Source organism: Oncorhynchus mykiss, chromosome 6 (genome assembly GCF_057628025.1).
Source record: "Oncorhynchus mykiss isolate SJ-2025 chromosome 6, ASM5762802v1, whole genome shotgun sequence".
NCBI classification, from domain to species: domain Eukaryota; kingdom Metazoa; phylum Chordata; class Actinopteri; order Salmoniformes; family Salmonidae; genus Oncorhynchus; species Oncorhynchus mykiss.
This window is the reverse complement of record NC_143027.1, coordinates 56,448,289-56,520,377: the sequence shown is the minus strand read 5'-3', so window position 1 is coordinate 56,520,377 and position 72,089 is coordinate 56,448,289. Positions and strand designations below refer to the sequence as shown.

Here is a 72,089-nt window from a genome sequence, read left to right as displayed (position 1 = left end):
TTGGTGGTTGAAGATATCCCTCTAGTGGTGTGGGGGCTGTGCTTTGGCAAAGTGGGTGGGGTTATATCCTTCCTGTTTGGCCCTGTCCGGGGGTGTCCTCGGATGGGGCCACAGTGTCTCCTGACCCCTCCTGTCTCAGCCTCCAGTATTTATGCTGCAGTAGTTTATGTGTCGGGGGGCTAGGGTCAGTGTGTTATATCTGGAGTACTTCTCCTGTCCTATTCGGTGTCCTGTGTGAATTTAAGTGTGCTCTCTCTAATTCTCTCTTTCTCTCTTTCTCTCTCTCGGAGGACCTGAGCCGTAGGACCATGCCTCAGGACTACCTGACAGGATGACTCCTTGCTGTCCCCAGTCCACCTGGCCGTGCTGCTGCTCCAGTTTCAACTGTTCTGCCTTATTATTATTCGACCATGCTGGTCATTTATGAACATTTGAACATCTTGGCCATGTTCTGTTATAATCTCCACCCGGCACAGCCAGAAGAGGACTGGCCACCCCACATAGCCTGGTTCCTCTCTAGGTTTCTTCCTAGGTTTTGGCCTTTCTAGGGAGTTTTTCCTAGCCACCGTGCTTCTACACCTGCATTGCTTGCTGTTTGGGGTTTTAGGCTGGGTTTCTGTACAGCATGTTGAGATATCAGCTGATGTACGAAGGGCTATATAAATACATTTGATTTGATTTGATTTGAAGTAGGTTAATAAAACAGGCAGGGAGCGTGAGTGAGCTCCTCTGTGGTGGTCGGCGAACCCTCAACCTACTGGCCCATAGCCCTGCGTGGCATCAACTGTGCCACAAAAGAAAAGTAGATATCGACATTTATAAACACAGGGTCGCTGTGTTTATAAACGGGGGGAGGGTGTTCAATGTATTTTACAGTCCAAGGGGAGGGTCATGTGAAAATATTTGTAACGTTGGGGGGGACTGTTCTAGTGGTTGTTGTACCTACAGAGCCTTTTTCCCAGGCCTTCAGCCATCTAATCCTCTTTTACAAATATTATTGTGTCATGTTTTTCGTTGGCTTTGAGTTCCATCTCATAAGCAGTAACTCATACTGCATGAAGTTTAAACAAACATAGTAAACCTGGATGAATTAAAGCCAGCAAAATACCATAGTGCTGAAAATAGTAAGTCAGCCAGTCAGTTAGTTAGTTAGTTAGTCGCTAGTTAGTTAGTTATTTCATTTGTTAGTTAATTAGCTTGTATGTTAACAGTTTGTTAGTTCACTAGTTATTTAGTGTAGCTTCTAACTCCCTGCCCTTTTCCAAAGTGTAGCTTGGAGAAAATGCCCTTTATTTAAATGAGGGCATTCTTTCTGTCCATTTTTGTGGGGCAACAGATGCTCTACCATGCCGGAGCAAAAATGATAGAAATGAAAACCCTGATGCCATCAAAGTTAATATATAAAGAAGATAAATATATTTTCAAGTGATCTTAACCCATAATGATGAGGAATGTTGCGCTTGCCAGTAAGAATGGGACCCAGGAGGCTCTAGCCAGGTCTCTGGCGAGGAAACAAATAATATGACAGTTAACTATGGATTTTCTGATTTTTTTAATCTGCAGCAGAGCAGAGTAAATTGCTAAATTAATGAAGGAATGGAGCAGACTGGCAGATAAGCAAACAGGCAACCCAGAGAGATGGAAAAATGCAAATGTTGGTGCTTAACTAAGCTCCCTATTAATATGTACATTAGATGATCACACAAATAAAAATATATTAATTTAATACTTTAATCGTTCTTAATACTTAAATGGGTTCTTTGATCATGATGTAGGATAAATCTCATATGGGGTTTTACAATGAAATAATTGTTAAACTAATGTACATTTAGTTATGTATATTTTTTGCAACTTGTTTGTATGCCAAAGATATGTTCCTCCAAAAGTTATTCCACTATCCACACGCTTTTTGGTTCACTTGTGTTTTACTTGAAAATAAGTAATTATTTTTGTTTAAATGCTTGTCATTACAAATCATTTTTTCACCTAATTTCACTGAGCATCAACAAAACGTTGAACAAAAACAGTTTAACAAGCAGCTCATGCTGAAGACAACCATGCTTCCCATCACCAGATTGAACAAAAATATGTCATTACGTTTATTGTACCTGGGCAACCAATGTCAACCATTGGCAACCTGATATAAACCGTTTTTTACATCAAACATTCACTGTATCAGTTATATAATGCTGCTGTAATAGGTACTCTGTATTGATGGGCTTTATGGTTTTTTATTTAGCCTTGTTCCCAGTTGTAGGGTAATAGTAATTATAATATTTTGCCTTACTGGTGTGTTTTAACAGGTAAACTACATTCAATAAACTCAATGGATACCATGTGAAGAGTTAAAAAATATTTCCTCAAGACAGGATAACAATGAGACTAATGAATAAAAACTAACCCTTAGGCCTCGCGAGTGGCACAGCAGTCTAAGGCACTGCATTGGAGTGTTGTGGCATCACTACAGCCTGGGGTTTGATCACAGGCTGTGTCATTACCAGCCATGAGTCCCATAGCGCAGCACACAATTGGCCTAGCGTCATCCGGGTTAGGTGAAGGTTTGGTCGGGGAGGCTTTACTTGGTTCATCGCACTCTAGCGACTCATTGTGGCAGGCCGGGTGCCTGCAGGCTGACTTCGGACGTCAGTTGAACAGTGTTTCCTCCGATACATTGGTGAAAGGAGGGAAAAGGGCTACCTAAGTATGGTTCCCAATCAGAGACAACGATAGACAGCTGTTCCTGATTGAGAACCATACCCGGCCAAAACATAGAATGCCCACCCCAAATCACACCCTGACCAAACCAAATAGAGATAAAAAGGCTCTCTAAGGTCAGGGCGTGACAATAGGGGAGGAAAAAGAGGGTAAAAATGACACAAAAATAATAATAATAATTTTAAAGAACTAACCCTTGGCCTTGCAGCCATAGAGCTTTACTTGGGTTTTTGTTCTAAATTATGAATAACAGACATATTTTTACTTTCCAGGAGTGGGCTGTCAGATCAGAAGGGTCTGTTATCTTGTATTCTCTTTTGCATGAAACAAAGAAAATTAAAGATTGCTGTTGTGAAGAGTCACTCTTTATTGTTTTATTCCCTTAAAGTAGAGGAACCAAGATGTTGTGACACATTGTGAAGTGTAGGTCACGAAGGTACCGGAGTAATGTTGTGGGAGATGAAGTGTTCTGCTTTGTGGAAGCCCTATTTCACATAAAGTCACATTAGTATTCTGCTGGCTGGTTGCATCGTGGCCTGCTAGCTTGTGTAGAGTGGAAGACAGGCCTATCCAAGGGGCCTCTTGTGAGAGGGGGCAGTGTGGTTGACTCTCCGGGTTAATTGTTGCGTTGTGTTTCCTCATGAGAACGGCTTGCAATTACTGGGGAGAAGTTAACCCATTTCATATTCAGAGGATAAACTCTCAGTGTAAGTCTGGAACTCAGAGCCATGCAGCAGCCCCCACAATTCATCTGACCAGGAATCTGGGTTAAAGATGCTGTGTGTTTCTTTGAAGGGTTGTAGATTGGATGTGCATCCCTTCCACTATGCAGTTATAGTTCTTAATTCCAGCACTTTTGTCAGGGAGTCCACCAACCCATTATCAATGACAAATCAGTCTTTAGCAATTTGGAAAGCAGTCTACTGTACTGGCAATGAGAGAGAGAGGAGAGGACACAGGAGGAACTCAGCGGGTGGTGGCAAGGTAGTGACTGGATAAGTAGGTATTGTTCTGGCTCAGCTGTCTATACACAGTGTTGGTGGAGACAATGTATGATTTTCTCATTAACCATGGCCTTCAGCCAATCAGCATTCAGGACTCGAACCACCCCTTTTATAATTATGATTTTGTCATGGGTTATATAGCTCAGGACTGGTTTGGAGGTAGCCAGGTTGCAGTAACTACTTTATCTATTGTCTTGATGTCTTCATTCACAATCATGGATGTTAATTAACAGCTTGACAGCCCAATAGTTTTTTATTTGGCTTTTATCTCCATAGCAACCAAAACACAATTTTGGGATTTGGTGCTAATACTCATTATTGTGGGGGCGATACCATCATATCTAAGCCAATATGATACCAATCTCGATTAAAATTCAACTTAATTGGAGGTACACAGCCTCTAGTCATGAGCCGTATGTCCGTTACCGAGAACCATTACCTGATTTTTAACCGTTTTTTTTCTCTCCCAGAACTAGCTCAATATTTAGGCATTGGATAAGAACGAGACCTTTTAGACTTGTGTGACCTTTAGACTGGCCACCTTTCGAACTGAATACGTTTGTATAATTTATTGCTCTCACATTCTTGTTTCTGTTCATTAAGAACCAACGATGTGGTACCTTTTTGTAGCATTTTTGACAATGTTAACATATTTTTTGCCAAAGCTCAGAGTTCTAACACCGGGTCCGTTGCTCTGCAACAACACAGCTGCTTGCACCAGGCTGCCAGTCATATGAAGTGTATGGGAACAAACTTAGGCTGTTGTAGATAGCTAGCTATATGGTGGTATTCTAGCTGAGATTATTCAATGAATGCAAACAAACTGACACCAGTCAGCTGAAAGCTAGCTAGCTAACAAACAGGCAAAGAAAGGTAGCTAGCCAATTAATGTGGTTTGGTTTTGATTAGCTAGCTAACATGATGTTATACCAATCAGATGAGAACTAACATTGGCTAGGTAGTTAACCAACAAGCAAGGAAAGCTAGCTATATAGCTAGCTATATTTAGCCAAGTAAAGTTTTTCATATAAGGCCAAAGACACCATGTGTAAACTGCTGACCTAGACACTTGCATGTAATCAGAGCACAAACAAATTTGCACAAAGCGTGCACCACAAACAAACCAGCTGCAGAAAATGACGTATTGAAGACAGCGGTGCACATCAAGTTAAAACGCAATATTCAATGTCTGGTAATTTGACTAAATATTAGCACTTCACTCCACATACTGAAGTCAATAAATTATCAATTTGTCATTCTTGAACTAGTCAGGAAAGATATAAAGGAGTTGAAAGCGAGCCTCGAGATGAGAGATGAAAAAGTTGTGACAATGGAGAAAGAAACAAACAAGCTAAAAGGTACAGTCAATACTATTAAAACAGATGTTAAAGAACTTAAAAAGGAGAACATGTTTCTGAGAGAAGTCTTACTTGAAATACAGACTAGATCTATGCGAGAAAAAAATCTGGTATTTACCGGTATTAAAGAAAATGAGGGTGAAGATCCTGAGAGAGTGGTGAAAGAATTCCTTCTAGCAGATCCCAGGCTATACTGTCGACAAAATCAAACTCAAACATGTACACCGTTTTGGACAGAGCGGACAGCGACACGAGCGCCCAATCATTGCCAAATCTGCATTCTTTAAAGGTAAAATAATGATAAAAAGCCTGGGCAAAAGACTCGCTTGCACGAAAATTGGTATGAATGATCAGTTCCCGAAGGAAATTGCAGAAGTTCTTGTAACTCCCGTAGTCAGTAAACTGTACCTTGATAACCAACTGTTTCGAGACCCCAAGACTACTCCATGACTATTCTAAATAGTACAAAGTTCCCATAGAGGAGTTGAATAACGAAACTCCCAATACTATCCATGGTAGGGATTGTAATAAAAAAACAGGAAAACATTTAAACACAACAATTAATGAAGAAATAATCTACAAATACACTATACCATTCACAATAGGGAATGTTGTAAAATAACCAGTATCTGACTTTGTATTTATAGTATTTATAAATAGATAAAAGACAGCATTAGAAGAAAGGATCATTATTTAAATAATACATCTTCAAATATATGGAATTAGAACACAAAATGACTCAAAATCCCCAAGTTAGGTAGGAATCAACACGGTAGGCATAAAAACACAGCAAACAGAGGACAATAGAAGACACAGTATGTGGGTATGTGAGGGTGTATTGTAATGGAAGATGGGGTGTTTTTTTGGTGTTTGGAAAATTGTGGAGTTAAGTGAGTGAAAATGGAAAATGGTTGCAAATGCCAGAGCCCATGTGTGTCTGTGAGTAGGAGTTATGACAGACAGAGCTTTCAAATTTTTGCAGATATGGGATATACATTTTAAAATAAATAATAAATATGTGACCCATTTCAAAAACTAGGCGTATGTCGCGGGTAGCGGGTTTATGTTCACATGAGTGAACATAAACTTTTTATCAAAATGCATTTTTTTGCCAGAAATGCCTTCTCGAACATGTGAACTTTCATGTGCCTTAATAACAAACTTGTATGCCGTCTGTAAATACAAATAAATGTGTTAAATTACGAGCCTAGTTTGTTTAGCCACATAAAAAGGGAGCCACCTTCCCGCTAGCCATGATTGGCTGAGATAGTGAGTGGGCTGGACATGCCAAGACATGAGTTTGGATTGGTCTGCCGTATAGCATGCTTCTGTCTATTTGAGCTGGTCAGTATGTGTAGGTTATCTTGTCTAACGGGGCTTTTTTTTTAATGTATTGCGTAGTAAAACTTAACAAAATTGTCCACTATGCAAGTATCCATTTCAATAGAATTTCACTGCAAGAACTGTTTCAGAGCACTCTCCTCTGAGTGTGCCAGAGCGCAGAATAAACTGATGAATTGGCCGGTGTCAGTAAACGTACGCAAAAAAAGTTTAATTAAGTTGTTGCCAGGAGCACAGTTACAGTCACCAACGCTCTGGATGTCATGAAAACAGCCTAACCAGCTCTGCTAGGGCGAGTAAAATGGTCAGAGTTTGGGTGGGGGCTAAAGCTTAAGATGACTCTAATAGCATTGCACACGGTTAGTGTGAACCAGAGTGACTTGACACAACGCTGGGCCAAGCAAGTTGTACAAACAAAACAGAAATTACACAGGACGTCTTATTTAATGAAAGGTGCTGCAGTCTGCAGTGAAGCGTTCATCCATGTATACAGGTAAGAGTCTAGCTACAGTTTCAGATATTATACGTTTCTAATTTTCAGAATGTTGTTTTCATTGCAAATTAAAGCTTACTGTTAACTAGCTAGCTGACTTTAGATGGCTGGCTCGCTAGCTAACATTATGTTTATGATCTGTGTGTAGAATATTATCTCAGAATGCCATTTCGCATTGCTAGTTATAGCCTGATGTTAGCTAGCTAACTAGCTAACGTTGAACCTATTTGGTTATGGATTAGGATTATGGTTCATTGTTTAGCTAATATGTCTAAACAAAAGAATCCACTTTGCCAGATGATTACAAGACCCATCAAGTTGGCCAGGTGTGTCTGACAGTGATTACGGCTATCTATTTCGTAATAATGCCAAAATGATGGTATCTGGAATTTGTCTTTCAGCATCTGAAGCACAGGCTTGACTCTCCTCCACCAGTCATACAGGGATGATGGTCAAATGCCTCCCATCAAAAAATAGAGCTGGCCCAAACAAGAAGAGGACACAGCGAGTTGTGAACTTCATCAACAACTACGCAGAGGATAATGCAATAGTATTACCAGGACACAAACACTTTGTGGAAAGTTGCTGCCATCCCATGTGACAAAAGTAGCGGTGTGGCATCTCTACAAGGAATCGGTGACAACACTTGGTATGTAAAGCATAAACAACACGTTTTGATTATTTAATTTAGCTCCAACATGATTGGCACTACTTTTATTGATCTCACATATTTCTTTTTGATATTTCTTGTTTTACAGGTTCATTGCTCTGGAGCCTGGTGTTGTTGTTGCCAAGGAGTGTTCTGACTCAGCCAAGACCAGGTTTCAGCTGCTGCGCAACGCTGACCCCCTTCCTCCCATAGATGGTCTGCCTGTACAAGCACCACCTGAACTGGACACAGCTAGACAAACTTATACTTTTGAGAAGATCAGGGAGTTTTGCGACGAAGAGGCTATGAACATCACATGCCCTGCACCAAAGTCAAGGATTGAAACAGACTCTGCGAATATAGATTCCTTTGTTCATTCATGGTTCGGATGGACTAGTTCATCACTGCGGGCAAGTTCCCAGTCATCAGCACTATCTGCAGTGCCTCTATTCGAATGACTCTCTCCTAACACACACGTCATACGTTGCTACTACTATTTTTTTTTCATCCTGCTGCTCAGCCACTTTACCCCTGATTGTATGCATATAACTACCTCATCTATCACTGATATCGTTATTGATATTGTTCTTGTACATACTGTATGTTGTATTCTTTATATTGACACTCTCTATTTTTCATATTGCTACTATGCAAGTAACCATTTCACTGTACTGTTTACACCTTCTGTAGAGACCCAACCACTTAGCAAGATGTGGCTGGGGGTTATAGCATTTCTTTCACATGACCCATCAATTTAGACAAGTGTGTCTGGGTAAGCATCATCTAATATTTAGAACATATTTTGTATCTGCATACTTTCAGTTTACCTGGAATCTTTCCTTATTGTACAATGCTTCCTCAATTAAAAGTTTTGAGATTATGAAGTAATTTAGAAGTAATTTGTGGTTTAGTACGTTACCCCACGTCACTGCTTCATTGCTCCAGACCACAGCAAGGGGGCGATAGAGCACTGATTATGTTTTTGGGGTTCAAAGGCCTAATGTGTCTCTCTACCTGACAATGAATGGGCGATATAAACCAAATAGAAACTGATAATTGTGCACAACTTCAAAATTGAATTTCAATTAACAGAATGAGGAGGATGAAGAAGGTGATTGAATTTAGAAATGGAAATGTTCAATTATAGTCCATGATATTCTTAAGATATATGTGTTGACTGAAAAAAAGCAAGTGATGCTGGCTAAATAATCAAGTTGATGGCACAGTTATATAGCCTCGGCACCTACATAACTCTGAGTGACTCACTCATGGCTTTGGATCAAAATAAATAAGTACCAACATTCTTTCTGAAAGTCTTTAATAAAAAAATGTTTTGGTTATCCTGACCGGGATGCCATGTATTATAGTCTCTAAAAGGAAAAATATTACCACCATCACTTACGCATGTCATTTTCCAGATTTGCCCTGTTTGATTGCCAGGTGGCATTGGCGGAGAGTCAGGTGGAGAGCGACCTGTTTAAATTATATGAGCAAAAAATATTCTATTTTATTTGGAATGGCAAGCCAGACAAAATTAAAAGGGCCTATTGTCTCACCCCATCTTCAAGAATTGCCTTTTTCCCTTTATTCAGATTACAACCACTCACTTTCGGTTATTTTAAAATGAAATCATCTCCAAAATATAGTTATTTTTTAAACAAGGATTTGAAAATGAGATCGTGAACTCTGCAAACAACACTTCCAGTTTTCAGTTGATGCCAAACAAGTTCGATCGGGTTAAAATCAGGAGACCTGCATGTAGAGATAAAAAAAATGTTTTTAGATATACTGTAGGTCTACCATAGGGGCTGCAGGTCTTTAATTTATTTATTTTTATTTAACCTTTATTTTACTACATAAAGGTCTACTTACTCTGCTGGCGTCTTGACCCAGTTAATGCCCTCATTTGTAATGCAAACCCGGGCGGCAGTGTGTTTCGGTCCGAGCAGACCCTTTTCCGGCTTACATACAGTTTTCATCAAGCCAGCTTCTTTCTATGGTGCTACCCATTGCAGGGTTAGGACTGGAGTCTCACGTGCGCATTGTTCCACACATGCCAGAACCACTCATCTACCGCAGGAGCCGTGGTCTGGGCCGGTGTCCATGGGGCCAGGGCCGGCTGGAAACCCAAAACACACTGGCAGGGGGTCAATCCAGTGGAGGAGTGACGTAGAGAGTTCTGGGCGTACTCTGCCCAAGGAAGGAAACGTGCCCACTCATCCTACCGGTCCTGACAGTGACTCCTCAGGAACCTCCCGAGCTCCTGATTCATCCTCTCCATCTGCCCGTTAGACTGAGGCCGATACCCGGATCTGAGGCTAACTGTGACCCCGAGTTTCTCCAAGAAGGCCCTCCTGAATTGGGGGCCACGGTCCAAGACGATGTCCACCGTAAGGCCATAATGCCGGAAGACCTGCTGGAAGAGTGCCTCAGCGACCTGGAGAGCAGTGGGGAGACCAGGAAGAGGGTGTAAACAAAATGACCTGGAAAATCTATCCACTACCACCAGAATGGTGGTGAGACCATCAGAAGGGGGAAGATCAGTAACAAAGTCAACGGATAGATGGGACCAAGGTGGCTGAGGCACGGAAAGCGGCAGGAGCTTCCCTGCTGGAGCATTCCGCGGGGACTTGGTTTGAGCACACACGGAACAGGAGTTGACATACTGCGTAACATCCTGCACCAAGGTGGGCCACCAAGTATTTCTCAGTGAGGGAATGGATGGTGCGTGAAATACCTGGATGGCCAGCGACGCCAGCTGTGTGTGCCCAGGTCAGCAGCTGATCCCTTATCCCTGTGAGAATGTAGATGCGCACGGGAGGACAATTCCAGGGTGCAGGCTCCCTCTCTAGAGCCTGGTGAATGTCCACATCTACATCCCAAACCACTGGACCCATGACTTGGGAGGATGGGATTATGGGTGCCCTCTGGACAGGACCCTCTCCCGAACTGTAGATACAGGACAGGGCAACAGCCTTGATGTTCTTAGAACCTGGGCGATAGGTCAGCGTGAAGTCGAACCTGGTGAAGAAGAGGGCCCACCTGGCTTGGCACAGATTTAGTCTCCTCGCTCTCCATATGTACTCAAGGTTCCGATGGTTGGTGAGGATGACGAATGGTTCCTTGGTGCCCTCCAGCCATTGTCTCCACTCCTCTAGTGCCAACTTTACCGCCAAGAGCTCCCGATTGCCGACGTCGTAATTCCTCTCTGCGGGGGACAGTTTCTTGGAGAAGGAAGCACAAGGATACAATTTGAATGGGTTCCCCTGTCTTTGTGACAAAACTTCCCCCACACCCACCTCCAATGCGTCTACCTCAACCACAAATGTGGCATGGGATCCTGGTGTTTGAGCAAGGGGGAGAAGGTGAACACCCCCCTTGAGGAGATGAAAGCCCTAGTCGGCTGCTGGAGGCCAGCCCAACTGACAAGGCCCACCCTTGAGGAGGGAGGTGAGAGGGGCGGCGACGCCGCAGAAGTTCCTGATGAAGCGGCAGTAAGAGTTGGAAAACTGGTGGTTGGGACTGGCCATGACCTTACCACATCTACCTTCTTGTCCTCCATCCTCACCCCCTGCAGGCTGATTTGGTAGTCCAGGAAGGAGACAGCCCTCTGGTGGAATTGGCACTTCTCTGCCTTGACGAACAGGTGGTTAGACAAGAGGCATTCTAGGACTGCTCGAACGTGAGTGATGTGATCTTCCAGGTTGGTCGAGAAGATCAGGATGTCATCGATGTACACAATCACCTGACATCCGAGCATGTCCCCGAACACCGTGTTGACGAATACCTGGAACACTGACGGAGCATTGGCTAAATCAACATAACCAAGTACTTGTGGTGACCAGACATCGTGCTGAACGCCGTCTTCCACTCATCCCCCTCCCGGGTGCAAATGAGATTGTAGGCACTCCGCAGGTAATCAATACAAGTGCGTAATCCTCCCTCCTTCATGGCCACGAAGAGGAAACCAGCGGAAGCAGGGGACGTGAACCTGCTGATGAAACCCTGTTGGAGTGCCTCTTGAATGTAGTCCTCCATGACCTGGGTCTCAGCCACTGACAGAGAGTAGATGTGTCTGTGCGGAGGTGTAGCACCAGAAAACAGGTCAATGGCACAGTCTCAGGGGCGATGAGGAGGGAGAGGTAGCGCGGGTCTTGGAGAATACCTCCCTTAGATCCTGATATTCCTCCGGGATGTTGGGCTGGAGTGCAACCACAGGACTCTCAACCAACGTGAAACCACAGGGAACAAGGAAGCAGGTCATCCGGCATTCAGGTGACCAGTCGGTGATTCTCATCCTAGACCTTGAGATGGTAGGGTTATGGCGCTGAAGCCAATGTTGGCCAGTTTATTTTTATTTCACCTTTATTTAACCAGGTAGGCCAGTTGAGAACTAGTTCTCATTTACAACTGCAAATGGTGTTGTTCATCGATCGTCTGGGAGATGTCCGGTTGTCCTGCTGCTTCCATATTTTGAGTTGGTATTCTGTAATGATGGGGTGGTGAGTCGGAAGCAGGTACAGGTGAAACGTTTTAATAAAACAACAAAACCAAGAACACGACACTGACATAACCCAGAACACTGATACACAAGAACAATGCCAACTGGTGAGTGAACATGGGAGAGTGACATATAAAGTGGAGGAAATGATGATGGTAATGGAGTCCAGGAGCAGACGTGACATAAATATTAAAGTATTAGACCTCTCACTAAAGGCGTCAATCGTGCAAAAGTTATACTTATATCCGAACTGGTTGGAGACAATAAGAGTACATGGCCATAAAGGCTAGATCATTTTTCAAGCTGTTAAAACATTCATAGATGACCAACAGGGTCAAATAATATAAACAGTGGTTATAGAGGGTGCAACCGTTCAGCACCTTAGGAGTAAATGCCAGTTGGCTTTTCATAGCCGAGCATTCAGAGGTCAAGACATCTAGTGCGTGCGCATGTGCGAGAGAGAGGATCAAAACACACACAGTAACGTGTGGAATATAGCAATAAGAATGGCAGTTTAATATGCAGATCACCACCTATTACCCTTCTCAAAGTTATACGAATTGTGTGTGTTCAATTATTTGTGACATTGTTGCATTTAAAGCGTATTGAAGATAGAAGCAATAGGATTTGAAGCAATAGCCTACCGGCGTGTGGTCAACTATTTCAGCATCGTTTCGCACTACTCTGAGACAAGCATGGGGACTGGTCTTGGTAGATCAATTCGATTTCTTATTTTAACTGTCTCCGTTTGGGTATTGGTTAGCCTACAATTAGGGTGTAAAAATGTTAGGATTATTTTGCTCTTACTAACCTATTCCCGACCGGTCATGAGTAAACCTGAGGGTTTTGTTTTCCGTGTAATAGAAACACCATAATATTAAATCAAATTAATTAAACTACATTTCTTAAAATCAATCCCATATACTAGGTTCTTACAAAAAAGGTTTTAAATTCTCTAGTACAGCCAATATTACAAAAAGTCAAATGCTTCTCAAAGATGCCCTCTGGTAGTCAAACTAGCACTAACTAGCATTAATGGTAACAATGGCTGACACTATAATTTGCCATATAATTCTGCGGCAGCAAGCAAGGTGTACTGCAGTATGACACCTTTTACAGTAAGAACCACTGTAGGCTACTACTTTTATTCTTAATCTTTACTACACTACTCATTGTTTAGCACATGACCTCACGTATGAATTCTTAAAGAGATGGGTGGGGCTGGCTTAAAAGGGTGTGAACAATGCTGGATGGGTATAGACAAAGGAGAGCTCTCCAGAAAGTACCAAAACATTCAAAGGCCATTTTCCAAAAGTGAGGTTACAAGTTTATCAACTTTCAAAGCAGAATTACTTTCCCATTGTTCCTCAGATGCAGTGTATGATATATCATTTTGTAGCTCTGTGTCTCTGCTTTTATCCAACGTAAAAAACACAATTTCAAATGTTGCTACATAAGACCAAATCAAGGCAGTCGGTCACATATAGTTTATTTATTTATTGTCTTATCATGATGGAACAGTCCCCACACCTGTACCCCTGACACCCGCCTGAGCGACCCACACACTAAGGAGAAGTCCTTATCTGTTTTATAGGCCTACTTCAAGTATCCTACACGCAGCCAAGACAGAAAGATAAACGTAATAAGATATCCACTAAAGAAACACCGCCCCCTCAAGAGTTTGAGCCTGCCTGGCAGGGTTGGTCCAACAAAGCCAAAGCCCACGGTTGGGTGAGCATAATATGCAAGACATTTCTCAAAGCTGCTAATGAGAACCTTGACGACCTTGTACCTAGGGAATTCCGGTGGGGTGCCCCCACTCAGGTAGTGGCAGTGCTGGCAACACTAGCTGTAGTAACCCATGGGGAGGTGGTCACACTCGGACAATCAGAGAGGGGGCAAATTATTGTGGCCCTGCCCTGGTGGCACAAAAAAATCAAAAGGTCCAACTGCACAGAGATGCTTGGGTAAAGGCTCACAATGGGGGACCAGCGTGTTTCAGGGGAAAGGGGTGTATCTGAGTTCTATCAGCTAGGACTTGACATTGGTTAATCAAATCTCCCCATTCTTGCAAAATTGTGCATGCCTTCTCAAACAGCTACAACTGTATATGCATTCGCACATTAAGTCTTCTCTTGAGTTGGGCTCTGGTGTGGAACAACTGTTGAACATCTGTACTTGGGGTTGTTTTTGGGGGAAGTGTGTGTGTGTGTGTGTGTGTGTGTGTGTGTGTGTGTGTGTGTGTGTGTGTGTGTGTGTGTGTGTGTGTGTGTGTGTGTGTGTGTGCGTGCGCGTGTGTGTGCGTACAAACCATGGCAATTAAAAAAAAAACATGTTTTAAGTGAGAACTAGGTATTGGTCTGAAGCCGAAAAAGAAAGGAAATTCACATGAGCACTACAATGCTTATTCCATCCATGCTCTACCAAGGTTTTCCAGCACACAGTTTTGACCTACTATAGTCGCTAGGTTGGTATTGTACTTCAACCTATGTGTAGGCAGGTTGCTTAGGATTCAAACCTTCTCAAACAGCCTAATTCATATAAGGATAATGGACTTTACAGTGTCCTGCTATAAAAAACAATGATGTATACCGGTGTATATATATATAATTTGGCTGTATGTATTTTTAGATATAGTAAATGTGTATTCTTATCTTGTGTATTATTATATTGTAATTGTGTGTTATTGTTGCATCTTCAACATAATTGCAAAAATAAATAGAAGTACAAACATAACTTTAAGCTACATATTATTTTGACAGCTTGATCAGCACAGCAACTGATGAAACAGGACCATGGTCGAAACACAAGTGGTTCTGATCTTATGTCAATAATACACAAGTAAGCTAACAGTTACAGACATCTATCTGAGATGATGTGTCCAACGCAACACCACCTGTTGTTATGTTGGGCACCTACTGACCAAAAAAGGATGTTTTTATGATTCAAAAAATATATGTCATATATTGCTAAAGTAAAGGTTTAAGGAAATATCGGCATGCACCACATTAATACAAGACAAAACAGCTCAGTCAAGCCTGATGGTCTTGTAAGTATAAAAGCAAGGTAGAGTAATGGGTTAATGTCTTACTCTGGTGCGTGAAGAATCCAATACTTTTGTATCTGGTACAAATCACATTATTGTGTAAGCACCTCCTCTAAGAGTATGAGTTAGCCTGTTTGAGAAGGTTTGAATCCCAAGCAACCTACCTACACATACAGTAGTTTGAAGTACAATAACAACACAGCTACAGTAGTAGGTCAAATCTGTGTGCTGGAAAACCTTGGTAGAGCATGGGTGGAATAGGCATGGTGGTGCTCGTGAATTGTTTGGCTTCAGACCAATGCCTACTTCTCACTTAAAACATTGTTTTTTGTTTTTCATATAATTAGGAATTAGAATACTTCTCAGTGATACGTATATTCCCTTCACTAATTCAGTAACAGTGCGTGATTAATTATTGCTTTGATGGATTAGACAGAGGAAATTACAAGGGAAATGTGACCATAAAAAAACATGCACCTTCGTTGGTCCTTTGTGTTCTGTCAGAGTTGGTGGCTGTCAGAAAATTGTTATTTTAGCATGAAAAGCATTTTCGGGACCATTTCATTAGCAAATATCAATAGGTACATTTAAAACAAAATGCTGCTGTTTCTAAAACCATAGCCTTAGATTCCGGGAAATGCCAGTCTACACAAGGATTGTAGACCTGCGGCTATTTCTCAGATAAGATTTGAGGTGAAACTTGTCTTGCAGGTGATTTACAAAATGACAAAGGATGCAATTTATTAACGTGGAAATTATTTAAGTCACTCAAACGAGTCCATGGGATGCTGAATTCGGAAGTTTCCATCTTTCATGACATGAAAAACACACATTTTCAAAACGATCTCTGCACACACTACGCTGCGTCAGCAAAAAACCTGGGTAATTGTCCTCATATCTAGAAATTCCCACACTGATTTACTCCTTGCTGTTTAATCTGCACCCCTAGGAAGCAGGGGAAGATTTTTCCATTGGAAACATCATAATTTAGATGGATTCTCATTAGAGAAAGGATAGATTTAATACTGCCGTGTCCCCCAGTGCTTATTAAATCAGGCCAGTTTGAGATAATGGATCTTTAAAATTCCACAAGCAGCTCCAGTGATCTCCTCCCCCTGGACTGTGTTTCTTCTCGCCATATTTATTACGGGATGATTCAGGTTTGGAGAGAGACAGAGGGAGAGAGATTTCCAATAGATTACGTGTTTATAATTTTAACAAAGAGTCGTATATCCCGGGAAAGAGCTGCAGGTGTCAGAACTGCTGATGATTTGAAAAAGCAACCGGGGGGGATTAGAAGAGAATTGAAAAGCCAGTTTACACTAGCAGTCACAGTCAATAGTGTCTTAGTGGAGGGCTCCACACTGGAACAAACTAAGTGGGCTACTGAAGTGAACTTTCTCTTTAAGGAGGGGAGAAGTTGCTAAATCTATAGCTGTCACATTTGATGTTGCTATTGATTTACAAAGCTGGCAGTCTCTAACCACTGTCAGCTTCAAGGGATCTAGTTGTTTAGCTATGCAAAGCTTGCTTTTAATCCCACTGTAGGTTTTAGGCGGTTCCTGCCTTACGTTCCAATCCAGCACAGCAGAGCATGTGTGCAATGATTGGATATATCGAGCCCGGCACATGACTCGAAACTACAAAAATGGTCCCACTCAAAAAACTTCTCAAGGGCTGCAGTTATCCCTCAAGGAAAATAATGAAATACTATTGGCTGAATTGGAGATAAGGCCCAATTTTATTGCCCAAATGGGTTCCTATTGAAAGAAAATGTGCAGTCAAATGGAAAATAAATAAAGGTGTAGCTGCATGCAGAAATTATACAAAGCTTTGTCAATTGACCGGGAGGGTGTAATGTTTACCAGCATGCCATAATGAGACTATGACAAATAATTAGGTAGGCCCCAATTCAATAAAATACAGATAAAAGAAAACACACTGTGGATTCAGCATGTTGTAACTGTATTTTTTAGGATAAGTGTGGTTAAGCATAAAACATATTTTTTTTAGCCTATTTCAAAAACAAAAAAAATATTCTACTAGGCAAGTCAGTTAAGAACAAATTCTTACTTTCAATGTTGGCCTAGGAACAGTGGGTTAACTGCCTGTTCAGGGGCAGAACAACAGATTTGTACCTTGTCAGCTCAGGGGTTTGAATTTGCAACCTTCCGGTTACTAGTCCAACACTCTAACCACTAGGCTACCCAGTAGGACTATGAATTTAACTGATTTTTTAACCTTTATTTAATCAGACAAGTCTATTAGGAACACATTCTTATTTACAATGATGACCTAGCAAGAGACAAAAGGCCTCCTGTGGGGACAGGGTCTGGGATAAAAAAATAAAAAAAGACATCACTACATGAAGAGAGACCTATTACAACAACGCAACATGACAGCAACACAACATGACAACAGCACAACATGGAAGCAACAACAACATGACAACAGCACAACATGACAACAACCCAGCATAACGAAGGTTACATATGTAACCATGGTTATGAGAGCTATATGGATAACTCCAATATATTGGTATCACTCCGCGGTGGAGGGATACATCCGAGGTGAAGATTTACAGATTTACTCCCGTGTACACCCTATATATAGACCCCATGGCCGAAGTACGTTCTCTACATAATTTTTGAGGCGCCTCTAGCACCGTAGAGGATTGGAGTGATCCATATAGCTCACATAACCGTGGTTACAGACAAAACCTTTGTTATGTTTCACTATATTGGATCACTCCAATATATTGGTATACACGTACCAGATTAGTGCTAGAGGGACCTGGCCAGCCAGCGGCGAAGTACCAGCGCGGGACTGAGACGCAGGGGCCGTCAATGTGGAAGCGGGTCCCGGCACAGTCCCACGGAATGGGAGGTGACGCCTAGGACCGCTGAACCAACCGCAGAGGGAGGTGACACTTTTGCCCGATAGTACCTAGCAAAGGTGCAAGAGGAAGCCCAGCTGGCCGCAGCACAGATCTCAGCGAGGGGCACTCCTCTCAGTAGAACCCAGGATGCAGCCACACCTTGTGTTGAATGTGCCACCACAGATCCCAGCACTGGCATGCCAGCCAGGCGGTATGCTGTCGTAATCGTGTCCATGATCCAGTGAGAGAGCCTCTGCTTTGATAGCCCAGCCACGGAGGACTCTCTCACCATAGCAGACAAAGAGCTGGTCTGTTGTTCTCACTGACCATGTCCTACCACATAGGCAGCCAGTGCCCTCACAGGGCACAGCATGCCAGAGGAAGGCCCAGACTCCCCCACCACTGCCGGAGGGTCGTAAGAAGACAGGATAAAAGGGATGTTCACATGCCTATCTGACGGAACCTTCGGGAGGAATGAAGGGTTGGGGTGGAGAGATATACTCCTCTCCCCTGGGTCCATCCGGTAGCACTTAGAACTTACCGAAAGAGCATGGAGCTCACCCACCCTTTTCAAGAAAGCCACCTTCATAGAGAGGTGTTTCAGGGAGGCAGACTCCAAAGGTTCGAAAGGCGGCTTTGCCAAAGCTGCCAAGACCACATCCAGATCCCAGCTCTCCATTGAGCGGGTCCTAGCTGGACGCAGGCGACGAACCGCCTTCCTAAACCTGGAGACCAAGCGATGGTGCCCGACTGGCCTGTCCATCCACCCCACATGACAGGCAGATATAGCAGCCAAATACGCGCTCAGTGTAGAGACTGCCAAGCCCTCATTCAAGCGAGACTGCAGGTATTGGTGGACATACAGAACCCCGCATGACTCGTGCATGACTCGTGCACAACCTCAATAGCAGTGCACCAAGAGCAGAACAACCACCAGCATTACTGGTATGTCGCGGTTGTAGCCGGCACCCTTGCGCTCTGCATGGTGTTCATTACACCCTCCTGTAGTCCAAAAAATGGATCACTTGTGCCGTTCAGTGGCCAAGCCCACAGACTGAGGCCTTGCGGCCTCAGATGCCACAGTTCCCCCGGGCCTGAGACAGCAAGTCCAGTCTCAGGAAAGTTTCCAAGATGTCCCAGACAACAGGAGAAGGCTGAACCAGGGTCATCTGGGCCAGTATGGGATCACCAGAAGCAGACAATGCTCTGCCATCCTGGTCCTGTCCAGCACAGCCTGGATCAGGGGAAAAGGGGGGAATGCATAAAGCTCCAGCCCTGGCCAATCGTGAGCCAGAGCATCCAAGCCCAGAGGCCCTGGTGGCTCCGACATGGAGTACCACAGGGGGCGTGTTCTGTTATAATCTCCACCCGGCACAGCCAGAAGAGGACTGGCCACCCCACATAGCCTGGTTCCTCTCTAGGTTTTTTCCTAGGTTTTGGCCTTTCTAGGGAGTTTTTCCTAGCCACCGTGCTTCTACACCTGCATTGCTTGCTGTTTGGGGTTTTAGGCTGGGTTTCTGTACAGCACTTTGAGAAATCAGCTGATGTACGAAGGGCTATATACATACATTTGATTTGATTTGATTGTCCAGGGAAGCAAACAGGTCCACCTGCGCCTTCCTGAACGTGTCCCACAGGTGCTGCACCACCTGGGAATGTAGGCTCCAGTCCCAAGGTAGGGAACCCTCCCTCGAGAGCATATCCATTGCCACTGGATGTTAGGTACGTGCGCTGCGCGTAGAGACGCTAGACAGCCACGGAGCCCATAGAAGGAGCTCCCGTACTATAAGATTTAGGTGGTGGGACCTCAGTCCACCCTGACGGTTGATGTAAGCCACCACTGTGGTGTTGTCCGTTCTCACCAGGACATATCTTCCTTTCAGATGTGGAAGGAAAGACCGCAGGGCCAGCAGTACAGCTCAGAGCTCTAGTGTATTGATGTGCCTGCCACTCCAAGGGGCTAGCCAACAGCCGCTGGCCGACCTGCCCATGGGGTCTATATATAGGGGCGGACCCCAGCCATGACACAGGTGTACATGGGAGTAAATCTGTAAATCCTCACCGCGGAGTGATCCAATATAGTGAAACATAACAACAACACAGCATGGTAGCAATACAAACATGGCACAAACATTGTTAAGCACAGACATTACCACAAAGGACAACATGTTAGAGGCAATGCACATCGCACAAAGCAGCTAGAAGTGTCAATAAGATTGTCCATGATTGAGTCTTTCAATGTAGATGGAGCTAAACCTGTCCAGTTTAAGTGTTTTTCAGTTCCAGTTGCTAGCTGCAGCAAACTGAAAAGAGGGGTGACCCAGGTGTGTGCTGTAGGGATGTTTAACAGAATGGGAATGTCAGAACAGGTGCTGTATGTGGAGGATGATGGTTGCAGTAGGTGCAGTATCTCAGATAGGGAGAAGTGAGGCCTCGGAGGGTTTTAAGCATCAACCAGTGGATCTTGCGTCAGGTATACAGAGAGGGCCAGTTTAAAGAGTAGTACAGAGTGTGTCCTCATAGTGTATACCTCTCTATTATGTATGGGAATACTTTGGAACAGATTTCCAAAATTAAAATAGCTTGGAGCTGATTTGCTTGTGTTTTTACAGTCTTTTATGTCCAACAATAAAATGTTTAATTCTATATATATACAGTACCAGTCAAAAGTTTGGACACACCTACTCATTCAAGGGTTTTTCCACATTTTTACTATTTTCTACATTGTAGAATCATGAAGACATCAAAACTATGAAATAACACATATGGAACCATGTGGTAACCAAAAGCGTAAACAAATCAAAATATTTTTTAGATTCTTCAAAGCAGCCACCCTTTGCCTTGATGACATTTTTGCAAGTAATGGCATTCTCTCAACCAGCTTCATGTGGTAGTCCAGGTGGCTACCTCATGAAGCTGGTTGACAGAATGCCAAGAGTGTGCAAAGCTGTCATGAAGGCAAAGGGTGGCTGCTTTGAAGAATCTCAAATGTAAAATATATTTTGGTTTGTTTAACACTTTTTTGGCTACTGCATGATTCCATATGGGTTATTTAATTGTTTTTTGTCTTCACTATTATTCTAGAATGTAGAACATTTGTAAAAATAAAGAAAATCCTTTGAATGAGTAGTTGTGTCCAAAACTTTTGACTGGTACTGTACGTTTGATTGTAAATGGTATATTTTGTATTAGAAACTGGGTGGCTTGAACCCTGAATGCCGATTGGCTGACAGCCGTGGTATATCAGACCAGTGGATGGAAATCCCGGATTGAACCCGCAATCCTGGATTGCCCTGTTAGGGTGAAGGAGACAGAGGTGGCAAGAGTAAAGGCGGGCCAGTGTGTGCTATCTGACAGTAATCTTGGTTACCCAGCAATAAAATCTCACAAAAGTTTGTCATTTCCTGTTTTACTTCTTCGGGGGATGGGTGGAATACTGTTAACAGTTGTGATTACCTTTGTGCAAAGAGGGAAAGCGAAGTCTCCTCCCTTGCAAACAGAAACTCTCAGCCAAACCAGTCCCTTCCGCTAAATGTTTGTTTTCATACATTTTTACGGTGTAGTCAATGTTGTCTTTGTGGTTGTGCAATCTAGAGGAAACCGTTTATAATCCACATGGGCTTAAAAATCACTGTCCCAGTTTAAGCACGTCCTTCGTCCAAACATGATCTGTCCAAATCTTCAATGACGAAAACCCAAAACCAGGAACTACTGCTGCTTGTAATCATATAACTATACGTGAGCCTTGGCAGGCGGTGAGAAGAGTCAAAGGAGTGAGTAGCGTTGACGATTCACTGGTCTCTCACCAGTCTCTACTACCATTGTATGTTTCTCAGCAACCGAGGGATCCCGATATAATGCATGTTAAAAAGGTGGACTTTGTATAATTTATTGGTCATAAACTGTACAGCGTAAACAGAAGAAATCAGAGAAAATTAGCATCATTGTGAGAGCATCTGAACTTTTTCGGGACTCAGGGATTTTACAGCCGAGGCCTTGCAAGGAACCCTGTCTGTAGGGATGTGATTCAAATTGCTGTGACTGAAGGAGTGGGATGTTTTTTTTGTGTCTGCTTTTGCACTTTGTATGAGGTTGTTCATTCCCCCCCCCCCCCCCCCCCCTTTCCTGCAATGTTTACTACCCTGTACAATAGGTGGCAACAATACACCTTATTGGTTGTAGTCTGCCAATAAACCTCAAAGATTTAGAAGATTTCCCGGGAGAATTTCAACCAAAGCACTTCCGACATGCTCCCAACATGCTCAGAATTTCATTCACTTAAACGACGGTACTTAACTCTTCAGAGTAGCCCAGGTTTAAATTCAAATTACTTTACAAGTCAGCCTCAACCTGGCCCATACAGAATCTAGGTTAGCTTCACCAGCTTGCCATCTTGTTCCCGTTTGGAGAAGCTCTCGGGAATGGCTGTCACAGCTGCTCCTGTGTCCAGCTTGAAACGAATCACTTCCTCATGACTGCACAGGTACATGTAGGCTACTAGCCATTGTCATAAATTGTGACATATGGTGCCTTCAGAAAGTATTCACACCCCATGACTTTTTCCACATGTCTTACAAAGTGGGGTTAAAATAAATGTCAGTATTTTTGTCAACAATCTACACCAAAATACTACGTAATGTCAAAATGTATGAATAAAAACTAATATATCTTGATTAAAGTATTCAACCCCCTGATTCTAGACATTTTAGAATCACCTTTGGCAGTGATTACAGCGATAAGTCTATAAGAGCTTTCCTCACCTGAATTGTGCAACATTTGCACATTGTTTTTGAAATTCTTCAAGCTCTGTCAAAATGGTTGATGATCATTGCTAGGCAACCATTTACAGTTATTGCCATTGATGTTCAAGCAGGTTTAAGTCACTAACTCGCCCACTCAGAAACATTCACTGTCTTGGTAAGCAACTCCATTGTATATTTGGCCTTGTGTTTTAGGTTATTGCCCTGCAGATGTAATGAATACTCAGGGAGAAAAAGGTGTAGAATCACTCTCAGAGCGCGACAGATGTTTATTAAGCCTTTATTAAGAAAGAATATCTCAACCATACAAACAGAAAGAACTGAACTAAATAGGGAGCTCATGAGACCAGGTGAGAAACAAACACAGGTGAAATCAATGAACAAAAATGAAACAGGGCTATGTTCCAGAACACAAAGAAGCAGGGATACGTTCAAGAACACAAGGTTGACTTAGAAAAGAAAAGCAGAAACTTACAGTCCCCCCCCCCCCCCTCCGCATTTCTGGGTATTAGAGGCATCCTGCAGATGCTGGTGAGCGGTCTCCCAAACCAGTCATCAACAGCTGGGACAGTACCAGGCTCCGCCTCCCAGTGAAACATGGGGGGGAGGGGGGGGGGGGGGGGGGGGTGTGACAAGGATGGTGTTACCAGAGGATTCAGGAAGGTCTGTGATGAAGTCAACAGCTATGTGGGACCACAGTCTGAGGGATTGGCAAAGGTTGAAGCTTCCCGGAAAGGAGATGAAGGCTTTTGGTTTGGGCGCAGATAGGACAGGAATGTGTCTAATTATGTACTTCCTTATGTAGGATGCCAGTGAGCACCACCAGAACTTCTGGGCTAGAAGTTTGGTGGTTTGTGTAATGTCCGGATGTCCTGACCACAAGGACGTGATACCATTGCATCAGTTGGGGTCTAACAGCTGCTGGTACATACCTCTTCCCAGCTGGTGTCTCAGGAGGTGCCAGGACTGAGGTTAGGGCTTCTTGTATGGCAGAGTGAACCTCCCACTGTACCAGTCCCATAATGCAAGAGGAAGGAAGAATGGGTGTAGGGTCTGAGTTACTGGTCGGAAGGTCAAACTGGAGGGAGAGAGCATCAGCTTTTATGTTTTTCTTTCCAGGGACTTAAGTAATATGAAAAGGGAAGCATGTGAAGTAGCGGGCCCAGCGGGCTTGTCTGGAGTTTAACCTCTTGGCTCCTCTGATATATTCAAGATTATGATGATCTGTTAGGATGAGAAAGGGATGTTGTGTGCCCTCCAACCAGTGGCGCCAATCCTCTAGGGCCAGCTTGATGGCGAGGAGTTCCCTGTTCCCCACATCGTAACTTCTCTCAGCGGGGGATAACTTCCTGGAGAAGAAGGCACAGGGATGTGATTTGGGAGGTGTTCCCACCCGCTGAGAGAGTATGGCTCCTATGCCTGCTCCGGAGGCATCCACCTCCAGGGTGAAAGGAATGGTCGAATCAGGTTGGCGAAGGACAGGAGCTGAGGTGAAGAGGCGTTTCAAGTTGTTGAACGCAGTCAGTGTGGTAGCAGTCCATTGAAGGGTTCGGGTCTTTTGGCTGGTAAGGGCAGTGAGGGGAGTGGCCGTAGAACTGACGTTCCAAATGAACCGGCGATAGAAGTTGGAGAACCCAATGAAACATTGGAGTTCCTTAACAGTGGTGGGTTTGTGTCAGTTACTGACGGCGGTGACTTTGTTCTCATCTATGCTGACCCCTCCAGGTATCAGTACAAAGCCGAGGAAGTTTACCGAGGTTACATGGCGGGTACTCTTTTCAGTCTTCAAATAAAAGGTTATGGTCAAGGAGCCGTTGAAGAACCTTTTGCACATGCTGTATGTGTTCCTTCAGGGAGTAAGAGTAAATCAGAATGTCATCAATGTAGATGAGAAAGCGGTTGATCATATCCTGGAAAACCTCATTCATGAAGGATTGGAAGACGGCGGGGGCGTTTGTAAGGCCACAGGGCATGACCAGGTATTCGTAATGCCCTCGGGCGGTGATAAAGGCCATCTTCCATTTGTCGCCTTCTCATATACGGACAAGGTTATATGCACTTCGCAGGTCTAGTTTAGTATAGATGTTGGCGCGGCCCACCTGTTCAAGGGTTGCTGGGATCAGAGGAAGAGGGGAACAAATCTTGACCGTGATGTCATTCAGGGAACAATAGTCAACACATGGTCGGAGACCACCGTCCTTCTTAACCCAACAAAGAAGCTGGACACAGCCGGGGAAGGAAAACGAATGACACCGTTTGAGTGATTCATCAATGTAGTTCTCCATTGCCTAATTTTCCTGGATAGATAGGGGGTAAACACTGCCCTTCGGTGGGGACACTCCAGGGAGAAAGACAATAGCACAGTCTCCTGGACGAGGTGGTGGCAGAGTGGAGGCCTTGATTTTGCGAAGACATTGCTGTACTGGGCGTATTCGGATGGTATGGTGGATGGCACTGCTGAGGCAGAGTCCTCAATGGTGGTGGCTCTGCAGGGTAGGCTGAGAACTGGAGAAGCAGGTAGAAGACCAGGACTGTAGTTCACCTGGTTTCCACGAGATGGCAGGGTCGTGACGACAAAGCCAGGGGTGTCTGAGGATGAGTGGCTGTTTGGGGGATGAGAGTTCCATGAGTTGAATGGTTTCGGTGTGGAAGACTCCAAACTGGAGGGTGACGCTCTGTCAGATGCGTGATGAAGCCCGTGCCCAATGGCTGCCCGTCTAGGGTATTAATTGTTAAGGGAGGGGTGACAGGTGTTAGATCAATGTCAAGCTCTTGTACTAGCTGGTGATCGATAAAATGACTTGCTGCTCCTGAATCTATCAAGCCGTCTGCGTACTTGGTAACCCCCTTCACGGTTATCAATACTGGGATGGAGAGTTGCTTCGGCGATACATAGCAATAAGGACACGCTTACCTGCATGGCAGCGGTGGGACCCTTCTCATCTCTCCGTGGGAGGAGAACAGGGCAACGGCTGAGTAGATGATCTTTCCCTCCACAGTTCCACAGTATAGGCAGAGCCCTTCTTGGATCCGCTTTGACGTTCGATACACAGGTTGAGGGGCATGACCCAACTGCCTGGGCTCTGGAAGACACGGACGGGATGACAGAATCATGGAAAGAGAAGGTTTCTGGTTCCTGGGTGGCAGAGTTCTTCGGCGATGAGATGGTCGATGGAGATGGACATACCAATGTATTGATTTAAATCCTGAAGGTTCACCTCTACAGGCCAGCTCCGCCTGAAGTTCCCTGTTGAGTCCTCTTCGGTAGACGGTAAGTAAAGCAGCCTCATTCCATCCACTCCCTGCAGCCACAGTGCGGACCTCGAGGGCATGCTTGGCAGCTGAATTGCGTCCTTGATGAAGTTCTATGAGGAGGTCTCCTATAGGAGACCGGAGGAAGAGTGATCGAATACCTCTTTGAAAAGGGTATCGGATCCGGGTTCTGTGCTGTTGGCAGTCCATATGGTGGTGGCCCAATCCAGAGCTTTGCCTGTGAGTAGAGACAACAAATTCCACCCTGCTGTTGTCGGTGGCGAAGTTAGTGGGGTTGTGCTCAATTTATTTGCTGCATTGCATCAGAAATCCTTGACATTTCCTAGGCGAACCGTCATATTTTCCAGGCATGGGTATGAACGAAGGAGGGCTATGGGTTACGATACCTGGCATCGGAGGAGTGGGGATAGGCTGGCAGAGAAGATGGCACATTTCCTCCATAAGCTCCTCTTGCTGGGTTAGGCGCCACTTTAGCTCCGCTGAATCCATTCCGTTTTTAGGTGAGGTATTCTGTAATGAATACTCAGGGAGAAAAAGGTGTAGATTCACATGCAGCGTGCTGCAGATTTTTTTAAGCCTTCACAGAAGGCAGGAATCGTGATCGCAGGCAAAGGTCAAACACAGAAAGGCCGTCAAAAACAAACCATACAAACAGAAAGAACTGAACTTAATAGGGAGCTGATGAGACCAGGTGAGCAACGAACGCAGGTGAAATCAATGAACTAAAATGAAAGACAGGGCTACATTCCAGAACACAAAGGAACAGGGCTACGTTCAAGAACACAAAGAGGTTGGTTGACTAAGAAAATAAAAGCAGAACCTTACACATAACCATAACATGATGCAGCCACCACTAAGTTTGAAAATATGGAAAGTGATACTAAGTAATGTGTGGTATTGGATTTGCCTTAAAAATAACACTTTGTAGCTTAGTTAATTGCTTTGCCACATTTTTTCAGTATTACTTTAGTGCCTTGATTGCAAACAGGGTGCATTTTTTTGAACGTTTTTATTCTGTACTGGCTTCCTTCTTTTCAATTTGTCAATTAGGTTAGTATTGTGGAGTAGCTACAATGTTGTTGATCCACCCTCATCTTTCTATCACAGACATTAAACTCTGACATTAAACTCTGTAACTGTTTAAAGTCACCATTGTCCTAATGGTGAAATCCCTGAGCAGTTCCATTCCTCTCTGGCAACTGAGTTAGGAAGGAGGCCAGTATCTTTGTAGTGACTGGGTGTAATGATACACCATCCAACGTGTAATTCATAACTTCCCATGCTCAAAGGGATATTCAATGTCTGCTTTTTATTTTTACCCATCTACCAATAGGTGCCCTTCTTTGCGAGGCATTAGAAAACCTGGTCTATGTTTTTGAAATACAAATACAAATCAAATGACATTTTATTTGTCACATGCACATAGTTAGCAGATGTTAATGCAAGTGTAGCGAAATGCTTGTGCTTCTAGTTCCGACCATGCAATAATATCTAACAAGTAATCAAACAATTTCACAACTACACACAAATGTAAAGGAATGGATAAGAATATGTACATAAAACTATATATGGATAAGCGAAGGCCGAACGGCGAAGGCCGAAGGCCGAATGCAGTAGATGGTATAGAGTACAGTATATACATATGCGATGAGTAATGTAGGGTATGTAAACATTATATAAAGTGGCATTGTTTAAAGTGGCTAGTGATAAAGTGATTACATCCAAATTGTAATTATTAAAGTGGCTAGAGATTTGAGTCAGTATGTTGGCTGCAGCCACTCTATGTTCGTGATGGCTGTTTAACAGTCTGATGGCCTTGAGATAGAAGCTGTTTTTCAGTCTCTCGGTCCCAGCTTTGATGCACCTGTACTGACCTCGTCTTCTGGATAATAGAGGGGTGAACAGGCAGTGGCTCGGGTGGTTGTTGTCCTTGATGATCTTTATGGCCTTCCTGTGACATCGGGTGGTGTAGGTGTCCTGGAGGGCAGGTAGTTTGCGCCCTGTGATGCGTTGTGCAGACCTCACTACCCTCTGGAGAGCCTTACGGAGCAGTTGGGTGGAGCAGTTGCCGTACCAGGCGGTGATACAGCCCGACTGGATGCTCTCGATTGTGCATCTGTAGAAGTTTGTGAGTGCTTTTGGTGACAAGCCGAATTTCTTCAGCCTCCTGAGGTTAAAGAGGCGCTGCTGCGCCTTCTTCACAACGCTGTCTGTGTGGGTGGACCAATTCAGTTTGTCCGTGATGTGTACGCCGAGGAACTTAAAACTTTCTACCCTCTCCACTACTGTCCTGTCGATGTGGATAGGGGGGTGCTCCCTCTGCTGTTTCCTGAAGTCCACAATCATCTTTGTTTTGTTGACGTTGAGAGTGAGGTTATTTTCCTGACACCACAATCCGAGGGCCCTCACCTCCTCCCTGTAGGCCATCTCGTCGTTGTTGGTAATCAAGCCTACCACTGTAGTGTCGCATGCAAACTTGATCATTAAGTTGAAGGCGTGCATGGTCACACAGTCATGGGTGAACAGGGAGTACAGGAGAGGGCTGAGAACGCACCCTTGTGGGGCCCCAGTGTTGAGGATCAGCGGGGTGGAGATGTTGTTTCCTACCCTCACCACCTGGGGGCGGCCCGTCAGGAAGTCCAGGACCCAGTTTCACAGGGCGGGGTTCAGACCCAGGGTCTCGAGCTTAATGACGAGTTTGGAGGGTACATTGGTGTTAAATGTTAAGCTGTAGTCGATGAACAGCATTCTTACATAGGTATTCCTCTTGTCCAGGTGGGTTAGGGCAGTGTGCAGTGTGATTGCGATTGTGTTGTCTGTGGACCTATTGGGGCGGTAAGCAAATTGGAGTGGGTCTAGGGTTGTCAGGTAGGGTGGAGGTGATATGGTCCTTGACTAGTCTCTCAAAGCACTTCATGATGACGGAAGTGAGTGCTATGGGGCAATAGTCATTTAGCTCAGTTACCTTAGCTTTCTTGGGAACACATGCCCTCTTGAAGCATGTGGGAACAGCAGACTGGGATAAGGATTATTGAATATGTCCGTAAACACACCAGCCAGCTGGTCTGCGCATGCTCTGAGGACGCAGCTAGGGATGCCGTCTGGGCCAGCAGCCTTGCAAGGGTTAACACGTTTAAATGTTTTACTCATTGGCTGCAGGAGAGCCCGCGGGTTTTGGTAGCGGGCCGTGTTGGTGGCACTCTATTGTCCTCAAAGCGAGCAAAGAAGTTGTTTGTCTGGGAGAAAGACATTGTGGTCCGCGACGGGGCTGGTTTCCTTTTTGTAGTCGGTGATTGACTGTAGACCTAGCCACATACCTCTCGTGTCTGAGCCGTTGAAATGCGACTCTACTTTGTCTCTATACTGACACTTAGCTTGTTTGATTGCCTTGTGGAGGGAATAGCTACACTGTTTGTATTCGGTCATGTTTCCGGTAGCCTTGCCCTGATTAAAAGCAGTGGCTAGTTGCTTGAAAGCTGCCATCAATCCACTGCTCAACTGAGGGACCTTACAAATAATTGTATGTGTTGGGTACAGAGATGAGGTAGTCAACCGAAAATCATGTTAAACACTATTATTGCACACATAATGAGTCCATACAACTTATTATGTGACTTGTTAAGTACATTTTGACTCCTGAACTTATTTAGGTTTGCATAACAAAGGGGTTGAATACTTATTGACTCAAGACATTTCAGCTTTTAATTTTTAATACATTTTCTAACGTTTAGAAAAACACAATTTTACTTTGACATTATTGGGTATTGTGTGTAGGCCAGTGACAACAAATCTCAATTTAATAATTGTTTTAATTCAGGCTGTAACACAACAAAATGTGGAAAAAGTCAAGGGGTCTGAATACTTTCTGAAGGCACTGTAAATGGTTAGTGGGTTGGGTTGGTGTTGAGTTTGACAAGGTTTGGGTCTGGTTGGGAGAGCAACGTTTTAATAGTTTTCCAGCCACACAGTTATTGAATGATGCAATTGTGGCCACAAGATGAATTATCTGTGATTTCTGGAACTTACAACAATTATTTGGATTGATAATACTACGGCCACTACTACTACAACTATAAGCCATTTAGCAGAGCGACGTACAAATATTTTACTTATGGGTGTTCCCGTGAATCAAAACCCACTATCCTGGCGTTGCAAATGCCATGCTCTATCGACTGAGCTACATAGTACTGCTGCTGCTGCTGTTGCTGCAACTAAAGAAAAACAGGCCCTTTGATTTGTGTTCTAAAAGCTTAGTGTGTTATGTACTGTGTGTCCTTGCTCTGAGACACAGATTCAGATCCTTCAACATTGCTTTGAAGTCAGTGAAGAGTCTGTCTTTCTTCCACCTTTGTGGGGGACATGAATGAGTAAAATGGCATGAAGGAAGATACAATTGGTTTGATGACAGTATGTCATCTGAAAGAGTATCATCCTCTGCATTGCAGGGCTCCGAATAGCTTTCAGTGTCCTCTGTGCACTCAGATGTAGCCGATTTTAATCAGCTTCCTGCCTTCGCCACAGCATGATACACACTATGGGAGATTGGGGACCTGGAAACACACAGGAACCAGTGGCTGACACTGAGGAGCACTTATGCAAAAGGAAGGGGCTAATAATGCATGACATAAATTACTGACAGCAGAATATGCCACTTAATTGGTGCCCAACCGTCATGCAGGACACTATAATTCACTGGAGCACAAAAACATTAATTTTTACATTTAGACTTTGTTTATTTCTGAGCTTATACAAAAATCATTTTGAAGCAGGCGTGACAGTAATCAATGAGTGGGAACAGACCACTGTAGCATGATATGTCTGGGCCTCATAGAGAGACAGAGCTAAAACAAATAGTCAATTCAAAATGGCTACCACTGGGAAAACATGGCCACTGGGAAAACTCTGACCCCTAACCTTAACCCCTAGCCTAGCTAACATTAGTCATCTAGCTAATGTAGCATTAGCCACCTAGCTAACGTTAGCCACAACAAGTTGGAATTTGTAATATATCATACGTATTGCAAATTTGTAACATGTTGTACGAATTGCAATTAATGGCATGTCATATGAATTGTAATTTGTAACGTACTATACATCGTACAACCGCAATTATATTGGTAGGCCAATGTAATGTAACCTAATGTAAAGTCACATCCTGTGTCATACTAAATGGAGTTGCACAGACTTTAGTAAAATATAATATGTTTTACTCTGAGACCAGGTTACCCAGTGTAGCCCTCAGTGAGTCACCTAATCAGCTGTAATAAAGATGGCAACTGAGAAGCGCTAGTAGTTAGCTGCCTTTCACAGCTACATTTACAGCTACTAATTTAATTTATTGTTTATGCATGCTGTGGTAAAAGTGTGAGGCTATCATTCCTTAATTTCAAAAGTGCTTTTATTTAGTTAAACGTCTTTCGTGGAACACTCACTTCGCCATGCTAATTTCGTAGGGCTGACAAGATTTCTGAACCTTTTATTAACACCGTTCAAAAGAACATTGACAGTACAGGATGACTCAATATCATGTGTGATGTTCTGAAGTAGTAGGTGTGTGTTGTTGTCAATGGAGTAGAGTACAGTGATGGGCTACATATAAGACTGTATGCATCTGCATATTTATTATCTCGGCAAGAGACATCTCCTCTCCTGGGGTCCTTAATTCTCATAACCATGAACAAATTAAGTGACCAGTTGCTCTTAAGCCACCATTACTGTACTGTAGCTTCTCCCTGCGGATTTACTAGAGCAATAGCTTTCACAATGGTATCCGGAAACAGGAAAGTCCATTTCACATATGGAGCACAAAATCGTTCAATACTACACTTTATTTTGCTATGTGAATTCTGTCACTGCTTATCGATTATCGCATCGAATCTACTTGTTTGTGTTTGGACTTTTATAGATTGGATTTTGTTTCTAAATCGGCGTCTCACGTACAGTACAAACCTAGAGGTCCTCGCGGGTGGATAATAGTTGTAATAATGAGCAGTGCGCCGAGAGAGCTGCAGCATGCACGGTGCATGCTCAAAGCATGGCATATGGTGTGAGATCTTGCTTTGTTTCCTCACTTTTGCTGACCTTGGTATTAGCCTCCTTCCCATATATAATTAGTGCAGGTGTTAATTCACTCATTCCTCCTCAGTCATAACTCAAACTCAAAGTGAAATGTGGCAGGCTTAACTAGCAACGCTCTGCTTCGGCGGATAGCGTTGAGTTGTGTGGCTAGCTGGTTGCCGTACTGCTGGCTCACTTAGCTGATCGATAGCTAATTCCCTTACATAATCAAGGGGCCACAGCAAAGGGAATTCAGTGAAAGGTGTGCTAATTGATTACGTTTGCTCTACATTTTCCCCAGTGGTTCCGCTGGTGCGTTACCCCCTAATTTTTCACTGAGCTGTTGAGCGGAGGTGCTGAGGTGGGCTCCTTGCACACATTGCATTTGGTTAGAAGCGATATGAGGATATAATGCACATTAGGAGAAGTCTGTGTTGATTTTGTTGTGGGGGTTGTCTTACACAGTAGGCCTCCTATTGGGCCAAAATCTTAATTTATTTATTTAGTCTTACTTACATTCAGATATACCTACTGTATGTATGTGTCGGTCCCACTGGCTTAAAATGCAGCACACATTTATTTTGATGTGAAATATTGGTATTCATGGGGTCGTCAAACTATTTTGTTATCGCCAGCTTTTGCCTGAACCAACTGTCAGTCTAGAATTAAGAAGGCCTTTCTTTCCCTGAAGTGGTTATAAAATAAAAGCTGTCTGTCGACAAGGCCTCAGGTGTCGTCTCCAGGAGAACTGTCCAAGACACTGACAATAGTCTAAGTACATCCAGCTGTGGTGCTGAGGAGAGGGCAATGTGAGATGTGAGAAACCGTGGCAGAATTTTGCCTGCCTTGCACATCTAAAGGCAACCGAGCTTAGAGGAGAAATGAGGACTCCCACAATGGGAGCAGCATGAAGTCGAATGAACTCCTTCCCAACAGAGAAGTCACGAACAGCCCTGGGCTGTCTCAATGTTACTAGCCGTCGAATCCTTGCTTCCACCGTCCTTGTTTACCTCCATTTCCTCAACTCCTTTTCAAGCGCATTGGAAGAGAATGAAGAGAAGGTCGAAGACCTCCTTTTCCTCCACTGTGCTTTGAGAGAGGGGTGAGAAATTGACAAAATCAGAATGAAACGGCTAGTAATTTGACAGCTGGTAATGATTTCAGACACAGCACTAAACTGCCTTGTTTGTTTGGGAATCCAATTTTATAAACAGTGAAATTCTCTCCAAAAACCAGTCTGGTTTTCATTGGTTTCTGATTATGCTGCCAGACAGTGAATAGGGCCTACTTTTCTCTAGATTGTGTATTGTGTGTGTGGATGCATGTGATTCAATATTATTAGTATTTCATAATAGCAGTTGTTCATTGTATTCTTACTTTTGAAGGGCAATAATTGTTCAGTTCAACACTTATTTTGGCAAAGAAATATAAATAATAAAAAACTCTTTACAAATCAGTCTTTTTACCTCTAGTATTGAAATTCATTTTCAACCAAGTGTACGAACAAATTAATTAATTGTGTGGATGCCTTTGTACTCAGAGGGAAATCTGCTCAAGGAACTATACATAAACCATTCCCCACTGGTCGACATGAGTTCGGAGGTATAGGGAAAAACAACACTCATTTTTATTTCATAACTACAGTACATCAAAAAGGACCTCTAAAGTCTAGAAGACAGGTGTCAAACTCATTCCACAGAGGGCCTGCAGGTTTTTGCTCCAACCTTGTACTTGAATGATAGAGAATTAAGGTCACTAATTAGTAAGGAACTCCCCACACCTGGTTGTCTAGGGCTTAATTGAAAGGAAAAAACCCAGAACCTGAAGATACTAGGCCCTCCATGGAATGAGTTTGACACTTCTGGTCTAGAAGGATTATTGGGCTAGTAAAGGACAGTCTGTTTTGAGGGTTAATTTGTGTGCAGAAGTACATCACTTTGATATCGTATGAAATATAAATATGATGAAAATTGTATAAAATATATACACTACCGATCAAAAGTTTGGGTTCACATACAAATGTCCTTGTTTTTGAATGTCCATTAAAATAACATCAAATTGATCAGAAATACAGTGTAGACATGGTAATGTTGTAAATGACTATTGTAGCTGGAAACGGCAGATTTTTGATGGAATATCTACACAGGCGTACAGAGGCCCATTATCAGCAACCATCACTCTTGCGTTCCAATGGCACGTTGTGTTAGCTAATCCAAGTTTGTCATTTTAGAAGTCTAATAGATCATTAGAAAACCCTTTTGCAATGATGTTAGCACAACTGAAAACTGTCCTGATAAAATAAGCAATAAAACTGGCCTTCTTTAGACTAGTTGAGTATCTGGAGCATCAGCATTTGTGGGTTCGATTACAGGCTCAAATTGGCCAGAAACAAAGAAATGTATTCTGACACTCACCACTCTATTCTTGTTCTGAGAAATTAAGGCTATTCCATGCGTTAAATTGCCAAGAAACTGAAGATTTGGTACAACGCTGTGTACTACTCCCTTCACAGAACAGCGCAAACTGTCACCAACCAGAATAGAAAGAGGAGTGGGAGGCCCCGGTGCACAACTGAGCAAGAGGATAAGTACATTAAAGTTTATTGTTTGAGAAACAGATGCCTCACAAGTCCTCAAATGGCAGCTTCATCAAATAGTACCCGCAAAACACCAGTCTCAAAGTCAACAGTGAAGAGGCGACTCCGGGATGCTGGCCTTATAGGCAGAGTTCCTCTGTCCAGTGTCTGTGTTCTTTTGCCCATCTTAACCTTTTCTGTTTATTGCAACTCTGCCTAGAAGGCCAGCATCCCGGAGTCGCCTCTTCAGTGGAGTCGCCTCTTCACTGTTGACGTTGAGACTGGTGTTTTGCGGGTACTATTTAATGTATCCAGGCACTCCGCTTTGCGTCATGCGTAAGAACAGCCCTTAGACATGGTATATTGGTCATATACCTCACCCACCAGGGCTTATTGCTTAAATATCCCGTATTCATGGGAGTAGAAACTGCACAGTAGATAAACAACAAATACATCCAGTGTGCCAGTTTCACATTTATCTGTCTTTGCAAAGAGGAAACCTAACATTTTCCTCTGGAACGTGATTGTTAATTTCACTCTGTCTCAATGGATGTGCTATGGGCTTTGAGGCTGCCTTTGTGCAATATGTCTCCAGCAGGGTGAATAAGGCATGCAAGCCTTTTGTTGACGGCTGCTTGGTTTCCTTACAAGCGAAGGGAATTTAGCTGACCTCATCAATGCTGACAAGTGTTTTGTTTTCCTCCGTCCTGTGTTGTCTGGCCTGCAACTAGCAGCTACCCAGGCATGTCTAACACCTAGGGCTCTTTTCAATCCACATTGCGGAAGTTCAGCTTTACAGCAGAGACTGCATTTACGGTCAATTCTGGATATATCAGCTCAATTGTAAATTACCTTAACATTTCTATCACATAATCTGTAACGCTAGAGCCCCTACTGAACTGCAAGAAGCAGGTAAGCAGCTGCCAAACCAAATCTCTTACACACTAGCAGGATTGTAGTATTACCTATGCTATGGCGCCCCCTTTTGAAAAGGAACTGCAATACACTGCCAGGAAGCAGTTATTGTTTTTAAGAAAACAGTTTTCTCTTCATCAAAAACAACAGAGCAGGTTGGTGGGGGTGTTAGGAGGTGATGTGAGAAAAGCCGCTTCCTGAAAACCCTCTGTGACAGCAGCTGCACCTTGCACACCATATGCCCCATTTTGCCACCAATCCTCTCTTATCGCTCAGCTCTATCAGGACTGATCCAAATTGCAGTTAGAGAGTAATGGCATGCTTGCCATTCCTCTCAGTGTTTCATCGAGATCCAGGAGCTGGATCACTGTGGATCTGGAGTATACATTCAAACCTATTACAACTGTCCTTCGCTGCTTGTTCAGTCAATTATGTTAAAGAAGCTATACAGAACTTTTTCCCGTATAGGTGCTCTTAAGCCAAAGCGGTCCCCTAAATGGACAGAAATATTATCAAGAAATGACATCAATGGACATAAAGAGTCACACCTTCCCACACCCATGAGCAAAACCATATATTGTTTGCCTAAAATGAAAGATTTTTGTGCTTTCATGAGATAACAATTTGTTATAAAATCAAATTTATAAAGCCCTTCTTACATCAACTGATATCTCAGTTGTGCTGAAGTGCTGAACCAGGCTATGAGGGGTGGCCAGTCCTCTTCTGGCTGTGCCGGGTGGAGATTATAACAGAACATGGCCAAGATGTTTAAATGTTCATAGACGACCAGCAGGGTCGAATAATAATAATCACAGTGGTTGTCAAGGGTGCAACAGGTCAGCACCTCAGGAGTAAATGTCAGTTGGCTTTGAGATTATCTCTACCGCTCCTGCTGTCTCTAGAGAGTTGAAAACAGCAGGTCTGGGACATGTAGCACGTTCGGTGAACAGGTCAGGGTTCCACAGCCGCAAGCAGAACAGCTGAAACCGGAGCAGCAGCACGGCCAGGTGGACTGGGGACAGCAAGGAGTCATCAGGCAAGGCAGTCCCGAGGCATGGTCCAAGGGCTCAGGTCCTCCGAGAGAGAGAAAGAAAGAAAGATAGAAAGATAGAAAGAAAGAGAAAAAATTAGAAAGAAAGAGAGAAAGAGAGAGAGAATTAGAGAGAGCATACCACTAGAGGGATGTCTTCAACCACCAACTTACCATCCTGAGACAAAGCCGAGTATAGACCACAAAGATCTCCGCCACGGCACAACCCAAGGGGGGGCGCCAACCCAGACAGGAAGACCACGTCAGCGACTCAACCCACTCAAGTAACGCACCCCTCCTAGGGACGGCATGGAAGAGCACCAGTAAGCCAGTGACTCAGCCCCTGTAATAGGGTTAGAGGCAGAGAATCCCAGTGGAGAGAGGGGAACCGGCCAGGCAGAGACAGCACGGGCGGTTCGTTGCTCCAGTGCCTTTCCGTTCACCTTCACACACCTGGGCCAGACTACACCCAATCATACTGAAGAGATGAGTCTTCAATAAAGACTTAAAGGTTGAGACCGAGTCTGTGTCTCTCACATGGGTAGGCAGACCATTCCATAAAAATTGAGATCTATATGAGAAAGCCCTGCCTCCAGCTGTTTGCTTAGAAATTCTAGGGATAGTTAGGAGGCCTGCATCTTGTGACCGTAGCCCACGTGTAGGTATGTATGGCAGGGCCTAATTGGAAAGATACTGTAGGTAGGAGCAAGCCCATGCAATGCTTTGTAGGTTAGCAGTAAAACCTTCAAATCAGCCCTTGCCTTAACAGGAAGCCAGTGTAGAGAGGCTAGCACTGGAGTAATATGATCAAAATTTTCAGCCATATTTAGCACTAACTGAAGTTTATTTAGTGGTTTATCCAGGTAGACGGAAAGTAGAGCATTGAAGTAGTCTAACCTAGAAGTGACAAAAGCATGGATACATTTTTTTGCATCATTTTTGGACAGAAAGTTTCTGATTTTTGCAATGTTAAAAAAAAAGTTGTCCTTGAAACAGTCTTGATATGTTTATCAAAAGAGAAATCAGGATCCAGAGTAACGCCGAGGTCCTTCACAGTTTTATTTGAGACGAGTACAACCATCAAGATTAATTGTCAGGTTCAACAGACCTAGAACATGCATCTCTGTTTTGTCCGAGTTTAAAAGTAGAACATTTGCAGCCATCCACTTTCTTATGTCTGAAACACAGGCTTCCAGCGAGGGCAATTTTGGGGCTTCACCATGTTTAATCGAAATGTACAGCTGTGTGTCATCCGCATAGCAGTGAAAGTTAATATTATGTTTCCGAATGACATCACCAAGAGGTAAAATATATAATGAAAATAATAGTGGTCCTAAAACGGAACCTCAAGGAACACCGAAATTTACAGTTGATTTGTCAGAGGACAAACCATCCACAGAGAAAAACTGATATCTTTCTGACAGATAAGATCTAAACCAGGCCAGAACTTGTCCATGTAGACCAATTTGAGTTTCCAATCTCTCCAAAAGAATGTGGTGATCGATGGTATCAAAAGGTAATTTACCACATTCACAAGTGGAATCTCAGTGCTATGAAGGGGTCTAAAACCAGACTGAAGCGTTTCGTATACATTGTTTGTCTTCAGGAAGGCAGTGAGTTGCTGTGCAACAGCTTTTTCAATTTTTCTTGCGAGGAATGGGAGATTCGATATAGGCCGATAGTTTTTTATATTTTCTGGGTTAAGTTTGGCTTTTTCAAGAGAGGCTGTATTACTGCCGTTTATTATGGTCAACATAGGAGGGCGAAGCACATGAAGCAACCCTTTCAGTAGTTTAGTTGGACTTAGGGTCCAGTATGCAGCTTGAAGGTTTAGAGGCCATGATTATTTTCATCATTGTGTCAAGAGATATAGTACTAAAACACTTGAGTGTCTCCCTTGATCTAAGGTTCAGAGTTGTGCAGACTCAGGACAACTGAACTTTGGAGGAATACGCAGATGTAAAGAGGAGTCCGTAATTTGCTTTCTAATGAGCATGATCTTTTCCTCAAAGAAGTTCATGAATGTATCACTGCTGAAGTGAATGCCATCCTCCTCCTTATCTCACGAAAGCACAAAACTCTTTCATTTGAGGAAAACAATATATGTTGATCTGAATACAGCCGACATTCAACCCATAAACAATTAGCAACTAAACTTCCATAGTGTTCCTTCAAGTGGCCTTTCCTGTTTGGGAGGAAAAGCATAGAACAGTCCATTAGGAATAAAGGTATACAAATTCAGGCACTGTTGTAAAATTCAGGAAAATAAGTTAGACAGACAAAACAACCTAGACGAAGACAAACAGAACACAAACTGTCTTGATGTAATGATTACTGTAACTGATTATGAGCTGACACATATTTAAGGTACAGTAGCCAATCTGATTACCAAGACATCTGAATGTGTCTTTTGTAAGTTGATAAACTCCAGGCGGTAATATGGTTTGGTGCAGATGACATAAAAATAGAGCTCTTTGGCCACACACACCAGTGATATGTTTTGCGTTGAAAAACAGAAGCATTTGCCGAAAAGTACCTCATACTTATGGTAAAATATGGTGGTGGATCTTTGATGTTATGGGGCTATTTTGCTTCCACTGGTCATGTGGTTCTTGTTAAGTCAACGACATCATGAACTTTTCCAAGTACCAGGACATTTTAGCCAAAAACCTGGTTGCCTCCGTAAGTGGCTCTTCCAGCAAGAACATATCCCCAAGCACTAATCAAAATCCACAAAGAAATAGTTAATTAACCACAAAATCAACATTTTGCAGACTCCAGACTTGAACTCCATTGAAAACCTGTGGTTTGTATTGAAGAGGGCAGTCCATAAGTGCAGAAAAAGGATATCAAGGAACTGGAATGATTCTGTATAGAGGAATGGTCTAAGGTCCCTCCAGGCCTGGTCCTGGCCGTTCTACCACCCTAGGTGAGACAAAACTAGAATAGTCCCAGTAAGCAAAATTACATTGAAAATATGTCTAAAATACATATTTTCCACACACTGAGGTCAGGTTCAATTTAGCTTCTGGATGAAAGTAAAAATATGTACTTTCCGGACATTTAAAATACGTATTTTCTGGGACGTTGAAAAGACATCATTTATAGACATCTATGTTTGGGCCCTATCAAGGCTGGACTAGACCGGACAAAATCTGAGCCAAACATAGATGTCTATGATTGGTTCAGATTTGGACCGGACTGCACCAAATCTGAACCAAACAAAGATGTCTATGTTTGGGCCAAATCAAGGCTGGTCCAGATCGGACAAAGTCTGAGCCAATCATAGACATCTATGATTGGTTCAGATTTGTTCCGGACCAGACCAAAACCAAGATCTGTGGAAGTGGAAATCAAGACCGATCAAGACTGCACCAAAAAATACATTTAGGTTAGGCTAATTGATCGAAGAAACCTGCATGATGTAAATAGTGTTTGTCTCATTACATTGTCATTTATTTTATATCCAGCCTGTAGGCTACAGAAAAAGTCACATCCTCTTCTAGCGTAGGCTATATCTGTTACATGATTTATGTTAGATTATTTTTTGGGGACGGAACGTTGGTGGAGCGCTGCAGCAATGCGTCTCTCCAACAGAACCCTGGAGATGCGCGCTGGGAGTGGACCTTAAATATTTTGTGCCCCTGCCTTTGACAAAGTGGGCACTGCTAATTACAGGTTGGCATCAGCGCTCACCTAAAAAGCCATATGCTACTGGTCAGTGGAGGCTCCTTGAAGGAGAAAGGGGGAGGGCTCATCCTCAGTGAAATTCATTTTTTTTTAAAGTGAAACATTTAAAAAATCATTTTTAGATAAAACTATACTAAGTATATTCACGTCACCAAATAATTGATTAAAACACACTGTTTAGCATTGAAGGTCTACAGTATCCTCAGCAACACTGTAGGTTAGCACCATGGTGTAGACAGCTAGCTTCTGTCCTCCTCTGGGTACATTGACATCAAAGCAAAACCTAGGAGGCTCATTGTTCTCACCCACTTTTATAGACTTACACAGTAATTATGACAACTTCCGGAGGACATCCTCCAACCTATCAGAGCTCTTGCAGCATGAACTGACATGTTGTCCACCCAATGAAAATATCAGTGAATTAATCTAGTACTGAAAGCATAAGCTACAGCTAGCTAGCACTGCAGTGCATAAAATATCATGAGAAATTGACTCAAAGAGAAAGAAAGACAATAGTTGAGCAGTTTGAACAAATTAATTTCTTCCAAAATTAAGGAGAAGCAAGAGAGAGAGAGAGAGAGAGAGAGAGAGAGAGAGATTTGATTGTATTTTGTTTTACTTTCACTTTCACAAATTGTCATTGCTTTTGTGCAGAATTTTACGAAAATATAAACACAACATATGAAGTGCTGGTCCCATGTTTCATGAGCTGAAATAAAATATCCCAGAAATGTCCATATACGCACAAAAAGCTTATTTCTCTCAAATTTTGTGCACAAATTTGATTACATCTCTGTAGTGAGCATTTCTCATTTGCCAAAGTAATCCGTCCACCTGACAGATGTGGCATATCAAGAAGCTGATTACACAGCATGATCATTACACAGGCGCACCTTGTGCTAGGGACAATAAAAAGCCACTCTAAAATGTGAAGTTTTGTCACACAACACAATGCCACAGATTTTGATGGAGCGTGCAATTTGCATGCTGACTACAGGAATGTCCACCGGAGCTGTTGCCAGAGAATTTAATGTTAATTTCTCTACAATAAGCCACCTCCAACGTCATTTTTGAGAATTTGGCAGTACGCACAACTTGCCTCACAACCGCAGACCACGTGTTATCACGCCAGCCCAGGACCTCCACATCTGGCTTCTTCACCTGCGGGATCATCTGAGGCCAGCCACCCGGACAATTGGACAATTGATCAAACTGAGGAGTATTTCCGTCTATAATTAAGATCTTTTGTGGGGAAAAACATATTCTGGGGGCCTTTGGTTCAATATCTATGAGGTTTTATGTCTTGTTGGAGGTGTGTCTTCCACCATAGGTGGCCTCCTAATGAGAGGGCCGGCCCTGAATCCGTCCCAATGTGTTCTCCAATCTCATTAAACATTTTTGAAAAAGCAGTGGTGGAAAAAGTGCCCAATTGTCGTACTTCAGTAAAACAGAAAATTACTCAAGTATTAGTGAGTCACCCAGTAAAAGTCTAAAAGTATTTGGTTTTAAATATACTTAAGTATCAAAACTAAATGTAATTGTTAAAAAGTAAAAGTATAAATCATTTCAAATTCCTTATATTAAGCTAATTTAATTTAGTATTTTATTTAAGGATAGCCAGGGGCACACTCCAAACATAATTTACAAACCAAGCATTTGTGTTTAGTGAGTACGTCAGATAACAGACAGTATGACCAGGGATGTCCTCTTGATAAGTGCGTGTATCGGACCATTTTCCTGTACTGCTAAGCATTCAAAATGTAACGAGTACTTTTGGGTGTCAGGGAAAATGTATGGAGTAAAAAGTACATTGTTTTATTTAGGAATATAGTGAAGTAAAAGTAAAAGTATTAAAAAAATATAAATAGTAAAGTACAGATACCCCCCAAAATGACTTAAGTAGTACTTCAAGTATTTTTTACTTAAGTACTTTACACCACTGGGAAAAAGGGTGTCATTATACTCATTACGGGAGGGTGCTAGAGTTTTGAAAACAGGGGTGCCAATCATTTTGAACCCTATCTATATTTTAGTCATTTAGTAGACACTTTATCCAGAGTGACTTATAGGAGCTATAAGGGCCTTGCCCAAGGGCAGATCAACACCTTTTTTTACCTAGTCAGCATGGAGATTCAAACCAACGACCTTTCAGTTATTGGTCCAACACTCTAAACCGCTAGGCTACCTGCTGCCCTGCTAGCTTTTTTAGATGTATTTTTATTACTTTTTAAACAAAATCTCTTTCTCTGAGCAATTGTATTAGTATAAAATAATCTAATTTCCCCATTGATTTATGCAATATAGCTCAGAATTTGATATTTTGATTTTATACAGTCTTTTTTGCTCATCTTTATCAAGGGTGCCAATAATTATGGACATGATTCTTGAAGTATATATCTTAACTGACTTGCCTAGTTAAATAAAGGTTCAATAAAAATCAAACATTTATGTTTATATTGAGATGACCTCTGGCTAAATTGTCATTTAGAGTAAGGTACAAAAATAACCTTATTTGAGTGTAGGTCTTCATGTCTAAGAAATGTTTAATTACCTTTGTCGAACCATCTTGGAAATATAGCAGACAATTAAGACTTCATTTTTGGCTTTTAGTACTTCTATAATAGACTGTGCTGGAGTGTCTAGAATCCTAAATTGAGATCCATGCATGACGTTTCCTCCCATTGAGATCAATGCGATAATTATGTGGAAGTCTAAGTTATGTAAAGGTAGTATGCATCCTAGGCGTAACAAAGAATGGAAATATTTCCAGCAAATTTAAAAACTTTCCTTCCAAACCAATGTAATTTTAGAAATAAAAACATATAAAAATATTATTCAAATGTTCCAAAATAATAATAGATTCCTAACACATTTCCAAATTCTCAAAGTTACCTGGAATTTGGAAAAATGTACAAAAAAATGACACCGCAAATTTGGCTCTAAACCCACATAACCAATGCATTAGGGTGCAGTAAATCCATGACTTGACATTCTGCTATAGAGACTTATGCACGTTAATGCGTATGTCGGGTCTCAATAAGTATTTTGTATATGAAAGTCTCCTTTAAAGTGTTTAAGGTTAGTCTTGGAGTCCTTCTCAATTTTGATGTCCGTGTGGAAAGTGGTCCATTGGGATATTGTCCATTTGGAGTCCACGATTGTAGTATGCGGAACCATCATATTTCAAGTCCACGGGCTCAGGGTTGTTCAGTCGTTGAACTAGGAGTGAGAAACAGAGATGTGACATTTTGCATGGCCGATAGGATAACAGGAGCTTTCCTATTATTGATCCAGTTCTATCAGATAGAAAATATGCCAGGAAATCCTAAAAGGGAAATATCTCTAAGGGAACTTCCTACCTGGGTCTGAGGGGATTTCCTCAACAAGCTTCCTGTGTGTGAAATCCCGTCGGTCTCTCCTTCTCAGGATGACGTAGACCACCATCGCCACGAAGCACACTGCCACTCCTATGCCCAGGATGGCAGCCCATGCCTCACTCCTCTTCCTGTTCTGCACTGCATCTGAGTCCAAGCCTTTAGAAAATGTATCAAAAAGAATACATGAAAAATAGGGAAATACATTGCAAATACAACATTCTAATATCGGTGCAATTCTAATATATGGTGCAATAAAATGTTGTCTGGGATGATATATCTCTGTATTTCAAAATATTCTCCCAGTTACACTTTATTTGGATAGTTCCATATACTGTAGATTATATACAGATGGTCAAACTATCAACAAAGTGTCTGTTGATAAGCAAATACTTCCTAAGGTTACGTTTAGGGTTAGGGATAGGTTTACAAATAAGGGTTGGGGTAAGAGTTAAGGTTAGGGTTAGTGGATAGTAAGTCGAAATGTTGTTGAGAGTTATTGAACATCGACAAATCATATACAGTACAAACCATCTACTTGTGACTATCCAAATAAAGTACCATTCTTCCTGTAATTGAGGGCAAAATGTGTGTTTAAAAATAACTGTGCATAAAGAGCACCCTTGTGCATGAGTAGTCTCGACTCAATAGATAGTACTATTTCCCAGCCGTGTAATAACGCCACCCCAATCAGTGCAAAAACCATGCGTGAAAAAGGCAGGTTTTATTGCAATTCAGTAAAAGTTTTCCATCTATTTAATCACGTTGAACCAATTTCGTGAAACCAATAATTAACCAATGTCAGTCGAATGAAGTGTAAAGTGTATCAGTATTTCATTGCCGTTTCATGTCATTTGTGAAATCACCACGGAAGTGATACAGTGCTTTCAGAAAGTATTCACACCCCTTGACTTTTTCCACATTTTGTCCTCTTACAGCCTGAATTTAAATTGGATTACATTGAGATTTTGATTCACTGATCTACACACAATACCCATAATGTCAAAGTGGAATTTCGTTTTTTAGAATTTCGTTTTTTACAAATGAATAACTTATTTAAAGCTGAAATGTCTTGAGTGAATATTCAACCTCTGTTATGGCAAGCCTAATAAAGAAATTGCTGCATTTTGCATTTAGATTTCTGTTCAGTGTAGTTACTCCACAATACTAACTTAAATGACAAAGCAAAAAGTAGGAAACCTGTGCAGAATAAAAAATAATCCAAACATGCATCCTGTTTCCAATAAGGCTAAAAATGTGGTAAAGAAATTAACTTTAGTCCTGAATACAAAGCATTATGTTTGGGACAAATCCAACATAACACATCACTGGGTACCACTCTTCATATTTTCAAGCATGTGGTGGCTGCATCATTTTATGGGTATGCTTGTCATCGGCAAGGACTAGGGAGTTACTTAGGATAAAAATAAATGGAATAGAGCTAAACACAGACAAAATCCTAGAAGAAACCTGTTTCAGTCTGCTTTCCACCAGACACTGGGAGACAAATTCACCTTTCAGCAGGACAATAACCTAAAACACAAGGCCAAAACACTGGCTTGCCAAGATGACATGTAATTTTTTTCTGAGTGGCCTGATTACAGTTTTGACTTAAATTGTCTTGAAAATCTATGGCAAGACTTGAAAACAGCAGTCTAGCAATGATCAACAATCAACAGAGCTTGAAGAATTTTACAATCCAGGTGTGCAAAGCTCTTAGAGACTTACCCAGAAAGACTCACAGCTGTCATTGCTTCCAAAGGTTATTCTAATACGTATTGAATCAGGGGGGTTGAACTAGTGTTTCATTTTGCATATATATTTTTTGGATCACATTTTTCTTCCACCTTGAGTATTGTGTGTGGATCGTTGACTAAATTGACAATTAAATACATTTTTTCCCCCACTTTGCAACATAACAAAATATGTAAAAAAGTGAAGTGTGAATACTTTAAAACATTTGACCGACATGATTTATTAAATTATGCTCTCCCTGAATCTCTGATTGAATTACGTTAACCAACCCCGTAAGAGGAAAAACATTATGCCTGATATGCAGTTACAGGCTGTGTTAGTTCTGCTAATGTATTGATAAAAATGCAGTTCCTTATGCCTTGGATCCAGCACCTAGGTTGTACTCATTCATTTTGTGACTTTTATTGATAAAAATACCACGAAAAGATAAAGCAAAGAGGACTATGGATTGTTTGTGTTACCCATGGAAACCTGTTTACCATAATACTACTGTCTTCTTGGGCAGTAATGTGGTTTGTGGTATACGAAGATGAGATCTAACTATTCCAAGGGCAGTTTTGATACAACTTTATACAACTAAATGAAAAGTACCAGACTAGTCAATGTGTTAATGAGATTAACAACATGTTTACTTTGAACAACAGTTTCCTCTCTTCGAAAAAGCTTTCACAATCTCAGTCATCACATTTGGAAATTCAAATGTTTACTTCCCTGACATCTCCTTATCTGAAAACCAAGCTTGTTACCCTCACTTGCGTTTCTATTTTCTCACAACACCTTTTATTTTATAAAAAGGAGCACACCCTGCATTTACATTAGAAGAAAGGGGGGTATTTATATTCATGTGTTACACGTTTCGTCAAAATATTGTTTTGGCTGTTTAAGCCTGACTCCCGACTAAATGCAATGTCGATTGGCACTGATGAAGAAGTGCATATAGTTTCTTGGGAAAACATTACCATTTCTAAAGGAGGCAAATAATTAGTGGGGAAACCTTTTGTCATCATTGTGATGTTTTCAGATTGACGATTAGATGTAGTATTACGTTAGCTAGCTAGCTAAGATTGAGGGGAGAGCATCTGATTTTATCTAGCTAACTCTAGAATTGCTAGGTATTTTTTATGAACTGCTAGCTAATGGCAACATTGCCATCTGTCTAAAGTAAATTTGGTATTTGGTATTTTTTGGTATTTTATTAGGATCCCCATTAGCTGTTGCTGAAGTAGCAGCTCCTCTTACCGGTGTTCACACAAACATGACATAATACAGAACATCGATAGAAAATAACAGCTCAAGGACTGAACTACAAAATGTTGAAATAAGAAAATTAGAACAAAATAAGAACCCATTTTGGTTCAAGGTAGAACCCTCTGTGGAAAGGGTTTTACATGGATGCCCAAAATACTTATATCTGGAACCAAAATTAATTTTTCAAAGGGTTCTCCTATGGGGACAGCCGAAGAATCCTTTTAGGTTCTAGATAGCACATTTTTTTCCACAAGAATGTAGTGTAATTTAGACTAAAAAGTCACCATTTGGAATGACTGGGCACCACTTGACTTTTGGGGGCCACTATGGCTGAGGTCTTTTTAGAATGTAGACTCAAAAAATTAGGAGTGCATCAAGGGTTCTTCTAAGATCCTCAAAGTTCATTGAAGAAGCTTATGGTTCTTGGCACTGAAAAATGCCAACAAAAAGGTTCTTCTAAGAACCACATAGGAGGTTGGGTTCATAGAGGAACCGCTCTAGTTCTTGGGGGTTCTTGCAGGAACCTATCTACCCAATTGAAACATTTGGAATTGAATTTGAGACGACAGCAGGTGCAGGCATTTAACTGAAAAATTGAAAGATCTCCTCAATTTAAGGTAAGGTTTGTCCCTAGTATGATCTAAATGTATATTATTTTATGATTATACTGTCTATCTTTCATATTTGTGCAAATGGCTGCTTGACACTTTGTCCCTTTTTACAATTCTTTCTATGACAGAAAATGGACACAATTCAATGGATATCAATCAACAAAAAGGTAAGAATATGTTAAAGGATATAGCAGCATTGGGCAAAGATTACTGAACTGCGTAGTTACTTGTGTTTGTCTTTGTATGTACAATTAGTAGTGGTTTGCCTCGTTAATTAATCAATTTGAAGAACCCCTAACGGATCATCCAGGAACCTTTTATGTTTAGTGTAACAATGGCGTGATGCTACCAAGTGACGGCGGGTCAATCCATGAATAGAGAAGATATGATCTAGGTCCAGATATTGTCTACTTTTGTGTGACATGGTTGTGGGAAACGCTACACCTTTTCACCCCATGTTCCCTAAAGGAAAGGTAATTAGCCAGTATTGGTTGTCAATAGATTAATAAGCATTGCCTATAAAGACTGCGATGCATAACTAGTAAGCTGTACTAACCATGGAAAATCTGTAAAGAAACATGCAAATGAGGTAAACAAACAGGTCAAACCAGCCACAGTCTAAACAAATCACTGGCTGAAATGTATGATGAGGTCTTCTCAAAGGTAACACTGTTTTTCGTTACACATTTCCAAGTTTTTACAGTTTGATAGATGTAGTTACTACATATTCAAATCCATGACTGGACCTGGCAAGTAATGTGTAAGTGTTTGGAGAGGATCTATTCGTACATCATTTATAACCTGTCAAAATTGGGGATATCCTCCTTTAATAAATGTCTCCAATCACCCACTCAAATAAACCCTTGTTTAGTATGCTAGAAACTGGAGAGCAGTACTCCAGCAGCAGCGAACCTCAGCTACTGACCCCCTCCTTCCTGTAGCCAGGCTAGCATAGGGGTCTTTTGTCCCCTGAAGAAGGTGTTTGTAATGGAAGCCTCCACTCACTGTGGGCATGCAAGTATTTTCTGAAAGTCAACCCTACCCAGCCGGTTAAGGAAGGGGAGTTTGTGCTTTGACTTAACAAAAAAGAAAAGAGATCCATCAAATGTGGGTCAGGGAGAGACTGGAAAGAAAGCGTTGTGTAAAAAAGACGATGATGATATAACATAAGTGCCCTTTGAGTGTTGTTGGGTATTGTGTAACTCTCTAACTAGGTCCCCTCCTATGTTCAAATCTGATACTCTGTGGTTATTTGTAACGTTTTGACTGCTCTGTCTGGTTGCTGACTCATGCATTAATGCCTCTCCCAAAACATTTAAAACAATATCACAATGGTTCAATGAAGTGAACACACCCATTTAAATTGTTGTGATCTCTTGGCATCTCCCTAAAAGTTGTTACAGGCTCACTTGAACAAGCAAGTAAGTAGGTTACAGGCGCACACAGCAGTACCCTCGAGACAAATAATGTACCAGATATTTAGACACTGGAGCACTGTCTCCTCACCTCTCGCAGAGTTGCTTCCTGAAGCGGCACCAGTTTTCATCATGGCTGTTATTGTGCTGGGACCTGTGGTTGTTGTAGTTTCTGGGGTGATTTTGGCAGTTGTAGTCCCAGGGGAGTCCAAGGGAAGCTTTGTGGAGGGGGAAGCTGTGGATGGTTCACTGGATGGCTCTGGTACTGCAGTCGTTACATTATGGAAGTCCTCTGTACTGTTGGTTACCCTGTTCTCAGCACCAGGATGATCTGGACCAATCTGCTCTGTGCTATTGGTGTCTGGAGCTGTGGTTGTCTCATTTAATTCAGTGTAATTGGACATGGAATTAGAGCCATTTGAGTTTTCTGTGATTGCAGTAGTGGTGGCATTTTGGAATCCACTGTCCTCTCCGGTTGCATTGGAAACTTGGCTTGAGTTTAAGGCAACACTCACTGGGGGTTCTGGTGCAACAGTGGTTTCTGGAGGTTCCTCTGCTGTAGCATTTGGCAACCCTGGTGGCATTGTGGTGCCAATTGTCACACCACCTGAAGTCTCATTTGTGTCCTGGACGTTGTCCTGTTCCCCACTAAATGACACAGAGCCATTTGCGATAACCCCTTCAGAGTCATCTGTTGACTCAGTACCCTCCATTGTCATATCAACAATGTCATTGGACTGAGCTTGTGATGTTGTCTTGTTTAGCTTGGATTTGACCAATTGACGAAGCCAACTTTGATCAATCGTTTGTCCTGGAGAGTCTGTTGGTGCCTGGAGCAAGGCCACATGAAAACCTTGCAGTTGCAGAAGCAAAACAGCACTGATGATTGCGTAAAGATCCATATCCCGTCTCTCGTTCCTGTTCTGAACAACAATCAACACGTAAACAAAATATTTTTGTTAGATACATTGAGTCAAGGTTGGTTCTCCACAAATGTCAAATCTGTTTTCTTAATTATCCCATTTTGGCCCAAATGTCCCATGGTCTGCAGGCCTCTATTGATTATAAATAAATAATATATAGTAATGTACATCATTTTTCTTAAGCAACCAGTCGCCAACAATTAAAGAAATGTATGAATAGTTCAACTGATTAAGGCCAGATAAGGACTTTATGAATTCCCAAGATTCCCATGTGGTATTTCATATTCCGCATGTTCTGGAACAATTGCTCACCCTACACTACAAAAAAAGCAAGCTCTCTATGGGTGGTAGATTGATTTGACTTTATTGTTATCTTTTAATAGAATTATTATCTATTCATACCAATCCAGGAGATAAAATGTTGATGCTATCAGTTTAGCTTTGATCTCAATTTTGTTAAGGCTGACTCAGGGTCAGAGGGACAATTATTTCCCCTGAATAGAAGCAAATGTTTTTCTAATCAAATCTCTCAGAACTTGTATTTTTGAGTGTCTGCCAACTCAGTTATGGGGACAATAGACTAAAGGAATGCCAATGCAATAATCATTCAGGGTGTAACTATGGGGAGACTCCCATGTACTTTAGTTGAGTCAATCTGGGATGAACAGCGATATTGCCTGTTGGCATGCTAAACACACATTCAGCAGCGTTTTCAAAGCACACATGAATGTCTACCTAGCATTTCCCCTTCAGAAATATCCATAAAGCCAAGGGTTGATTAGGTTTTGATAGCATGATAGAAATAAAATAACATATCTGAAATAATGTGTTCTGTCTGTTGGGGTTACTTACTTTATTTTATTTACATTTAAGCATAGAGAAAGTGTCATGATTAACTCAGTCACTGTAGACCATATTTTTGCCGAAATGTTATCCTCCTTCAATCACTCTGAGTATCTTTGTGTTAGGTTCGTGTGCTCTTCCAACTTTACATATTTGGTTTGGTAAAAATAAAGTTGGTTTAACACCATTTGAGTCCCCCCAGCAAATTATGCAACAAAAAAAAACATATACACTTGACAATTACCTTAATCTGCATAAAACAATAGTCTGGAGGAGATGACACATGTATATTGGTTTGCCTGACTCATGGACAACTACTAAGTACAACTTTAACCCACCAACACCTCAATATGATCATTCTGTTTCATTTGAAAGTGGTATGGCATTTGCAATCGGACGGATTTTCCTCATTCGTTTTGGTGGCGTTATCATTTTACTAATCAAACTGTACCAGACACATATACTGGTCACACAATTCAATGTCTACCATATATCTCCCATACAGAAGAAGTTGTGAAATAGCTCTACATTACTAAAATCACGATCACCACGTACCTTTTTCTGGTGCTTGGTCAGGTGGTTACAGCTAACAGGTGTGCGGAATGCAGTGAGATCTCTCAGTGAAACAGCCAGCGTATGAGAGAGAGGGAACAATAGGCTAGGAAAGGGGGAGGGCAGTGCAGGGTATTCAGATCAGAACAACCAGGAACCTGTTCTACCTGATTTTACACCTGACACAAACACACCCTGATATCCAGACAATCCCTAAATGGTCATATGGAACTGGCTATAGGGTAACTAAGGTTATTTAGACATGTCATGGTTTCACGGCTTATCTTCTGTGTTCCTGAGATGTACACTACACATCAGTTTATTTCAGTTCAGTTTGGTTTCCAGGTGTGCAGCACCTGAATTCCCCCTTTGGGCGGAGCATCTGCCCCCAGGTCCTCGGGAACATTCCTCCCTTGTGATCGTGGAATGGCTTCTGTCGTCATGGCAACAAAAGGGCAGTACAGCGTCCATCAAATCAAATCAAATCAAATGTTATTAGTCAGATGTGTAGTGTAGACATTACAGTGAAATGCTTACTTATGAGCCCCTAACCAATAATGCAATTTAAAAAAAAATATGAGTAAGAATAAGAAATAAAAGTAACAAGTAATTAAAGCAGCAGTAAAATAATACTAGCGAGACTATACACAGGGTGTACTGGTACAGAGTCAATGTGCGGGGGCCCTGGTTAGTTGAGGTAGTATGTACATGTAGATAGACTTATTAAAGTGACTATACATAGATGATAACAACAGAGTAGCAGCGGTGTAGCCATTTTATTCGCTGTTCAGGAGTCACATGGCTTGGGGTAGAAGCTATTTAGAAACCTCTTGGACCTAGACTTGGAGCTCCGGTACCGCTTGTCGAGCGGTAGCAGAGAGAACAGTCTATGACTAGGGTGGCTGGAGTCTTTGACAATTTTTTGGGCCTTCCTCTGGCATCGCTTGGTGTTCACAAAGGCCACCGTGCCCACAGAAGAGCAGCATGACCGTGAAAGTCCATATAATATGTAAAGGCCATAAACTACCCAAATCCAAGATTTAAAATAAATGTCTGGCCAGAAAATAAAACCCTGAGCAGCCTTCCTCTGACACTGCCTGGTGTAGAGGTCCTGGATGGCAGGAAGCTTGGCCCCAGTGATGTACTGGGCCGTGCGCACTACCCTCTGTAGTGCCTTGCGGTCAGAGGCCAAATATTTTCAGTCTCCTGAGGGGGAATAGATTTTGTCGTGCCCTTTTCACAACTGTCTCGTGTGCTTGGACCATGTTAGTTTGTTGGTGATGTGAACACCAAGGAACTTGAAGCTCTCAACCTGCTCCACTACAGCCCTGTCAATGAGAATGGGGTCCTGCTAGGTCCTCTTTTTCCTGTAGTCCACAATCATCTCCTTTGTCTTGCTCACATTGAGGGAGAGGTTGTTCTCCTGGCACCATATGGCCAGGCCTCTGACCTCATCCCTATAAGCTGTCTCGTCGTTGTCGGTGGTCAGGCCTACCACTGTTGTGTCATCGGCAAACTTAATGATGATGTTGGAGTCGTGCCTGGCTGTGCAGTCATGAGTGAACAGGGAGTGCAGGAGGGGACTGAGCATACACCCCGGAGGGGCCCATGTGTTGAGGAACCGTGTGGCGGATGTGTTGTTACCTACCCTTACCACCTGGGGGTGGCCCGTCAGGAATTCCAGGATCTAGTTTCAGAGGGAGTTGTTTAGTCCCAGGGTCCTTAGCTTATTGATGAGCTTTGAGGGCACTATGGTGTTAAACGCTGCCCTGTAGTCAATGAATAGCATTCTCACATAGGTGTTCCTTCTGTCCAGGTGGGAAAGAGAAGTGTGGAGTGCAATAGAGATTGCATCACCTGTGCATCTGTTAAGGTGGTATGCAAATTGGAGTGGGCCTAGGGTTTCTGGGATAATGGTGTTGATGTGAGCCCTGACCAGCATTTCAAAGCACTTCATGACTACAGACGCTATGGGTCGGTAGTCATTTAGGCAGGTTACCTTGGTGTTCTTGGGCACAGGCACTATTGTGGTCTGCTTAAAACATGTTGGTATTACAGACTCGGACAGGGAGAGGTTGAAAATGTCAATGAAGACACTTACCAGTTGGTCAACGTATGCTCGAAGTACATGTCCTGGTAATCCGTCTGGCCCTGCGGCCTTGAAAATGTTGACCTGTTTAAAGGTCTTACTCACATCGGCTGCGGAGAGCATGATCACACAGTCTTCCAGAACAGCTGGTGTGCTCCTGCATGTTTCAGTACTATTTGCCTCGAAGCAAGCATAGAAGTAGTTTAGCTCGTCTGGTTGGCTCGTGTCACTGGGCAGCTCTTGGCTGTGCTTCCCTTTGTAGTCCTGTATTGACGTTTTGCCTGTTTGATGGTTCGTCGGAGGGATTTCTTATAAGCTTCCAGGTTAGAGTCCCGCTCCTTGAAAGCAGCAGCTCTAGCCTTTAGCAGCACTGCCCCCTCAAGATTCTGAGCCTGCTTGGCAGGGTTGGTCCTGCAAAGCCAAAGCCCCCTAAAGGGAGAGCATACTACACAAGGAAATTCTCAAAGCCGCTAATGAGAACCTTGATGACCTTGTACCTAGCCGGTGGGGATTCCGGTGGGGTGCCCCCACCCAGGCAGTGGCAGTGCTGGCAACACTAGCTGCAGTAATCCTTGGGGAGGGGGTCACACTAGGACATTCAGAGAGGGGGTATATTATTGTGACCCTAGTGGTACAGAATCAAAGTTGGACTGCATGGAGATGCTTGGGAATATGGTCAATACGGGTGACCGTATTGTGGGTGTTTCAGGGAAAAGGTGTACAGTTGACCTCCATCCTCTAGGATGTGACAATGGTAAATAAAATCTCTTAATTTTTGCCTATTTTTTTGTGCGGTCTTGCAGGCCTTCTCGTGCAGCTGCAACTGCAAGTACATTTGTAAATCAAGACCAATCTTGAGTTGGGCTCTGGGGTGGTGCAATTGTTGAGTAAGTGATCTTATGGTTGTGTGGGGGTATGGGTTGAGTGTGTGTGGGTGTATGTGTGTATCCCACAACTGTTGCGAAGAAGTAAAATATGTTATTTTCCACCATAATTTGCAAATAAATTCAAAAAAAATCCTTCAATGTGATTTTCTGGATTTTTTTTCTCATTTTGTCTGTCATAGTTGAAGTGTACCTATGATGAAAATGACAGGCCTCTCTCATATTTTTAAGTGGGAGAACTTGCACAATTGGTGGCTGACTAAATACTTTTTTGCCCCACTGTATATATATATACATATATATATGTATAAGAATCTATCAACTCTACAAGCAACACTAGACTCTATTATTATGGTGGGAGATTTTAATACGGTCTTAAATACCTCTATGGACCGGAAAGGAAATCACACTACAAACTATCACCCTCAGGCACTTAAGGAAATCATGAATGCCATGGATATATTGGAATTAGTGTATATATGGAGACTTAAATAACCTGACCTAGTGAGATATACATGGCGGAGGCTTAATCAAGCTAGTCGCCTTGACTACTTTCTTATACCATTCTCTCTGGCACCAAAAGTTTAAAAAGTGTTCATAGGGGACAGAATGCGGTTGGGTTATCACATAATTGCCATAGATATTATTCTTACAGAATTTCCATGTGGGCGAGGATATTGAAAATGTAATCAAAGCCTACTAGATGATACATTGTTTAGAACTAGGACAGAATAATATATAACTGACTTTTTCAGACATAACATAGGTACAGCAGTATGGGACACTTTTAAATGTGCCTTTAGAGGCAATGCAATTCAGTACTCATCTATAAAACAAAAGCAATTTAGATCAAAAGAGTCCATATTAACAAAGAAAATTGAAGGACTAACAGTACAGTTAGATAGCAATAAAAACGGTACTATAGAGGCACAGAATAAGTTAGAGGAAAAACAAAAAGAAATGGAGGAACTTATTCAAGAAAGATCTAGTGTAATATATTATAAAAATAAAGCGAACTGGATGGAATATGGGGAAAAATGCACCAAATTATTTTTCAATCTTCAATATGGAAATGCTACCAATTTTTTTTAATTAAAACTTGTTACAAATGATGGAGTCACGCATGATTCACCAAATTATATTTTGAAAGAGGAAGTAAAGTACTTTAAAAATATGTTTTCATTTCAGACTCCTCCATCTCCACTAACTGAAACTAATTGTATGGATTTTTTTCCTACTAATAATGTAAAATTAATATCTGTACAGAAAGACTCATGTGAAGGCCAAATTGCAGAGGAGGAACTGTTTGAGGCAATTGGGGCCTTTAAGGATGGGAAAACTCCAGGGCTGGATGGCATACCAGTGGAAGTATACAAAACTTTTTTTGGTATACTCAAAGGACCATTGTTGGCTTGTTTTAACCACTCCTATATAAATGGTAGATTATCAGACACGCAACAAGAAGGTCTGATATCATTATTACTGAAACAGGACCCAAGTGGTATATATAAAGATCCAGTTCATTTAAAACATTGGATACCTCTTACACTTCAGTATTGTGATGCAAAAATCCTAGCAAAATGCTTGGCACATAGAATTTAAAAAGTTTTGTCAGATATTATTCATCCTAATCAGACAGGTTTTTTACATGGACGATACATTGGAGATAATATAAGACAAGTACTGGAAACAATAGAACACTATGAAATATCGGGGACACCAGGCCTGGTTTTCATAGCTGATTTTGAAAAGGCTTTTGATAAAGTACGACTGGAGTTTATATATAAATGCCTAGAATATTTCAATTTTGGGGAATCTCTTATAAAATGGGTTAAGGTTATTTATAGTAACACTAGGTGTAAAATAGTAAATAATGTCTACATCTCAGAAAGTTTAAAACTATCTAGAGGAGTAAAACAAGGTTGTCCAATATTGGCATATCTATTTATTATAGCCATCGAAATGTTAGCTGCAAAGATTAGATCAAACAATAATATTAAGGGATTAGAAATCCGTGGCTTAAAAACTAAGGTGTCATTGTACACTGATGATTCATGTTTTCTTTTAAAACCACAATTGGAGTCTCTCCACAGCCTCTTAGAGGATCCAGAGACTTGTTCTTATTCTGCTATCCTCCAGAGAGGAGAGGAGAGGATAGCAGAATAAGAACTAGTCTCTGGATTAAAACCAAATTATGATAAATGTACCATATTACGTATTGGATCACAAAAAAATGCACATTTTACATTACCATGTAGTTTACCAATTAAATCGTCTGACGGAGATGTGGACATACTCGGTATACAAATCCCAAAAGAAAGAAATGATCTCACTCCAATACATTTTTATAGAAAGTTAGCAAAAATAGATAAGATCTTGCTACCATGGAAAGGAAAACACCTGTCTATTTGTGGAAAAATCACCCTGATTAACTCCTTAGTTATATCACATATCACTCTTTAGTTATATCACATATCACTCTTTAGTTATATCACAGTTGACCTATTTGCTTATGGTTTTGCCTACACCTAGTGACCTGCTTTTTAAATTATATGAACAAAAAATATTAAATTTTATTTGGAACGGCAAACCAGATCAAATTAAAAGGGCCTATTTATATAATGAATATGAATTCGGTGGGCAGAAATGATGAACTATTAAAGCATTAGACCTCTCACTAAAGGCATCAGTAATACAAAAGTTATACTTAAATCCAAACTGGTTCTCTAGTCAATTGGTACGAATGTCTCATCCTATATTCAGGAAGGGCCTTTTCCCCTTTATTCAGATTACACCTGCTCACTTTCGGTTGTTTGAAAAGGAAATAATCTCCAAAATATCTTTATTTTTTTAAACAAGCCTTAGAAAGTTGGTTGCAATTTCAGTTTAATCCACCTGAAAGGACGGAACAAATAGTACAACAAATATTGTGATTAAATTCAAATATACTAATTGATAAAACAAACTGTTTTATCGAAGACATGTTTAAAAAAAGGTATAATTTTAGTGATTGATATCATAAATAGGACTGGTGGAGTTATGTCACACATGCAGCTAACACAGACATATGGAAATGTCTGCTCTACCCAAAATTACAACCAATTAATTGCAGCATTACCACAAAAAAGGAAGAGGCAAGTAGAAGGGGAAAAAAGTAAGGAACTTGTATGTCGGCCCTGTGTTAAAGAACATAAATGGTTAAAGAAAAGTGTGATAAATAAAAACATACACCAATTTCATTTAAGGACCAAAAACTGCCATGTAAATTGCAAAATAGTTGGGAGGAGATTTTCGATGTGCCCACTCCATGGCACATGGTTTATGAATTGATACGCAAAACAATGCCGGATTCAAAACTTATCATTTTTCAATATAAATTACTATACAAAATTATTGCAACTAATTGAATGTTATATATATGGGGGATACAATCTTCCCAGCTCTGCAGATTCTGCTGTGAGGAGGCAGAGTCATTAGATCATGTATTTTGGTATTGTCCATACGTAGCTCATTTTTGGTCACATGTCCAGGAATGGCTGAAGAATTGCAACATTTGCCTAGAACTAACACTACAGATAGCAATACTGGGTGATTTGAAAAGCCATAGTCAATCAATCAATAATATAATAATTATTTTAGTAAAAATGTTTATTTTTAATTTACAATCTGTAGAAGCTATGAGAATAGGAAGGTTCAATTATTTTGTGAAGCATCACAGCACAGTTGAAAAATATAGTAGAAATCCGAAATGTATGATGTTGAGAGAAAGTTGATGTTGATGTTGAGAGAAAGATGGGAGGGGTTGAATGGAGCTGAAGGGTGGGACTAATAACAAGATAAACAATGTAAAGCATACGGGATCTGTAAAATATATATATATGTTCGGAACTTTTGTGAAATAGCATAGTTACAAATAGAAATCAAACTGGATGGACATCAGAAATAGAGGAAGGACTAAGAACAAACAAGAGAGAACTATTGTAAAGTAGACTGTCTGTAGAATGTGTATAAGATGTATGGATTGAAGGTAGAAGCAGAAGTGTTTGTTAGTTTACTTCAATTGGGGGGATCGGCGGTGGGGTTTGCGGGGAATAATAATAAAGGTATATTCTTTAAAAAAGTATGCATGTCTATATAGGTATGTGTATGTACTGTATATATGTGTATATATATGCATGCGTGTATGGATATATATATTTACCAAAAAAATATGGGGGATTGGAAATGATGCAGACAATTACATTGGAAGCAACATTCTTTCCGCAATATTAAGCTGATCCACCCTCTAAAAAAAGTGTGGATTGTCTGTAATCCATGGCTTCTGGTTGAGGTATGTATGTACGGTCTGTCATAACGTTGGCCTCTTTGGGTATAGCAAGCTCATCCCCCTCTCCCTGCCTCCCCATTTCCTCCTTCAACTAGGTTGCTGTGGTCAGAGAGACGTCGTAAATTCCTGAGAATCTCCTCATGGACACACAGTATAGAGAGAGTAGATTTTCATGGAGAACAAAGGAATTCCTTCCACCTCACAGAACTTGAGGTACGAACAAATTTCATGTTCCGGAGAAAGTATAAAAGATCCAGCTACGAACTGGTCCGTTTGTCACAACTTGGGGAAGCTCATGGGAGACGGTGTGGCCACATTACCGTAAAGCTGTTTATATAATAGCCTCAGATATGAGGTTTACATCTAATTGTTGTATAAGATGAATGAGTGAGTATGATACTGTTTACACAATTTTACAATGTGATTTTGGACTGTTTAATGAAGGAAAACTCAAAAAGGGGATTGGAGTTAACTAAATCAGAGGACCGCCCCTGAGCCCAGTTAGGGTCAGGTGTCCTGGGACAGCCCTTTTCTGCCTTCCCGAATAAAACCCCCACTCGGGTTTTTGATCAGCAGACCGAGCTTACCTCAATTACGAGATGGCTGAAGGTTGCAAACCATGTTTTTCTCCATTAGGGGAGACAAAGGTTGTAGACCATTGCTGAATCTTTTAACCATACCACGTGGTTAAACTCTTAGACTATCGATACCGACAGAATAAGAAGTCTATGATATTAATTACTAGTCTGCAGCGAGGAATTTAGTATCGTTGAACGCGAAGAATGACAACCGCCGAAACATCCATTCTATAACGAAAGTAATGAATGTCACTCTGAACTACCCACTATAACCACGACAGAGAGAGAGGGGGAGAGAGACGGACAATTCTACAATAGAAATGAACTTTTCACCAGCGATCACGACGACACACTGAGCGTAAATATATTGATTGATTGCAATTGTTCCCAAATGAGTGAGCTTTCATGTACAAAGGACTAGCATTTCAATTGTTAGAATTATCACTCTGTAGTGACTTCTTAGTCGACCCCACTTCACTTTTGTCGAACAAGCCGCGATGCCAGTATAGCCCACTAGGACACATACTCCTATCATTTCATGTAACCATATTTACTGTTTGTTTATGCATTTCTGTGAATTACTTAGTTAGCAATAAATAAATGATTTAAGAAATTGATGTATGGATGACTCATAGTGAAGACAGGGTTCGTGCAGATAACCAACAATTTACGTTTGGAATGAGACTAACGTGAGGTAAAGTAAATAATTCATTAATTCAAAGACTAATTGAACAGAATAAATATATGAAAAGTTATTTTAAGAAATGATAACTATGTAATCTGAATATTTTTCCTTGGTGCCCCGACTTCCTAGTTAATTAGTTACATGATTAATCAGTTGATCGCGTAATACTAATTATAGAGAATCTTTGATAAAAACCATGTCTTCAATTCAATGATAGTAAAGACACGACAGATTACTGTTGGAACGACAAATTGTGGGGACGACCAATTTTTGTGGAAGCCAATGACTGATGTGGTGTGCTTCTCAACGTCATCGGAGGAATCCTGAAACATATTCCAGTCTGTGCTAGCAAAACAGTCCTGTAGCTTAGCATATGTTTCATCTGACACTTTTTTTAATTTATCGAGTCACTGGTGCTTCCTGCTTTAATTTTTGCTTGTAAGCAGGAATCAGGAGGATAGAATTATGGTCAGATTTGCCAAATGGAGGGGAAGGGAGAGCTTTGAATGCGTCTCTGTGTGTGGAGTAAAGGTGGTCAAGAGTTTTTTTCCCCTCTGGTTGCACATTTAATATGCTGATAGAAACTTGGTAAAACGGATTTAAGTTTCCCTGCAATAAAATCCCCTAGGAGCACCACCTCTGGGTGAACGTTTTCCTGTTTGCTTATTGTGGAATAGAGCTCATTCAGTGCGGTATTAGTGCCTGCATCAATACTCTACCTCAGGCAAGCAAAACTTTGAGATTTGGAGGGAAAAGGTTGGAGGGCTGGATTTTTCAGCCTTGTCTCACCCAAAGACAAAGATAAGATAAGTTTAACTGTATTGTCCCTGAGGGGTATTTTATCTTAGTGCTGCTGCTTCCACATTAAATATATCACATAATACAAATCATATAATACAACAATATTGCAATAGGTTAAGAACACTCATCAGATCAACTGTAAATGGCATGCCTTCACATACATACAGAACACACACGCCCATGCACACACCCACCCACCCACACAAAAGTCAATGAGTCAATGGAAGGGACACTGACTCTGTGTTCAGTTTCAACATGATTTCAGACGATTGCCTACTGTGCAGATTCCAGTTATTCCCTTCTCTCCTTATCCTACATCTAACCTCTCTATCATGATGCTTAGCAATGTCACTTTGGTGATGCTCATTCTGATGGAAATCGCATTTTTTTAAGATAGGGCCTTTAATTATAAGGTGTCCTGAAATACTGGCTTGCTCTATTGCACAGTTTTTAAGCGTTAACTGCTTTCCACATATTCACTTTGAATAATAATCATCATAATTTTACATGTCCTCCGCGGTATTAATTCCTACTTTTCCTAAGTCTCACCAGTATGAAATTCTATACTGCCACCAGATGTCAGCACTAACCAACGTACTAATAGGCAAGGGAAATATCAGTAAGCTGGACGTCAGTATACACTTTTCAAACGCGTTTATGCGTCTCATTTTCTATTCACAGTTCAAAGGAAAACGAATCACTTTTCGGTTCGATTCATGTCTTTGAGAGAGATAAATAATTTATCACCCAATATGTTTTAGTAGAACTGTTCGCTTGTGGTATACGCTTGCTCATGGCTCTCTAGAAGTAAAATACTAGCGCTATTACTAAGTCAATCATGCACAAATGTTTTATTCAGTTGAATGACACCCTCTGGATTGATATTCCTAGTAGAAGCACGCTGTGAATATCTTTTAAAACCTATTTCAGTCTAAAATAGGCTGATGTTACATCTAACATTTAAGTCTTCTTATTAAACAATGGTGTTATTGTTGCTGTAAGACTCATTTGTTATCCTCATAACATAATTCAACTTCTGTGGGTAATTATATTGAAACATCATAGGCTAAGTATTAAGCTCTACAAGTCCCCAACATGCTATTAACTATAGCATAAGGAACATGTTGAGTTACGATCATTATAATCATCTAAATATCATTGTAAAATAAACATAACTGTTAAGGTCCATAAGCCTTGCAATAACTGATTTGTAATTGATTTAGTTAGATCATCTTAGATGAATATCCTGTTTATTGTGTTCTGGAGTATCTCCTGTGATGTCTTCATAAAACAGATAATGGCTTGTGGTGATCTTTGAGCAGCTGAAACTGGGTCGTATTCATAAGGGCATGCGATGGAAAACGCTTTGAAATGTTTTGCAACGGGAAACAAAATGAGTGTTTCAGTCCATTTTCTTCAATGTGGTGCCTTATGAATACAACCCAGGATTCTCCAGAAGGACTTTAGCAGACAGAGCAGGCCTGTCAACATGTTTAGAACAGACCACTGTGCAGCAACAACATGCGGAGTGGAGCAGCAAGGTCTGGAGAGAGAGGCCTGGAGAGAGAGAGAGGACACAGAGAAGGAGAGGAATTCCTCTGTGATGACATCACTGCCTAGCCATTATCAGAGATCAGACCGTTTGAGAGGAGAGAGCGAGAGAGAGATGGGAAAGATGACAAAATATCCAACAAAGGATTTCAGTGGCCCAATTTCCTCATTTTTGTGAAGATATTTATTGGAACAATATTTCAGTTAATCTTGTTGTGGAAGTGGGTCTCTGGGACTGCTTCCCTATTCTACTCCTCACCACATGTTCAAATTATGTTGTTTTCTCAATGACATTCAAATCAGCATTGAAAAAAGGTGCACATTTAAGTTTGTCCCCCTGAGCGAGTCTGACCACAAGTCAGAGAACACTATGATGACACACAAAATGTGTTTGACGGATCGCGGGAAACAGCAGGAATAGGCTTTAGTCGCCTACAATCCAAGCTATGTCTTCCAATGGTGCGACTGCTCTCGCCATCCAAAGATTATCCAGACAGTAGTGGTGTAGTCTACAGCGATACGGATATCACTTATTATTGCTATCTACATAGAGCGTTGATGTGAATCACACTGCTGCTCTCTCATTTAGCTATTTGCGCCTTACGAATTGTGGTTGTTGTGGATGGCTGTTCACACATCTAAATGTGTATTTGAACCTAACAATGGTTGAATTCAAAAAGTTTAAGCTGCCAATAATCATTGTTTTCACAGCTGCATAGTGTGGATCCAAGACCATGGAATGAAAGTGGGGCTTTTATTGCTCAATCTAATTGATGATAATACATTTTAAAAATCCATAGGTTTAATGGACACATTCTCAAACTTGCACACTTTTGATAGACTTAAAGGGGCAATCCGTAGTTACTACATCTATTTTTGGACTTATATACAGTACCAGTCAAAAGTTTGGACACACCTACTCATTCAAGGTTTTTTCTATATTTTTACTATTTTCTACATTGAAAAATAATAGTGAATACATCAAAACAATGAAATAACACATGAGGATTCATGTAGTAACCAAAAAAGTGTTAAACAAATCAAAATAGATTTTAGATTTTAGATTCTTCAATGTAGCCACCCTTTGCCTGGATTACAGCTTTGCACACTCTTGTTTGGAGAGTCAGAATTTATTTTTCAACTCGAATCAATGAGCCCAATCAGTCCTCCATGAACAACAAAATCATAAACAACAGAGTATAGCTGTCTAATAAGTCCTTAGTTTTGGGTTCATGCTCAGGTGTAACAAGCCATTTTAAAAATGATCTGCTGAAATTGTTGCAACCCCTATTACTAGCCTGTTCAACCTCTCTTTCCTATCGTCTGAGATTCCCAAAGATTGGAAAGCTGCCGCGGTCATCCCCCTCTTCAAAGGGGGAGACACTCTAGGCCCAAATTGCTACAGACCTATATCTATCCTACCCTGCCTTTCTAAGGTCTTCAAAAGCCAAGTCAACAAACAGACCACTCCGAATCCCACCTTACATTCTTCACTATGCAATCTGGTTTCAGAGCTGATCATGGGTGCACCTCAGCCACGCTCAAGGTCCTAAACGATATCATAACCGCCATCGATAAGAGACATTACTGTGCAGCCATATTCATCGACCTGGCCAAGTCTTTCGACTCTGTCAATCACCACATTCTTATTGGCAGACTCAACAGCCTTGGTTTCTCAAATGATTGCCTTGCCTGGTTCACCAACTACTTCTCTGATAGAGTTCAGTGTGTCAAATCGGAGGGCCTGTTGTCCGGACCTCTTGCAGTCTCTATGGGGGTGCCATAGGGTTCAATTCTCAGGCCGATTCTCTTCTCTGTATACATCAATGATGTCGCTCTCGCTGCTGGTGAGTCTCTGATCCACCTCTACGCAGACGACACCATTCCGTATACTTCTGGCCCCTCTTTGGACACTGTGTTAACTAACCTCCAGACGAGCTTCAATGCCATAAAACTCTCCTTCCGCGGCCTCCAACTGCTCTTAAACGCAAGTAAAACTAAGTGCATGCTCTTCAACCGATCACTACCCGCACCTGCCTGCCCATCCAGCATAACTACCCTGGACAGTTCTGACTTAGAATATGTGGACAACTACAAATACCTAGGTGTCTGGTTAGACTGTAAACTCTCCTTCCAGACTCATATTAAGCATCTCCAATCCAAAATGAAATCTAGAATCTGCTTCCTATTTCGCAACAAAGCATTCCTTCACTCATGCAACCAAACATACCCTCATAAAACTGACCATCCTACAGATCCTCGGCTTCGGCTATGTCATCTATAAAATAGCCTCCAACACTCTACTCAACAAATTGGATGCAGTTTATCACAGTGCCATCCATTTTGTCACCAAAGCCCCATATATTACCCACCACTGCGACCTGTACGCTCTCATTGGCTGGCCACCGCTTCATACTCGTCGCCAAACCCACTGGCTCCAGGTCATCTACAAGTCTCTGCTAGGTAAAGCCCCACCTTATCTCAGCTCACTGGTCACCATAGCAGCTCCCACCCGTAGCACGCGCTCCAGCAGCTATATCTCACTGGTCACCCCAAAGCCAATTCCTCCTTTGGCCTCTCCTTCCAGTTCTCTGCTGCCAACGACTGGAACGAACTGCAAAAATCTCTGAAGCTGGTGACTCTTACCTTCCTCACTAGCTTTAAGCACCAGCTGTCAGAGCAGCTCACAGATCACTGTACCTGTACATAGCTCATCTGTAATTAGCCCATCCAATATACCTCATCCCCATACTGTATTTATTTATTTATCTTGCTCCTTTGCACCCCAGTATCTCTACTTGCACATTCATCTTCTGTACATCCTACCATTATTACTTCGCCTCCATGGCCTATTTATTGCCTTACCTCTCTTATCCTACCTCATTTGCACATGCTGTATATAGATTTTTCTACTGTATTTTTGATTGTATGTTTGTTTATTCCATGTGTAACTCTGTGTTGTTGTATGTGTCGAACTGCTTTGCTTTATCTTGGCCAGGTCGCAGTTGCAAATGAGAACTTGTTCTCAACTAGCCTACCTGGTTAAATAAAGGTGAAATAAAAACAAATAAATAAAAATAACAATTTGGCAAACAATGTTTAAAAAAATGTTTTAATTGAGTTTATAAAGCCGCATACAAACATGGTCTCTTTTTTGCTTTCTTGAGTAAGGCAGCTCCAAAATGCAGGCGTTTCCGCCTAGCTCAGTGCTTTCTGTGGTGGTGGGGCTAGCCAGCAGAAAATACAGAGCGTTACGTCTTATTGGCTCAGTTTTCTGTCACGATTGGCTCAGTTTTCTGTAACTCATGGGACAGTACGTCACCCCATTGTCTAAGGTTAGAGCTAGAAAATGTTTTGGGTTTTGTGTTTTTCCATAGAGTTATATTAGAAGTGCCCATCCCAGAAGGCTCAAGGTCATTGGCCACAGATATAATCAAATCATGTTATATCTACAGTAGCTTTGATTGGACTGATGTCCAACGTGTCAACATCATACTTTCAAAAACTTAGCTAGCAAGCTAGCAGTCATCACCATGAATCAAGTCGACAATTTACTGGAAAATCATTTTCAATCCTTGTCATATGAAGATAAATTAGAGATAAAACGTATCGGTGCTCATCGACTACTGGACATAAACGTTACACAACAAGTTAGAAATTGCAAATTAAAAAATTGGTGGCTTGGGAAGGAATCCGTGGCTAACTGTGATTTCAAGACAACTAGAAACTCTGGAAAAACGAGATACGACTGGGAAAATACGTTTTGAATGGTCATTTAACTCAGCATTGGAAATCCGGCATCTTTGTGTTTGATGACAAAATTTGCCCACGAAGGACCGCGGCACCACTTTCCTGACCAATCACATCACAACAACGTTGAGTCCAAAAATGTCTTAGGATGTAGGATGCCAGAGAGATATGTATGCTGTAGCTAAGAAAGTAATACTAAGTGTATGTTGTGTAGTAAGCTGTTAGTAGCCCATGTGCCTCACCCAAATAATTTGGTCTATTTTTCACCAACGTGATATTGTAAACTCATCATTCATGGCAGGTCTGTGCTTGTTTGCAAACTTTTTTTGTACATCTTTGACCGTGCTACTGATAGTAGTACACAGTAAGAACGGCCCATGTTCTGAATTCTGTTGCTGTACATTTCAAAAGTGCCGAACAAATATTTATATTGACTACATCCATCGTCGCTCGCTCATTAAAGTCTTCATCGAAATTACAGATTGCCTCTTATCCACTTGTTGTCTGCTTATGCCATAGTTTGTACATCTCAATTGTCAGTAGAAACCACATTTGTTTCTACCAACAAGCAAGTCAGCCATGTCAGCTATGTTTTGTAAAAAGGCAATAAATGAGGCTGAATGAACTGTTCGGCTGAAAGCCAGGTGTAGCAGTGGTAAGGTGTTGGGACTGCTGTTGGGACTCTGCTGTTGGGACAGCTTTGTGTAGGCCCTAACAGTTTGTGGGCACCGTTTGTCACTGTTATAGTGCAATTACTGTATTGTTTAGTGTTGTGTTGTGTAGTGGCTTTGCTGGCTTGCATCCCACAATTATTTTTTTGCCCCACCAAGATTTACATGCTAAAATTGCCACTGGTCCTATATCTATGAGAGAAGGTCAGGATTTGTATTTTTATTTTTTTTACCATGGAATGGCCTGTATAACTTTGATGTGGAAATGTCGAGATACCTTCAGACAACTGCCGTGAAGCTTGTGGGCTTCATGGAGCGAAACAACTGACACGTCCGTTCGGACATTACAAGCGATTTGTCCAGTTTAGCAAGGCCCCGGGCCCAGTTTTTCAAAAGTTATCTGATCAGAATCCAGCACTCGGATAGGATTAGATGTTAGAATTGGGTTTTTCAAAACTACATTTTTTAAATTCTGATCCTCCGGATAAGAATTCGGATTTGGTAATCGAATCTGACCTTCAATCAGGATTCAATGTATTTTTTTTTGCATTTTTCAAAACTCACAGGTAGTGATTAGGACAGTCTTGATGCCAAAAAATGTAACAAGTGTGGTTTAAAAAAAAACTAAAGCTTCATTATGGTAAATTGACCACAGTATAGGTATGTGGTCAGTAGTTATATTGCGAAGTGTCAAATAAATGTGGGTACTTACTTATAAGTGATATGTAGGCTGTTTTATTGTTAAGCTCTTGGCTGCGAATACAGAGTTTTTGCCACCACCCCGCCCCCCTCCCGCCCCTCCAGAAATCTCCTTCTCAAAGCTAAGGATCTGGATCACATTCTGCACATATGTTATTTTATACTCTGAAATGAAATTGATCAAATGCAAAGATGGTATTATGAACATGAAAAGATCTCCAATAGGTCTCTCCAATCAGGAAACTACCCACTGTATTTCAGAAAGCACTTATTCTCTTCAGTAACATTTGCCCAGGAGAGCTTTCTGTGCCCATAAAGATGCCAGGACCAGCATCAGGGCACAATAGAGACATTAATGGTGCTGGCAGTCGGCAGATGTTGAGGACATGAGTCCGTTCCTGTGGTGGGCACTTTGGCAGACGGCACAGAGTTTAGCACCACTGCCACTATTCACCAGCAGCACAGTCCAACGATTACCGCACCGGCTCAGCTGTGTTGCCAACTACCACATAAAATGCTTACTGCATATGGAAAGCATGTGTGCTCCCTGCTCACCGAGCAAAAATAAGCAGGCCACATGGCTGCGTTTCAAAAGACACTCAACAACTCCATTGTGTGTCTGAATTGCACTTTTAAAGGACACGGTTTGGTCTGCAATTACAACCTATTTGCAGGTGTTGGGATTCAAGGATCATGGAGGGATGGCTACCACAGGACGAGTATCCTAACTTGCAAACCGATTGAAGAATAAAACAGTAACAGAATGTGAAAGGGCTCTTCTTTTATGTGACTTTAAATTATTAACATATGAATTCAGTTGTCATTCACCAAGCCTTTAACATTAGTCTATTTGTGGAAAGACATGACTGCTTCCATCCGATTACATGCCACATGATTGGCATTGCAATTCCCTGAGGGTTGTCATGAAATTGGGAACAGCACAGTAAAATTAGAGAACAATGTGTGTCGTATGTTGCATTCTGTAGATGCAATAACTGTTTCAAGGATTGTTTGTATTTAGGTGCTATTATCAATAAATGCCATTATCAGTGTATGCCATCTCCCATCCTTAAACTGAGACCCTGCAATATGACGATGCCACGAGCAGCAGGATATTGTAGATGAGAGTGATGCAAGACGTTGCACTTGCAAAACAAATATACTGTATGTGCATGTGCCCAGGTGTTCACACTGCTGCAATGTGATAGCTATGGGACCAAAACAGCAGAGAAGTTTAGTCACGCGACTCATACTGTTAGTTATTGTGGAAATCGGCCCAATGGAGGAACTGCATTTCACTCTCAATTTGATGCTTGTTTGTAATGTGATGCTTTCTATGCCTTAGATTCAACATTGTTAACAATAGAACACCCATTGACACCCATTGACCATAAATTCCTTAGATTTTTTGAAAGGATTTGTTAACACTGTTCTTTTTTTAATAGCAAATCTTTATAGCGTCAAAAAAAAAATGTTTATTTAACTAGGCAAGTCAGTTAAGAACAAATTCTTATTTACAATGACAGTCTACACTGGCCACACCCAGACAACGCTGGGCCAATTGTGCACCGCCCTATGGGACTCCCAATCACGGCCAGTTGTGATATAATGTAGCCTAGATTTGAACCAGGGTGTCTGTAGTGATGCCTCTAGCACTGAGATGCAGTGCCTTAGACCTCTGCACCACACGGGAGCTCGAGTCATTCACACCTGATGTTTACAATGAATCTCCCTCAACCACCTGGACATACATTCTGATCTAGAATCATCTACTTCAAACCTAATACCAAGAGGAGGTAAATTGCACAAGGGCAACAATCCTCCACACACGGTGTCCTACATCAAGCTGTAACAGTATGACTTGAAAAATAGCACCGCCTGTTTTTTGGAACGGACATGCACCATCTGCGACCGTTTCCCAAGGCGGAGTGTTCTCATGTAATTACACGTCGTGGACCTCTCTGCCACAGCAATAAAAGCATAAGCTTCATTAAAGGCAGTCATGGGTCTTTCGAGGACTTTCAACACTGACTTCATTTCTTGTTTTCCTTCCTTCCCGCTAGTTTTGCCCAGTCTCCCTTGACTGAATCCAAAGTGGCACACACTTTACACCCATTTAATCCCCACTCTAACAAATGCTATGTAACATGAGTTACCCAACTGAGTTCACAAATCTGCCAGGTCCAATAAAAATTTAAAATATATTACTTAACCTTTATTTAACTAGGCAAGTCAGTTAAGAACAAATTCTTATTTACAACCCAGACAATGCTGGACCAATTGTGCGCCGCCTTACGGGACTCCCAATCACAGCCTGGTTGTGATACAGCCTGGAATTTCAAACCAGGGTTTGTAGTGACACCTCTAGCATTGCCTTAGACCACTGCGCCACTCAGGAGCCCCAATATGCCATGGAAAGTGGAGATGTCACAAATGTTAAAAAAACATTTTTAAAGTAGACATTGGTGGAGACACGTGTTCAGTTTGAGGCTGAGTTACATTTGCTAGAATTCCTCTGATTCATTCTTTAGCTTGTTCCATGAATGAATTCATCACCCTACTTGTCTGTCTGATTCTGTGGGTTACCTTGATCTATCCCTCACCTTGTCAGACTGATTCTTGAGGGTGAATGTTCGATTCGCTCCACAGTTTTGTCTGATTGTCAACCGTCTTGAATGGTTAAGGGACAGCTATTGGGGAACTGTGGGGGATCTTGGAGAGTTCGGGTTTCACAAGATTGTGATCATGAGAAAGGAAACTATGACATATAAAATATATCACTATCATGCACACGCACCCTCACACATAAGGTTGGCTTTGTTGCAGAGAGATACATGTTTGATAGTGTCTTGATGCTGTATTGTTTGTCCTTCATGTTCTAATACTTTAATGTTACCCCTTCCTTGTGTTTTTTGTAATAAATATTTATTAAAATAAATAAATAAAAAGCTTGTGATCATCCTCAATGTTTGTTTCTTTACAAATGTATGTAGCTTTTCGGAGCAATAAGACATCAACCGAGATTACATTCTACCCATGTTCTACTAGATGAATACCATTACGCTGTTATGTTCCGTTAGTCGATTGGAAACATCTCTAACCTCTGTTCTCCATTAGTCATCCCTTTGTGCCAGCAGGCAACTGGTTTGATTTACAACTTTCAATATGAAAGCAAAGCAGAACATCCAAGTTCTCCTTACAACATCCCCGGGGATTAGTAATCTATTCGTTTTGTTCCATAGACTTGGGGCAAGCAGTGGTCATTTCAACCTGGTTTGTTGAAGTCTTTCGTATTGTTACTTTCTTAAGTTGGTTTCGAAAACAGCTGATCCTGCCAATGGCAGCAATGCTCAGCAGGAGGGTAGGATGTGCAGAAGGATTTCTGTGTACCTCTATATTGTACAATATGGATCATTTAAAAATTATTGAACCAAACATGATGGGATTTTTTGGGAAAATGTCTTAATATACAGTGGGGTCTGAAATGATTGTCACCCTTGATAAAGATGAGCAAAAATGACAGTATAGGGCCCTTGTTAAAGTCAACGGTATCATGAACCTTACCCAGTACCAGGACAATTAAGCCAAAAACATTGTTGCCTCTGCTAAGAGGCTGAATCTTGGCCACAAGTGGATCTTCCAGCAAGACAATAACCCCAAGCACACATCAACATCCACAAATGAATGGTTAATTGGCTACAAAATCAACATTTTGCAATGCCCATCTTGGTCTCCGGGCTTGAAACCCATTGAAAGTATGTGGTTTGACGAACAGACGAACAATATCAAGTATCTGGAAGGATTTTGTATGGAGGAATGGTCTAAGATCCCTTACAATGTGTTCTCCAAAGGTGAGGTATTGAAAGGTATTGAAAACAGGGCTGTCAATAACTTTGACCCCTACCTTAAGAAATAAAAGCATTACTTGTAAAAACAAATCTCTTTCTCTGAACAATTATATTAGTATAAAATAGAATTTCCCAATTGTTTTGGTTACAATATATCTCAGTATTTGAATTCTTTATTTTATACAGTCATTTTCGTTCATCTTTATCAAGGGGGTCAATAATTTCGGACCCCACTGTATTGATCATCACATGCACTCATTTAGTTCTCATTCATCAATTGGGACTATTAAGGAAAGGGTATTGATGTTGCCGTAGAATAAGTGTTTAAACATGCTATAAGTTAAACATGTCAAGTTCTATGTCCTTAGGGAACTTAAGTAGAAATATGTCCCTCTTGATCATGGGAGAGACAAAGTCATTAATAGCTTTTTTATAGCGTTGTTGATGTCCACTTGATATCTGCTTTCATTTAAATGAAAGATCAGAAGAAGATCAGGTGCACCATTGAGCCAGTCTCCACAAGTCAGAACAAATTGTTCTCGTGATTAATCCGTCCCCTCGGTTAACTAGTGATGAATGGGCAAGAAAGATTCCTCTCAGCCTCAGTCGGGATGTAAAATGTGTTTCTTCTAAGGAGATCATATTCTGCTTCTCTAGCTACTCCAACAATTCAGTTCATAAAAAAAAGATGGATGCCTTGTTTTTCTGGTTGCTCTTTCCATTCTGAAATGTGCTGGCTCCCTGTCTGCTGTGTCTAGCGTCATTATAAACATCAATCGGCGTCTGATAATTCACTCTCTCCCTCTCTAGCCACATTGTGTGGTTGGTGGTGCTTGTCCAAAGGAAACGCTCCTTGTTAAAGGGTCTGACAATCTTTTCTGAAGTCAGTTTTTCCTCTCTTTACCTCTCAAAGAGGGAGATATGGTTTCTCCCCTAAATATTGAATGGCACGTTGGAGGCTAAAACTGGATGTTGGGCTCGGGTTCTCGCCATGGCAGCCCCAGAGGTTCATAAAACACCAACAGGCTGTTAAAAGGAACTCTTAAAAGCATGTGGATATTTGTTGGAGGACATTCAATAGAAACGTGAACTGGTATGACCCATTCATTCACTGCTATTATATAATATTACGTTGTGTACGGGGAACGGTTCTCTTTTCATCGACAGACAGATGTCCTAGTAGTATCAGTAGTTGATATG

At 41.6% G+C, this 72,089-nt stretch overlaps 1 protein-coding gene across 2 annotated transcripts; it reads right to left on the bottom strand.

Moving 5' to 3' along the window:
* Positions 1–40,883: 40,883 nt before the first annotated feature.
* LOC110526184 (uncharacterized) lies at positions 40,884–52,667 on the bottom strand. Of its 2 annotated transcripts, none has more exons than XM_021606897.3 (4): positions 51,010–52,667; positions 48,780–49,611; positions 43,645–43,818; positions 40,884–43,504 (listed from the first exon to the last, which is right to left on the bottom strand). In XM_021606897.3, the coding sequence occupies exons 2-4, from the start codon at positions 49,588–49,590 to the stop codon at positions 43,383–43,385; spliced, it is 1,107 nt and encodes a 368-aa protein (XP_021462572.2). In that variant the 5' UTR covers positions 49,591–49,611; positions 51,010–52,667; the 3' UTR covers positions 40,884–43,382. The 2 variants fall into 2 exon arrangements, with proteins under 2 accessions (XP_021462572.2, XP_036836390.1); XM_036980495.2 differs by having other exon boundaries at positions 48,780–49,606; positions 51,010–51,133.
* Positions 52,668–72,089: the final 19,422 nt, after the last annotated feature.

Bases quoted from the DNA above. Each gene is read 5' to 3' on its own strand.
- LOC110526184 (XM_021606897.3), bottom strand. From the start codon at position 49,590: ATGGATCTTTACGCAATCATCAGTGCTGTTTTGCTTCTGCAACTGCAA. The intron at 43,819-48,779 runs GTGAGGAGACAG...CATTTTCTAAAG, and splicing joins AGGAAGCAACTCTGCGAGAG to GCTTGGACTCAGATGCAGTG. The intron at 43,505-43,644 runs GTAGGAAGTTCC...TCTCACTCCTAG, and splicing joins GGAAATCCCCTCAGACCCAG to TTCAACGACTGAACAACCCT.